Here is a 69959-nt window from a genome sequence, read left to right as displayed (position 1 = left end):
TGTTCCTCCTGGCCTTTGGCTTGGAGCCAATTTGATTCCCCCCCTCTCTTTCTTTTCCTTCTCCTCCTGCGATGAGGCTACATTTTAATATTTTAATGTTTCAATATTTTAATGTTGTATTTTAATTTTGTTTTTAAGTTGTAATCATTCAACTTGTTTTTATTATTGCTTGTAAGCCGCTCTGAGCCCGGCCTTGGCTAGGGAGGGCGGAGTATAAACAAAAAATATTATTATTATTATTATTATTATTATTATTATTATTTGCCTACAACTCAGCTGCTCGCATAGCTGTGGCCTTGAGCAGGCATACTTAATCCTTCTTGCAGCAGAGGCAGACATGAGGCAGCATGATCAGTTCCACTGCACAGGGGCGCCCCAGAGCCCTGTGACAGTGACAGAATTGAGCAGAAGGTAAGAGGCAGGAGCATGCTGAATTTTAACCTTGCACGCGGCGCCACTGAAATTTGAAAGACTGAAGTCTGACAGCATATATGTCTCACCTCTGGAATTTTACTGGGTTAAGATACTCTTTTTTCAGTTCATTAATTCACACCTCTTCTTGGCTCCGTCAATGGGCAATTTATAGTATAAAAACAGAATACTTGTGGACGGTCAGTTGTTATTCCATAGCACAGAAACTCCCAAACCTGCTTTATATATTTTGCCTAAATTGTTCTAAATCCTTGCCTAAGTGATCTGCATCTTATGAGCCCCAATCTCTGAGCAGTATAAGAGTCTGGGAATTTCTAGTGCTTACCCAAGGTTCATATTTCCTTCAAGGATGAAGCTCAGTGAAGACTGTGGTGTCTTTAAGATATATGGTTTGTTTACACATATACAACCTGAGCCTATGATGGAGGGGCCCATAGCATTAACACCCCAAGAGGGACTTGTTTCTCCCATAGCCACAGTCTTGGATTCCAGCAGAAATCAGCTATGGCTGTCTCTCTTCCTTTCATCCAGCTTCTAGGTCACATAACTCAACTCTAAACTCTGTCTTTTGTTCTCACTTTTGCAAGTTGAGGGAGGGGCCCCACCCATTTTCTGCCTAGCATAGACCCCACTTTCCTTTGTTCTCTTAATGACCCATCACCCAGACAAGCACCTCAACACAGGAAGCTAGCCTGTCTTATATTTTAATACTTGCTGGGTCCAGGGGTTTGAAAGATCTCAATTCCCTCCCCCCCTCAAAGCCCAACATCATAACAGTAGAATCATGAAATTGTAGAGTTGGAAAGGATCCTGAGAGTCATCTATTCCAACCCTCTGCAGTGCAGGAATCTCAACTAGATCATACATGACAGATGGCCATCCAACCCCTGCTTAAAAGCCTCCAAGGAACAAGAATCCAAAACTTTCTGAGGCAGTCAGTTCCACTGTGGAACAGCTCTTACTGTCAAAAAGTTCTTCCTGATGTTTGGTCAGAATCTCCTTTCTTGTAACTTTAAGCCATTGGTGGAGTCCTACCCTTCGGAGCAGGAGAAAACAAGCTCACTCCATCTTCCATGGGACAGTCCTTCAGATACTTGACAATGGCTATCATATCTCCTCTCAGTCTCCTCTTTTCCAACCTAAACATACCCAGCTCCCTCAACTGTTCCTCATAAGGCTTCTGTGTTAGGTTGACTGGTACCAGAGTCATGGCCTTCTCAGAGGTTGCCCCTTAGTTCTAGATGCTCTCCCCCATTGCGCAAGCTGAGTTAGAAGAGAACATACATTTAATATGTTATTATTCCAATCTTTTAATTAAGTTACTTTTCTTGATGAAGTTTTACTGCTAATTTTAAAGAGCTATGCTGCCAGTTTTAATCTTAGTATATTGCTTTGTGTGTTGTGTGGTTATTCTCTATGATGCCGCTTTGTGTGAACAATTGCCCTGAGCGGTGATATATAAACATCATTTTAATGCATAAATAAAAACTTAAGTTTCTCAGAAACTGTCCATACCCCCCAGGGAAGCTTTTATACCTATTAGGCAGGCAGAGGTTCTCCTTGAGGAGGAAGATGTGAAGGAGTATCATTAAAGGGCTACAAATGGTCAGACAATTAAGTTTTATGAATGTTTTACTACAAGAGAGGATATTGTTTGGGTTTCTTCTTGCCCTTGGTCCTGAAATAACTTGTGTATGCTTGTTAGAGCTCCTCTTGCTTGCTAGAGGAAGAGAGAGTGGAATGAGTCGCCTGGGTGGTGCAGTGCTCCTTTTCTCTCCTTTTGGGGCAGCCCTCTCCTTTGTCTGGCTCCCTCCTCTGTCTCCTCCACTCGGAGCGTGGGCTGCCTGCAAACTTCAGGTCTGGGCTCTGAGTGAGTGACTCCCCCCACCCTCCGCCCCCCACCTTGGGCCTCTCCAGCCAGCCACAGAACAAGCTCCCCTGGCCTGTGAACTGAGTGGCTGAAGAGTGTGGCGCAAAAGCGGCACCTTCCTTGGCCTCCAGCTGCAGCCCTTCAGCCAGTTCACGCGCTCTTGCCTCTCCCTAGTGCACCTAGCCTGCCTGGCCCTGCCCATAGGTGGCACACACACGGGTTTCATGCCAGCTACTGTGCAGGTGAGAGGAGACAGCCGGTGAGAGCAGAGCGAGGAGGAGGAGAGGAGGAGGAGGAGGAGCATCCGCAGCAAAAGTTCAGCTTGGAAGAATAAAAGCAGCTGTCAGATAAAAGTGCCTCATCGGACTGCCTGCAAAAGAAGGGAGATCTGATCAGCCAGCTCTTTCTCAGCCTGTCCTCCAAGGGGACTGGGGCCTTGGTCAAGGTGAGTGAGGGGGCTGGGAGGAGCACCAGAGGTGCTGCAAACTGGGCAGTAGGCAAACTGCCTTGAAGCAAAATAGGCTCTTTTCTGGGACATAGAAAAGAAGGGTCCCTCCTTTCTCCAGCCCACCCAGCAAAAACGGGATGGTAATAAAGTAGGAATTGGGTTGTTTTGGTGGGGACGGCAGGAAGGGGCTAGAGAAAGGAGCTATCTTGTCTTCTGAAAATACGCATTTTAGTTTCACTTTCCAGCTTTAGATGGGGTAAATATTTGGTGTGGGATTCTGAAGGTGGGTCAAGAAGTTTCTCTCCAAGTTTTCCTTTATTTTAAAAGAGCGAAACCATGATATCCCCTCCCCCCCCCCATCATGGGAATGGTCACCACTGTATGGGGTTTTCCTTAATAATTATATGCAATTATTCCATGTGCATTCCTCCACTTTCTGTGCCACATAGGGATTGTGTGTGAAGTTGGGTTGGAGAGGGTGGGGGAGGGAGAGGATACAATTAAGACAAGTTTATTTCCCAGCTTGCACTCCCCTTCCTCTGACTAATGTAATCTTGGTCATTCATACTTGAAATAATTTTGTACAGCCAAACTTTTATTCAGAAGGAAAATGAGTTTTTTTCTAAACACATGACTCCTCAAAATGTTGCAATGTTCCCCCCCCCCCGGAAATAAGCTGGGGCCATGCCTGCCCGGTTTTGCAAGACTTGCAGAGTCACCCCACCCCTAGCAGCTCCTTCTGCCCCCCTCAGTGGGTGCCATCCTGTCCCCACCTGCAGTGGCAGAACTTGCAGTCTCAAATTTAAGCAGTGCCCAGTGCAACACCAAACCTCAGTGTCCCACTGCCTCTCACGCTCCATTCTAAATAAAAATTGTGGTGTCCCCCAGGCTCCATGCCTAGTGCAACCAAACCAGGGGTAGTCTCCGCACCGCCTCTGCCCACCTGCCTTTACCCTGGCACTCTCAGATAAGGTGGCCTGAGAAGGCTGGTGTTTTTTGAGCAGAGTAGCCAAATGGTCGTGTTTTCTCTTCCTGCACCCCCACCACTGCCCCACATGCCCCTGTGCACCAAGGCCTGAAGTCTCTCTGGTATCCATAGCAACACCTTCCCCATGCCTGAGGGGCCTTGGCAGGGCGGGAGTGCTCCTTCCCTCTCACAACAGCAGCGCCTTTGCATCTCTCAACTGCTCCACACATTACGTGATGCAGAGACTATCCCCGTGTAGAGAGAGAGAGCTGTATCGCCATGTGTGAAGAGGAAGATCGTATGCGTTTTTGTTGTTGCTTTTTCTGACATTGGTTATGGGTGACTGCGGTAAACACACTTGTGCGTATTATGCCAGGCGCTGGATACGTCTTTTCCCAAAGCAATTATCTTGACATGGGGAGAAACTTAAACCAATTAAAGCAGGCTTCTGATTTGTAAGAGCATTTTGGGGGCTCATAGGTATTACTGGCATCATCTTTATGAAATACCGTATACTGCCATTATGGTTTTTATCTGTGATTATTGTTACAGTGCCATTTGTGTACATCATACTTTCCCAAGAGCAAGAATGCAGGTCCCTGCCCCAGTGGCCATACAGTCGGGGGGGGGGACAGAGGATGGGGAGAGGGACATGGAGACAGGGTTTAATGGGAAAAGAAGCAGGTCTGCGTGTCTTCCTTGCCCTGTTTGTGTGGCTGATGTTAGGTAGCTTGAGTGTGCTGGAATCTGGGTTTTAATTCAGCTGAGGACTTAAGAAGAGCCAGTGACCCATCTAGTCCAGCATCCTGCTCTCACAGCAGCTGGAGGAGGAGGAGCTGCAAGTAACAGGCTTCCACCCTTCATGTGCTTCACCTGTTCTGTAAACAGACCCTCCATAGGGGTTCCAAGAGCTCCACTCAGAGCTGCGACCTGAAATGCAGGAATAGCCTTTGCTTGTGCATGAAAGAAATGAATGAATGAAGCTAGTAGGTAGGGTTAAGTGAGTACGCAGGAAGCAGACTCTCCTCTCCAAAATGTGACTTCCGAGTATAAACCCTAACAACATCAGAAGCAGGGGAAGGAGGGGCTGTGTTTGTGGGTTTCCCCGCACCCTCCTGTCCCGTTGCTCTCGTGTGTTGTGTCTGCCTCTTTATCTTTCACTCTCTGGAGGAGAGAGGTACGATTAAGCTCCATACTAACCCGACTCCTTGCAACGTGGGCCTGCCCCAGCTTGCAAATTTGGGGTGGGGTGCCCGGGGTGCAACTCACCAGGCAGGTTGAGTTCTCCCCCCCCTCCCCCCCGCCGCCGCCACCGTGCGCAGGTTTCCATTGGCCTGGTGCCTGATCTAGATTAGCCTCTTCTGGTATTGCACCCGCAACATTTGCGTTGGGTGATGACAGTGGGGGAACGGAGCTTGGGATCTCGTTGAACTTCACACATTTCCACACTCCCTTTTGCAAACCGCAACTGTTCCTGGTGAGTGGAAAAGAGCAGGAGAGGCGGAAGGCGGAAGACCCATTCAAGCAAGCATGGTTTCTTTCCTTCCTTATCCCCCCCCCCTTGCCACACCTATTCCTGCATTATCTGCCTCCTCCCTGCAAACTCCACGTGCCCTACCATGCAGTACCAATAGGCTACATGTGTTCCCCCCAGCAGGGCCTGGTGTCCTCCACTACTTGACGCACCATGGTGAAGGACGCAGGTTGCTGCAGCCGGTGTGCCACCTGCCTGCTGTGCCTCTACAGCTGCCGTTGGACTCGTAACAAGAAGGGTCTGGTAACCAGCAAGGTGAGTGGGCAACTCTTCTCCAGCATCTGTAGGGATGTGTTTAGAGAGTACTGGCTGGCCTGGCTCTGTTGCGTCATGAGGCATGAGGAGAGCACTGGCATGTCCTGGAGAAGAGGGGCAGGGGGTGCCAGGCATGGACCCTTTTTCTGTCAAGGGCTTTTTTAAAGTTCATTCTTCACAGCATTTATTCCCTAGCCCATTGCCAAAAGGGCTCTCGGAGAGACTTGCAAAAATCAAGACAGTACCTGCCCTCAGGCTCATAATCTAAAAAGGCATGACACACAAGGAAAAAGGAATAGGAGGGAGGAAAGAAACAGAAGCTCCAGCAAAAATTCAACAGAAGTCTTTGTCCTTAGGCAGCTGTGTTTTGACCTGTTTTCTCTAGTGTCCAATATGGCAGGATCCTCCAGCTCTCTCTCTCTCTCTCTCTCTCTCTCTCTCTCTCTCTCTCTCTCACCACCCTCTCCTAGCACCCTCAGTTTTGGCCCACTCAGTGCTGTGCTCTCAAAAGTTCCAGGAGACCTGGTGCTGGAATTGGTCGGTCTGTCTGACTCTCACAGAGAAAGATGGCTTGCCTGCCCTGGCGTGTTAGGAATTCCCTCTTCCTGACTAATCATGGCCCCCTTCTCTTTCTTGACAGCAAAAGACAAACTGGTTTCCCAGCGCAGTGGGGGAATGTAGCCATGCCTGCAAAGTACCCTGGTCCTCACTGTATCATTATTATCATTTCATCTTCATCATTATTCAACAATTTTTAATGCTGCTTAAAACCCTTTTTCTAAGCAATGTACAATGCAGTTACAAATATATATATAATACAGAGGGGGAAATCAGTTAAAATCAATAATAAAAAGCTTACTTAAAGTGCCTGCTGAATATTTCTTTTTTTAAAAAAGAAGTCTTCACTGAGGGAGGGAGGGACCGCCTGGTAGGGCTGGCAGTTTCTGGTTTTCATCATTGTGATATATCAGCAGCTAAACATTGTGATATACTGATATATCACAATATCTGAAATAAGGATGTAACTACGTACAGGCAAATAGGGCAATGTCTTGGCAATTGCTACTACTTAGGGGTCTATAAAGGGTACATTTTTACTTACCTTTAGCATATCATTACAACTGTTATTTTATAGTACAGAGAGCAACAGGGGCAGCAGGAAACATAAGAGAAGCGATGACTGGCTTCACGGTTTTTCCCATTTCACAATTTTTTACATAGCACCCTCACAAATTGTGAATCGTGATATGTCGCCATGTCAAATATTATAGAACTGTTCTCACAATGTGGACTTCGAACCAACTTCAGACGATGTATTGATACATCGCCCAGCCCTGCTGTCTGGTCTCAGTCGGGAGAGAATTCCACAATACGGGAACGCTTGGCTCCTGGCAGATGCAGGCAGTGCCATTCAGGACGCCTAACTGCGATTCCCCCAAATACATCAGGGATCAGGCAGGGATCGGGATCCAAGTACTTAAGGGCCTTGTGAATTATGCAGGAACTTTGAACTTGACCCAGTAGCATATGGGCAGCCAGTGCAAGCTTTTGAAAACTGGAGTTATGTGCTGGTGATAATCTATCTCCATCAACAGCCTAACTGCAGTGTTTTGCACTAGATGGAGTTTCCAGACCAGGCCCATGGGCAACCCCACATGATAATTATCATTATGAATTTCTAAACCACCCTCTATTAATTAGAATCCCTGAATGGTTTGCAACAACTACATTAAAACCATAATTAAAAAACAAACCATGGCAACACAGCAGGGATGGGCAGAGGTGGGCAGGCGACGGGAGCTTAGAGGAAGTAGCAGCCATGGGCAGCCACACAGTCTGTGGCTCCAGCTCCACCCCTTTGTATACTGGGTGACACAGGGGTGGAGGAAAGGGGTGTGCTGGGGCGGGCCACCCCGGGTGTAACCACCGAGACAAAATGCCAGGCGACATTCACCACGGGGCTTGCACCATGCCCGAGCCACGCATCTCTCCTGGGAGTGCCGCGGTGGCTTGGGTGCCCTTAGGCTCCACACTGCCCCCAAAGGTCCGCCCACTGCCTCCCCCTCAGTTGTAGGGCAGCTGAGTGGGAGGAGGCAGACAGACTCCTCAGAGGCCCAGCGGAGCATCCTGCCCCGGCTCGCCCTGCCCCGCAGGTGGCTGGCCCCGCCCCTGGGCGCAGGGCATGCACACTGCCCCAGGCACCCGACTGGCTTGCTCCACTACTGGGGTGGCATGTTCAGCAAAAGTGAGAAGAGGCATTATCTGATCACGTGAGGGAAAGTGAGTTCCTGAGAATGTGGGTGGGAGGAAGCCAGGGGGGTTGGCCATGGGGGAAAGTGTTCTTTCTGCTTCCCACCCCTCCTGCAGCGTAGGCCCTCTAAGCAGTGCATGGCTGGAGCAGATGGCATGTTTTTCCCTCCAGAGAGTTGAAGGCCATTTGAAAGAGGGATTGCTGCTCACAATGTATATATTCTGCTCAGGTATGCCTCCATGTATAGGGCTTTATGTCCGCTTTGGCTGGCTTCAGTTTATCTGCATGTTGCCTTTCTGTGGTAAACCAGCTCCTAAAGCATCAGTATACCATGCAATAACAATGTAATATAACAACACCTAGTAAAATATTTAGCATCTACTTTCCAAGGTAATCATTAACAATTCAAAACATATTGCCAAAATATAAACATGGAATCAACATTTCAAAAGGCCCACCGAAACAGACCTAACAATCAGCTCAGTATTATACAACTAGGCCAACAATTAATCCTAAAGCTTGGGAATAAAACTACTAAAGACAAAATCCAAATTAACAGCAAAATAGTCTATCTACCCTTACTAAGAAGAAGCCCAAAGCATGGAAGATAATACAAGATCTTATGTCCAACCTTTCATTTCAAGGCACATCAGCAAAATGATTTCAGAACTAATGAAATATGTATGTTCCCCAAGGGATGTAAAGCTCCTCAAATCACTTTCAAAATTATTATCTAATCTTCAGTCTAAGGCTAAGCTGTCCTCAGAGCTTGATTTAAGGTGGGGTATAAATCAGAATCTGCTGTCAGTGCCGCAGCTCAGCCTTAGAGCAAGCAAGGCAAAAGCATAATTTCATTTGTTATTTTTAACCCACTTTTCTGTGTGGAGACACAAACTGGCTTACAAGATTAAAACATGTTGTGTACAAATTTTCAGGTTTAAATATACTGTAGCTATTTGAATCTTTTCTCTCTCGCTTTGGATCAAAGCTAGTTGGGGAGGGAAGACATACCAAAGTTCAGATTTTATAAGGAACGACAGGATTGATGCCGGATAGTCCTGTTTTAAATGTATTCGGAGCTGTCGTTTTTTATTTTAAAAACTGTTTTAAAATATTTTTTCTGTAAATCACCTTGAGATGGCAGTTTAGAAGGCACTTAATCAGTGATTATGGTGATAATAAGGAGAAGGACTAACATCATATGTACACCACTTCCCAAACCAGTGGTGCGCTGCATCTAGAGCAGATGGGAGTGTGTGCACAGCCACAGCTTAATGGCACCAGATAAAAAACAAATGCAGTATCACAGGCACAGCAGATGGTAAGAAATAAAACCAAAAGCTTGCTGAAACAATTTTCAGCAAGTGTCTAAATCAGCCCTCAACAGCTTGGTTCCCTCCAGTTGTTTTGGTGAGAACCACTCTCATTATCCCTTAGTGGCTGGGGCTGATGCAAATTGTAGTCCAAAACATCTGGAAGTCACCAGGTTGATCCAGATACTAAAGGAGAAGGAGGCTGACAGTAGGAGGAAATTCCACAGCAATGTCACTGAAAAGGAACCTGTCATGGGTACCTTCCTGTCTGATCTCACATATGACCACCTAAAGCATGTGCCTAGGGCATGCCCTCCACTGTGTAGCCACAGCCAGCCTTGCACATCTGGAGCTGCAAGTGGGGCTTCCAGGCCAGAGGGTGTGTCATCCAAGAGTCAAGAGCCACCTATTGAGGTGCATCTGCCGGTGGTTCATTTTCTAACCTGTTCCTCCTCTTCACAGTGCGACTGTGCCTGGTTCTTCTTCATCTTCTGCGTGTGCCTTTTCGCCCTGGCCTGGTTCTACCTTGCCTTTGTCACCCTCAATGATTTCCACAATCTCAATGAGTGAGTAGAAGGCCCGGGGTGCCCTCCCCCACCTAAGATTCTCTCCAGCTACCTTTGTCATAACCCTTCCTCACCTCGGGTTTTTTCCCCTGCCCAACAGATTCATTTTCCGCAAGACAGGATGGTGGCTTGACTGGTCGATGGTGATGCTGTCTGGAACAACAACTCTGGTCACCTTCTCCTCACTGCTCCTGGTATACCCTTTTTATTTGGCTCTTTTCCCAGGACACTTGCACCGTACCTCCAGAATTCCCTGGTCTCGCTTTGGGGTGGTTGGGGGGTGGGGGGAAATCAACTTCTTAAAACCCATTTGGGAACATGCTGTTCTGTCTACTAAGGACCATTTCATATAACCTATTTGTAGAGCATTTATCCTGATTTGTTAGAGGAGAGGTTACATGATGTTGCATCAAAACAAGGGTTATCCCATACTCCAGCACATTTTCCCATCACTTTCCTTATTAGAAAAAGTCAGGTCTTTGGGAAAAGCGGGTTTGTCACACAAGACATACCTATCTATCTGAATTTGCTAGTATGTGATTAAGTCTGGGAACTCCAGTTTTTTGAGAGAGCCAGCAATATCTAAGCCCAACATTTCATAAAACTTAATAGAGCTCCTTGGGAGAAAGTTAAATCAGCACATTGAGAATACCAGTGTACAGTGGTACCTCGGGTTAAGTACTTAATTCGTTCCGGAGGTCCGTACTTAACCTGAAACTGTTCTTAACCTGAAGCACCATTTTAGCTAATGGGGCCTCCTGCTGCTGCCACGCCGCCGGAGCACGATTTCTGTTCTCATCCTGAAGCAAAGTTCTTAACCTGAAGCACTATTTCTGGGTTAGCAGAGTCTGTAACCTGAAGCGTATGTAACCTGAAGCGTATGTAACCCAAGGTACCACTGTACTTTAAAACAGACACACACAAAGTAGAAACATTAGGAGATACCTTCGGACTGAGTGAGACTGCTGGTCCATCTAGCTCAGTATTCTCTGCACTGGTTGGCAGCAGTTCTCCAGGGTTTCAGAGAGGGTGCCTCTCCCAGCCATGCCTGGAGAGATTCGGAATTGAACACAGGGCCTTTTGCATGCAAAGCAGATGCTCTACCACTGAGCCACAGCCCCTTCTCCATCAGCTGGATAAGATTAGCCTAAAACGTATACAGTGGTACCTCGCGTTAAGTACTTAATTCATTCCAGAGGTCCATTCTTAACCTGAAACTGTTCTTAACCTGAAGCACCACTTTAGCTAATAGGGCCTCCTGCTGCTGCTACGCCGCCCGAGCACAATTTCTGTTCTCATCCTGAAGCAAAGTTCTTAACCCGAGGTACTATTTCTGGGTTAGTGGAGTCTGTAACCTGAAGCATATGTAACCTGAGGTACCACTGTATAAGTGAACATCTCAGAAGCCAGAAGGAAGGTTCTGAGAAGGGTGTCTAGTGGTTAGTGGCTGAGACTTTTGTGACAGTGGAATTTGTAATGCAAATAAGAAAGTATCTGCAACTTTCATAATACAGGTCTGAAGGGTTTGGGTATAGAAAGCAGGTTGCCTAACTGCAGAGTTATGGCTTTTCTTCATTTTTGAGTGGTGTCAACACCATCATCTTTGTATGAGAATGTGGTCCTCCTGCTGTCCTTGTCCCAGAATCCAAAGTGGGTTCTTTGGTCCTAAGTCACATCACTCTCCCATTTTAATTATAGGTTCTGGCACTCTGCCTGCAGCTCTGGCACCAGCCCCTGAAGCTCCATTGGATACACAAGGTAAACCCCTGCCCCAAGCACAATTCCAACTTCCTACCGGTTTCCTTTGTGGAAGGCACAATCCTACACAAAGGTTTGTGCTGCTGCTGCTGCTGCTGCATAATGTTGGTGCACACCAGATCACCACCATTAGCTAGGTGGATTCCCAGTATCAAATGAGCATGCATTTATTTATTTTTGCACTTAGTGCTGAGATAAAGTACAACAGATCTCTTCACCTGATGTCATTTGATGTTAGGTGAATGACGGGGGGGGCGGGGTTGGACCAAAACGGCCTGGTGGTCCTCCACTTCCTTCTCCTTCCTCTATTTCTCCTGTTACATTTTAGCCTGTAAGCTCCTTGGGACAGGGTTTCACTTTGCACAGTGCCTTGCACACTGATGGCACTATGTAAGTTTATTTTCCTTATTAAAATGTTTAGAGACTGTCTTCCATTATAAGATAACAAGGTAATTTACAGAATAAAAGCCAAACAATTAAAACGATAAGGCACTGTAAGCAAAAATACCACAGATTTCCAGACTTTTCCAATAAAGCCAGTGCTATAAACTAACAAATATTTTTCCAATAAAGTCAGTAATGAGCTAATGTAACAATACCATGGAAGGGGAGAGGACACTGGGGGCTTGCAATGTTTTGTAAGGATGGAGGAAAAAATTGATTCACCTCACATTTAATAGAAACATGACTACAATGTGAGAACAAAAATACTGCCATGCTTTGAAATTTACATTTCTCTATTTTTTTCTGTGCAGTTCTCCAGCTAAGCAATATGTTCAAAAATGCATACAGTAAAGTGTACATATAAATACGCACTAAAATGCTTAATGGCTTTTCACAAGGACTTGTAACTGATTTGGAAATGTAGGGAATTGAGCTTAAGATTAGAAAAATAGGAAACTAAAATAAACTGAAACTGACATATTCACCATTCCCTACAAACATGCAAGTAGAACACAGGTGGAAGTGAAAAGTATACACACATCAGCTTCCCCAGAGAGAAGCCTCACTGCACCCCAATATATGCATTGCAGGGGATTGGACAACATGACCCTTGGGATCCCTTCCAACTCTACCATTCTATGATTCTATGTTCTGTTGCTCACTTTCTCTCTCAAACACTCACAAGCAAACCGATTACTTTCCCATTCCAAATGCACAACAATCTCTCTAAAGATGTTCAACAACACTAGGCCCAGAACAGAACCCTGCAGCTCCCTACTTTTCACTCCCCCGCCCCCCAAAAATTTAATACATGTGTTGCCAAAGCAAGCACACTTTTTTCCAGAATGGTGAGAAACCAATAGCTTTATTTAGTTGCAACAGTGTACAAAATAACCAAAGTGGTACAGTCCTTGCAGAAAGGTCTTGACAGTCTATACCAGGGGTCGGCAAACTACAGTCCGCTGGCCGGATCAGGCCCGCAAGGGTCGTTAACCCGGCCCAGCCGCTTTCTGAGCTCCCTGGGGGGCGGGGAGACAAAAAAGAGGGAAGCTGCCAGATGTTCTTATGCAAAGTCCTCCTTCAGAAGGAGGAAAACAGGGGGAGGAGGTCTGCTGGCAGGAAAAGAGGCACCACCCGGGGAGGGGGCAAGAGATTTATGGGGGGAGGGAAAGAGAGAGGGTGGGGGCCCCACCCCCAAAGCGCAGAAGAGGGGCCAGCAGCAGGAGGCCCAGCAGTCCGCAATGCAGCACCAAACCCAGGCAAGGACCCCCCCATCCAAACAATGTCTGTCATCAGTGCAGGTAAGAAATTTTTTTAATTTTAATATTTATCATCTACAATGCTGTCTGGCCTGCATGGTGCTCTTGCGTGGAATGTGTCCTTTTAAAATGCACCTGTGGGTTACTTGTGGGGCCTGCCTGGTGTGCACAGGAATTCGTTCATTTTTTCACCCAGAATATAGTCCGCCCCCCCACAAGGTGTAGGGACAATGGACTGGCCCCTTGCTGAAAAGGTTTGCCAACCCCTGGTCTATACATACTGCCTCCTTTTCAAAATAAAGTTCTTAAAGTGGCTTAAATACAATTGTCCCCCCCCCCCGCCCCCAGGCACTTGATGCTGTCTTCTCTTCCTTCCAGGTTCTTCTGATCCTGACGGCACTTGTGGTGGCTTCTGCTTTTGTGGGGGTGGAGGTTCAGTGGGAAGAGCAGTGGGAAAGTGCCCACATCTCCCTGCAGGTAAGAATCCACAGCTGATGGCATGATCTCAGAGAATATGAGCCATGGCACAGCTGCCACATGAACGCTGCCCAAAAATGAATTGAATGGTGAGCTTTTGGGATATAACAAGTGTTTGCCATGTGATTTTGGCACAGGTTGTGTTTTTTTCCTTGCCTTCCCTTCTTGCTGAGCTGCTGCGCATGGCATCGCTTGCAGCAGCAACTGAAACATGGAATGATTCATAGCAGCTTCTACACAGCAGTTAAATTGTGAACCAACCCAGTGGGTACATTCAGCAACAGTTGCTTGTGCACCTCTTGGACCTTGTCAGCCAGACAACTGACAGCACAGGTAGACCCCCAGGAAAAGTCTGATACCCCCTGCCCTCTAGCATCCTACCCAGTACAGGTAGTATGAAGCAAGTCAGGCAATCTGCCGGTGGTGGGGTGGTTCTTATGGCTGATGAAGACCGGACAGGAGGAGGCAAAGTTGATTGGAACACAGAATACCCTTGCACATTTTGACCAAGTTTTATATCACAAAATAAAGGGGTTACAAAAATAAATAATAGATATATAATGTCTTAATATCATGTATATACAAAATGTCAGTTATGGTTTAAGGAGCATTATATAATCAGGCATCCTTGCTCATTATTATATTTTAAACAAAATGTCAAATTATAAGACTGAGAATACTAGATAAGGTTAAACACTGTTTTGGAATGTTCAACCTTATCTAGTACTCCATTTTTCAATAAAATTGGTTTTGTGCACATCCTTCAGCATCTCTTTTATAACATGCAAGTTTTGTCAACAGTGCTATATATCCCATATGTTTTATTACCATTGCAAGATGTCAGCTGGTTTATCTGATTTTCAGTTCCTTGCTGTGGCTACTCTGGCTGCAACGTTGCAAGTTCCAAACCTTCCACATTTACTATGCATTTTAGACACTCCAGTAAAACATATTTGGTGGTTAAGATTATATCGCCACAAAGAAGTTCATTTATAATCCTCAATGCCTCTTGCCAAAAGCTTATAATCTTAGTACAGTTTAAATTCCAGCTCACTTATTTAATTTATGAGTCATTCCTTGTGAAAGCATCTTGCAGCAATTAACACTAACTGTGGCTTTTCCTTCTGGGTGGGGACTCCAGCCCTTGATGCCCTCTGCCATTATCCTGCAGGGAACTCTGGGTTAAAAGCTTAGCTTCAGGGTCAGCCTATTCCCTGGCATTGCCCCTTCATTCTACCTGTTCTATTTGTCCCATGTTGCTGCAGCCTGATATGACTCCCTTGGAAACTCCAAACCAATGGCTAACTCTTGTTTCTGCCCTGCCAGGCAACAGGTCCCTTCCTGCACATCGGAGCTGTGGTGGGCATGACACTGCTTGCCTGGCCAGTGGCTGACTGCTTTTACCGTACATCCTGCTCAGGTACCAGGGAGGCCAAAGCTATTCTTGTTCTCTCCCAGTACAGGTCCCTACAGCAGGCATTTCGGAGTCTTCCTTAGGTGTTGAACAATGTTCAAGGCCACACGGGGTCCCTCCTAGGACTAATCTACCCTCATCATTCAAAACGTTAGAAATGTGTTATTAAAATGTGACACCGGATAGCGCTGTAGAGCAGCGAAATGTTGCCAATGAGAACTTGCATTGGGAAATATATAGTTTTCCAGATCAGTGTCAATCCAGCCCTAGCGTCTTTTTTTACCACTCATTCATGATTATTTGTGCTTGTGATGAGGCTACTCGGACAATTACACACAATCTCACTTCAAATACTGTTTGCACCTGCAAATGTTTGGGGCAGTCATACTGCTTCATTTCCAGTCAGTGCATATCCTGTTGAAATCCTATTTATTTGTACCAAAACTGAGAGAGTGAGGGGAAAGTCGTCCCACTTTTGTCGTTTTATAGCCCCTCCAGACAACAATGACGTAGTAGCGGTGGGGAAGCATCACAGAACAACTAACAAAGCAGACTAAATTCACCACTAATGCACCACTATTGTGCCAAGAGCATGTTGCAGACTACACTCTGAATAAAATGCCAGTATGGAGGGGCCCTACGTCTTGTTTATTGACAGTACTGCATGCTGCAGTGTGTTGCTCAGCTCTTTCTTTAGGGCTCTAGCAGGTGGCACCGTTGCATTATTAGAGTTCCACTCTGAAGAAACAAGTAGCCTCATTGGTGGGAAGAGACTAGGATGATCCCAAAGAGCTGGGGGCCCAATTCTGATATCTTACCTGGAATGTCTTCTCAATGCTAGTAATGAAGGTCTAGCTTGCTATTATCTTCTTCCAAGACTGCCGTTGCATTTTACCTGCATTTTCCATCTGTCTGTGTCTCCACAGTCCTCAGAACTCTTCTGCTGCTGTTGTATCTGGGTGCAGTGTTTGCTCTGTACTTAGCCCCACTGGGTATTGATTCCCCCTGTCTGTTGGAGTACAGCCAGCTGCCCCCCAAGCCAGCTCTGTTCGGGCACCGTGGAGCTCCCATGGTGAGTAGCCAGCACCTCCTTTGCACAGCAAGAAGCAGGATTATAGGTGGCATATCTCTTCCTCAATGAGGTGCCTTATCTCTTCCTCCACCACCACCACCACCTCCTCCTCCTCTTCTTCTTCTTGTTAGATTTAGATTCTACCTTTCCCCCCAAAAGGACTCAAAGTAGCCTACAGATAAAAACAAGAAAAGACACAGAAAAATCCATCATTAATATACAATTTAGCATTGGTAGAATTAAAATTATACAAAAATCTATGCAGATAATTACAATGAAAGCAGCACAGCACCAGCCCTTTCATTAAAAGCAGTCAGTTCCCAAAGGCCTGTTGGAACAAGAAAGTCTTCACCGGCTAGCAGAAAGACAGCAGTTTAGCTTCTCTAGGGAGGGACTTCCAAAGTTTGGAAGCAGCCACCAAGAAGGCCCTCTCCCATGTCCCCACTAAGCATTACTTGCCATCCAGCACCAACCTTACTACCTTTGTCCTTCAAATGCACCTGTCATTTTATGTCCATTTTTAATCTCCATCCAGCTTGCACCTGAGAATACTCTGATGTCCTTCCGGAAGGCAGTTGACTATGGAGTGAGCGTCTTGGAGACAGATGTCCTGGTGAGGTAAGGGGAGAAGAGGTGGCAGATCAGCTGTCTGTGGGAGATGAAGAGACTTCCTGGTCCCCCAAGGCAACTTCCAGAGTTCTTTCCTTCTCCCTCCGGCAGTAGAGATGAATCCATTCCCCAGACCAAGCTCTTTTTCTTTCTCGCCTGGCAGTGCCGATGGGGTCCCTTTCATCATGCATGACGAGAAGCTCATCCGGACCACAAATGTGCAAGAGGTTTTCCCTGCTCAAGCCCAGTCCAATGCCAGCTCCTTCAACTGGACACAGCTGCAGCAACTTGATGCTGGCAGCTGGTTTCTGCAGGTGAGAGCTGTGTGGTGGTGCCAACTCAAGCCCTGTGCAAGCTTGGTGGGGTGAAATGGGTGCTGCTGGGCTGACTTGCATGAGTGGAATAGCATTGGTTGCTCCCTGTGCATTTGCTCTCTGAAGGGATACAATACGGTGGGAAATGATTTCCTGTTGTGTGGGATGGAGAACAGACAAGAAGGTGCTGTATATCTGGCTATAAATCTTACTACCAGAATACACAGACCTGGGTTTGCCAATGTGGGCTTCTCCATTGTGCCCATCTGTACCTTTATGGCACCTGCAAAGATCTCAGTATATATCTGCTCAAAAATCCGCAATACATGGGAGATGTTTAGCTCTTGCTGCTCAGCCCCTGTTTTCACCAGTTCAGCCTCTCCTACATTGGACATACCTTCCAGAACTGGACACCCACCCTCTTTTCCATTCTGAACAGAGGAGAGGTGCAAAGGGCTTCTCTCTGTCAAGATGGCCCCCCCCCCCCCGTGATGCTGGCAGGGGCTTGCCTTCAGCTTTCTCTGCTCTTTTAGGTGTGGCAGCCAATTTGCATTACGCCATGCTTTCCTGCAACTCACACACACCAACATTTTGTGACTGGTGCGCATGGTACTTTCTCAAAATTCCAAATGTTCCTGTGGGCCCAGAAAGGTGATTGACGCCTGGCTTAGTCCCTCAATAGGACCAGATCTAATGAATCCAATAGGGGCATGTGGGCTGTGGTGTTTGCTGATGATGATCTGATCCCTACTGAGCCCGGGTGCTCAATAGGCTGTGCAGATGACTGCTCTGTGGTAGCAGAGCTCCGTGGACTGCATGCTAATTGGGTTAAATCCTTTGATATCCTGATGTGGTCCTGCTCCAAATTCTGTCTTACTGTGAAGGTAAGTATCCTTCACAAAAGACCAGGGCTTTCTTTGAGCAGCCCTGATACTTCAGAACTCTCTCCCAAGGGAGGCTTATTCAAACACTTTCAAAACACTGTTCTTTTTCAAGAGGCCTTTGGTTTGCTTTGGTTTGCTTTGGTTTGCTTTGGTTTGGTTCTTGTTTTGTATCACATAGCCTTGCTTTGCAACTGCTTGTCAAAATGGTTATCATCAATAAACTGTTTCTATTGTTTACATTTTGGTTTGTTGAGCAATGCTGAATACCAGTAAATATTTTGTTGAATGAATATTATTGTGATTACCAGTCCCAGACCATGGAAACAGCATTCTCTCAAGTGCAGTTGCCCTCTTACTGTCTCTTGTTCCATAGGAGTGAATGGTACAGTGTTCATTATGCTCCCTTGTAGTGAGCAAGATCCTTAGGTCTGACTGGGGAAGCCCTTGCATGCAGCAAAAATGGATGGGTGGTGATTGCCTATTCAGTCTCAATGGGGAACTAAGCCTGGGTTGAAGAAGCCTGCAGCTGCAGGGCTCTATGATGTCCTCTCTCACTGACTCCCTTCTTCCCCCTACCAGAAGCCGCCCTTCCCCACAGCACGAAGCCTCTCAAAGGCAGAACGAGCTTTGGCACAGGCGCAGCGTGTTCTGTCTCTGAAGCAGCTGCTAGTTGAGGCCAAGAGGCACAACGTGTCTGTCATGTTTGACTTGCGTCCCGAGGAGGATCCCCACTACGAGGACCTCGTCAATGTCACTGTGGAGACTATCCTCCATTCAGACATCTCCCCGGAGCTGGTGAGTTGTCCTCACTGCTTGACAGAACACAGTGGGCTTCCCCTTGGAGCTGGTGGGGAAAGTGGGTGGACAGGGATGAGGCTGGCATGCTTGCCTTGAGAAATTCTGCCTAAATGCAAACAACAAGGAAGCCAAGAGCAAGCCAGCAGTAAATCACACTGAGCAAATAGAGCAAGTAGCTGTTTATTAACAAAAACGGGATCTACACAGGAGTGTCTGGCCTAATGAGCACAGCAAGTCCTCTCTTGTAGGTCTTGCCCCCCATGAAGCAGGGGGAGTGAGGAGGGATCTCTTGCTTACCATTTCCCTCCTTCCCAGATCCTATGGCTCCCTGATGAGTTTCGAGACTGGGTGAAGCAGCGGGCGCCCAGGTTCCAGCAGGTCTATGGCCGGAAGAAGCTGAGCAATGAAACAGAAGACCTTATGCGTATTAACCTGCCCTACCAAAATCTGAGCAGCACTGAAATCCGGTTAGTTGGGGGGGGCGATGTGCAGGAGGGAGGGCGGTGACAGTGGGGTTGGTGTCTATCCCAGGCATAGGTCAAGAAGAGAGAATTGGCTAGCAAAGATAGTTTGAGCATCCTGAGACAACATCTTTTCTTTTTGAAAAAAAAGTCTCAAGTTTTTGTTACTCCATGGATAAGTTTGGAAATATAGAGTAGGCTCATTGAAATCAATGGACCCAAGTTAATCACGTCCACTAATTTCAATTGGATCACTTTGAGTGGAACTAACTTTGGACACAATCCTACATAAAGGAGAACAATTTAGAACAGCACATGCACAAAATCAATACAGATCCAAGCCAGATATCCGCCAGGATAAAGATTTCCACTTAGAAAGCTTGTTGAAAGAGGAATGTCTTTTTAGCAGGTTCCAAAAAGGCAATAGAGAAAGTGCCCCTCTGATATGCAGTGGGAGGGAGTTCCAGAGGGGAGATACTTCCAAACCAAAGGCCTGATTCCAACATGGTGCAGAATGGATCTCCTGATAGAATGGTATCTGCAGCAGAAGTGGATTTATGGGAGCACAACCAGTTCAGTTACACCGGACGTGGAGCCTCGGTGGCACTGCAACCATCATTTAGAATGCAGGCCAGGGTGTGTGCGTGCCAAATGTTGGTGTCACACAGGGTGCCACTGAAACCTGAGACCCCAAAGCCCACCACTGTCTGCTGGATGCTCTCACACAGGGCATGCAGGGGATCTTGCACCCTTTGGGGCTGAGCAAAGGATACAGTGGTACCTCGGGTTACATACGCTTCAGGTTACAGACTCCGCTAACCCAGAAACAGTACCTTGGGTCAAGAACTTTGCTTCAGGATGAGAACAGAAATCATGCTCTGGCAGCGCGGCGGCAGTGGGAGGCCCCATTAGCTAAAGTGGTGCTTCAGGTTAAGAACAGTTTCAGGTTAAGAACGGACCTCTGGAATGAATTAAGTACTTAACCTGAGGTACCAGTGTATATCTAACCCCAGATGATAAGCCCTGAACATCGTCCCAGAACACGGCAGCAAACACTGTGGGTGGAAACTGTGGGGCTTACGCTCAGAGTCTCCCTCTCTGCCTTTGCCTCTGGGAGCCTGTCTTTTCCCTTCAGCGTATCTTAGGCACTGGGGTTTCTCCTCCCTAGAGGCTTCACGGGAGTTTCCCTGTTCTGCTTTGGTGCCATGAATCCCACCTTCTTCCCTAGGGAGTATCGCCGTGACAACATCTCTGTGAACCTGTACGTGGTGAACGCCCCGTGGCTCTTCTCAATCCTGTGGTGCGCAGGAGCCAACTCTGTCACCACTAACGCTTGCCAGGTGCTGCAGGGAATGGAGCGCCCCCTCTGGCTACTGGTAAGACTGGTTGGGGCAGGGAAGGACTAGACTTGTATCACCACCACCACCACCACCCCTGTGTAGGCAGCTCCCCGGGGAAACTGGCAGCTGCCCGTTTGCCCTTTCTCCCACCCCAATGACCTCCGTTCCCCATGTTCCCTTCTCCACAGCCTCGTGCCACATACCAAATGATCTGGATTGTGACAGACTGTGTCTCCTTTCTGCTGATTGTCTGGGCCTTCTTCTTGCTGAAGTGAGTACAGTGTGAGGAACTCCCTTCTGCATGGGCAGGGCATCCTGCAGCTGCCAACCCCTAACATAGCAGGGCTGGGGAAACCTGTGGCACTCCCGTGATTCACTGACCATTAGCCATTCTGCCTGGGGCTGATGGGAGTTGTGAGGGCTACTCATGATCGTCTTCCCTGCTATATAGCCATCTCTTCGCAGCATGGGCTGGGCTCTGCCTATCAAGGGGGCATTTAGGAAAACCAATGCACAAGTGTATTCACTTGGGTGCCACCCACCTGTCAGTCACCTGATGTCATGGACCAATCTGCCAGTCTTGCTGGTGTGTCCTTGCAGCCCTGACCTCACCTCTGCCCTGCTCTTCCCTGATCCAAACATGGCCTCAACGCTGAGTGACACTGTTGACCTACCTAAAATATTTTTTCAGGTTCCTGAGCTCCATTAGATGGTTGCTCTCCTCTTTTTCTTGGAATTGTTGGTAATAAGTTGCAGGTAAAATAATCCCCCTGTATTTGCAACATGGCTAATGGCTGGTGTGATATATCCTAGCTTCCTCTATTCCACCAAGATCAAAATACTTTCCCTGTCTCTGGCAGAACCACAGACACTACTAGCGATGAAGCTGAGGGTGGGAGGGCACACCTGTCTCTGAGCTAACTTATTCCCTCCCTTCCCCTTACAGAAAATGGTCCCGAAGAAAAGAGCCACAAGGTAAAGGGAGACGTTGGGCCTTCAGATCAGTGTGATATTTCTGCTATATTTAGTGTGTGTTGTGCAGTACAAAGAAAAGCGATCCACTTTCCACCATCGTTTGGGATACCTGCAAACTGACAGGGGTGACTTGAACTCTATTCAACAACTCTATCAGTGGGCAGAGGCTGCAGTTATTTCTATTGCACCTTTCTTTGAAGGAGCTTAAGGGTAGCGTACATGGTTCTCACCCACAATGATCCTACAGGCGGAGCCTGACTGTTTAAAACATACAAACACCTTGGCCCACAATGAATAGACCATAAAGCTAGAAGTCCCCTACCCAGGATCTCCTGTGTTGACATTCTTCTTTTTCCTTTCTGCTCTTCCAGGTTATGACTCAGATGTGCTCCTGACAAAGATCCACAGCCTGTTGTCTGAGTGACATATCAGCACAAACAGAGCAGAGGCCCTGTCCTTCCCATTGGTGAATGGGCAGGGCAGTTTTCACCTTTCAAAATGTCTTTTCTGGGGATGGCTTCTGGCTGTTGCTGAGACCTGGTTGTGGGGGCCTCTGCCCCCTGGAGCCAAGAGGCACAGCCACCACATAGCCTCTGGGGAGCACAGCAGGACTTCTGCAATTATCCTGCAATCATCTCTCTCAGCATGGCCTAGATCCTGAAACTGCCAGGAAAGGACTGTACCAGTTGTGGCAAAGAACTGGAGATTCCATCTGAAGGTTTAAGTGTTGTCCCTGGTCTGGGAGGTGATAGAAATGTTCTTTTTTCTTACGTGCTTCTGAAACTGTTATCAATAAAACACCCTGCATGATTTGAGAAAGCTGAGTCAGGCTGCAATTCTTGTTCCAGGGGTGTGGAGGACAAGGACGGAGAGAAAGTACATGCTTTTTTGCAGCTAGACACTTTGCATCTCAAACATGGCTCTCATTCAGCCTTTGCCAGCCCGGTGCCCTCCAGCAATTTGGGACTGCACTTCCTATCAGCCCCAGCCAGATGGGAGTTGTAATCCAAAACAGCTGGAAGGCACCACTTCGGTGAAGGCTGCTATAGGCTGTGATCTAGCACAGAGCTACACTAAACCATTGCTTAACATTACATATGCAAGAGTTGATCAGCCCAGCGCCAGCCTCTCCACAAGAGTGACGCCATCCCTTCCAAATCCCAACCTGCTTTGTCTGTGTCGAAAGTGCCAGCCTGTTGTATCTCATTGTGCAACAGTGCCTTGTAGGGAAGGGAGGCACCCCCTCCCTCCCCATGAATCTGTTCTACCTGTGTTTCTAGCCAAACAGGCATACTTTTAAAGATACTTTGAGATCTTTCCCCTGCTCAAGAACCCCTTGCAGAATTCTTCACAGAAAACTGTGTCTTTTATTGGGAAGAGCAAACTTCTTAGTCTTTTGACATGTTGAATAAAAGAGGTTCCAGGTATAGCTCTGGTGGTAGCGGCACAGTAGTGTTTTGTTCGCTAACCAGAATTAACAACCACATTTTGAATAAACATCACTTTGTTTAAAAAAAAAAAAGCATTTACAAGTCTCAGGCTCGTACACTTCCCCCATCCTCTCCAATCACCTTGTAGCTGTACCAAGCACCTGCTTCCACTTTAAACTGCAATTTTTCATTTTATACCTGAAGGTGGACAAACTGTGGTATTAACTGTGATGTATTGAGAGAAGCCAGCTTCAAGCTGTGGTTTGTGATCTTCACTCGTTTCAGTAAACCATGGGTACCACATAACCCCAAGGCTCTTCCCTGTGTGTACCCTACGGTACCCTAAAGTAGAACCAAGCCAAAATATGCAGGGTGTGAAAAACTGCAGAATGCTTCCTGGAGGTTCAGTAAACTACCTCATACATTGCCATGCTACACCCTCCTTTGCTGTGTCAGGGACCAACTTCTAAGGGCCCAGCACTCCCAGTCTGGCAAGTGGCAAGGTTCCTTGTGCAGAACTCATTTGTGCCACCAATCCCCACAAAAAGGCAAGGCTAAAGTTGCTGCCCATCAGCTTATCTGGGCCTGGAACCAGTTTACAAGACCAAGGTTTGGCCGCAGAGCATGTGAAAATATTGTTTCTCTGTAGGTACAGAGTGCTATAGATAGTTCCTACTTGTTCCTGAGACCAAGGGCTTGAAAGAGGTTCCTTTCTTGGCTGCAGATTTTCAGACAGCCTTGAGGGATGCTGCATCAAGCACAAGAAAGGATCTTTTATTGAAACTTCACCATGGTTCTTTTAATAAGCTGAAGGAGCTGCTGCAGTTTTGATAAAGATCAGAAGTTGAAAAAAATGTTGCAGCCCTAAGTCTCTGCTAATAGGACTTACACACCTGCATAACTGGGCAGTAGGCTTATTTTTATGAAGCGCTTCCTGTGACAAAGCACCATCTTAAGAAGCAATTTCTCTTCTAGAGGGAAAGCATACTTATTGTTTTCAAAACACTTTTACTGGTGTGCAGATTTAGTTTGCTGATTAATTAACCTGCTTTGGAAGTGAGTTGATTTAAATAAATTGTAATGAGGTTGCAGTCCAAGTTTTATTAAAAACATAGGCTTGCAAATGTTGCTTTGGTATGGGCAAAGATCTTGGGGTGAAGGAGAGGATGGCACAGCTTAAAGGAGGAAACTATATACTAAATGCTTAGCATGGAATCTGAACCCGCTTAACAGGAAACTTTCCACAGTGCTTCTAGGAGGTATTTAGGTTCAGACAGCAGCAGCAGCAGACGTCTCACGGAAAGGGCACACAATTATCTGGCTGCCCTTAAGACCCATTTGAACTTTCAGTGTAGCTGCTAAGGGCAAGGTGTCACGCAACTGACTCCAATGGCACAATGGGAATGAAGCAATAATGCAGCTCCAGAGGCAAACAAGGCTTGAAGTCAAAAGCTGTACGAGCTACAGCTCTGCCAAAATGTGCTACCACTTAACCTCAAGCAGAGATGGGCTACTGCTTAAGCAGCCAAAGCGCTAACTATAACAGACTGTACCAGTGCTCACATAAGTGAAAACATGTCCTTGGCCAGCCAGATGGAGAATGTCCTGCGTATTGTGTTTGGGTTGGAGTTGAAATCTCTCCTGGAATTCTTGACCACCAGGTGGCACCGCATCTCCAATAACTGCTGATTTGTTGGAAGGGCTGCTGCTGCTTGCAACCACCAATCATGGAACTTTTGAGGAGAGAAAAACCTTATTCTCATCCAAGCACAGAGAACATAGCATGCTTCTTTATACCATGTCAGACTATTTATCCATCTAGCTTAGGACCTAACCCTTTAAACTAGAAATGACAGGGTTGCCATCTTGGGGCCTTTTGTACTCATGTGCAAAAGGGGCCTTTCCTCTGTATTTAACCAAGGATAGAATCACAGAACTGTAGGATTGGAAGTGATTCCAAGGGTCACCTGGTCCAGCCCCCTGCAATGCAGGAATCACATCCCTGACAGATGGCCATCCAACCTGCTTAAAAGCCTCCAGTGGAGGAGAACCCACCATCTTCTGAGGTAGTCCGTTCCAATATGGAACAGCTCTTACCACCGGAAAGTTCTTCCTAACATTTAGTCAGAATCTCCTTTCTTGCAGTTTGGTTTGGGTCATATGCTCTGGAGCAGCAAAAAACAAGCTTGCTCAGTCTTCCATGTGACAGCCCTTAATTGATATTTGAAGACAGCTATCATATCACTTCTCGGACTTCTCTTCTCCAGGCTAAACATACCCAACATCCTCAACCATTCCTCACAAATTTTGATTTCCAGACCCTTTATCATCTTGGTCACCTTCCTCTGCTCATGTTCCAGCTTGTCAATGTCCTTAAAATGTAGCGCCCAGTATTCCAGGTGTGGTTTGATCAAGGCAGAAGAGATTGGAACTATTACTTCTCTTGATCGAGACACTAGACTTCTCTTGATGCAACCTAGAATTGCATTGGCTCCCTCCCCTCCCCCCCCCCCCCCGGCTGCACCACTGTTGACTCATGTTAAACTTGACGTCTACCAAGTTTAACCCCTAGATTCTTTTCACATGTGCTGCTGTCAAACCAGATGTCCTCATCCTATATTTGTGCATCTGATTATTCCTGCCTAAGTGCAGAACCCTGACTTTGTCCCCTGCTGAAATTCATGTTGGTTGGTTGTTTTGTCCAGTTCCCCAATCTGTGCAGGTCATCTTGAATCCCGATTCCATCTTCCTCTAACTCCCATCATTTCTGGGCAGCGGACAGGCTGGCTGGGGCAGATGGGAGCTGGGAGTCAAACAGCAACTAAAAAGTCACATTCCCCATCCCTTCCATCAAGCTATTCCCCCCAAACCCATCTGTCTCCTTTCCTGTGTCTAAGGCTCGGATGAAGAACCTGTGCTCCTCCAGAGGTTTCTGAGTTCCTCCCTCCCGCTATCCCTGACCACTGGCAGTGCTTACAGGGGCTGGTGGAAGTTGGAGGTCAGCATCTGGCTCCCCATCCTTGACCTAAACTGCAGAGTATAAGTAAAATAAGAGAAGAATGTATGCAAACTGTTAGTATTTCACTCCTCCCATTTTAAGGATCATCTGATCCTATTGTTTACTTTCTGTTCCGTGAGAAAGGAAGCCTGTCTGTGTGACTTCTGTCTCTGGTACTACAGTATTGTACTTTTTCTTTCTGCTCTGGCTCTGTCTTGCGACAAGACAGGATGTCTGTATGAGGGCTGCTCCTCTCATACATGTTATGATTGTTTGTTATGTTCTTTAATCTGTAATCGGTAGAAATAAAGTAGGTATGCCCAGATACCTCCTCACCTCTGTCTGCGCTGCTTTACTCTGCTACCGGGTGCTCACAAGAGAGCAGCTGTGAGTCCCAGAACACCTTCCCAGGAATGCTGTGTTCCAGTTGCCGGAGGCGGCCATGGGGCCTGCAGGAGTATTCCATTACAAATACCCACTTTTAACTCTTTTCCCCCAGTAACATACGCAGCTCTTGGCCCCTTCCTTGGCTACACTGACACTTAACTGAGCAAAGTTTCTGTATTAGCATGATTTAGGATTATTTTTCTTTATGCAAAATGCTGAGGTTTAAAAGCACCTCAGGATACAGCAAGCAACTTTGCAGATAAGACATTGATTGGCTGACTGGAGTGATCAGACCAGTCTATAGAGCTCATGTTTTCCACAGACCTGCATAGGCTCCATCTGGCTATGTACAGCACCAGACAGTAGGTCACAGCTGGCTCAGCTTCCTGAGGGTGGAACAGGCAAATGCAGCTACCTACCTTGACTACCACAGGGAGCAGGCGGCTGTCTTGACAGAGGCAGCAGGCAGAGGCTGCTCCCAGTCCTGCTGGTGGGAGGAAAAAAATGGAATGTGCTGGCCTACAAAGAGAAGCTCTCTGTGCTGGAATGCAGCCTGCCCCAAGGAGTCATCGGCTGCTGGCTGAACCACAGCTGCTCACTCGTTTACTCCACAAAGCAGGAGGGGAGGCTCCTCTTCCGTGTTCCTGCTTGCACCCTCCCCTTTCCCAGTTTGTCAAGAGAGAAATTACAGGCAGCAGAGCAAACCAACATTGCTGTCACACTAGCCTAAATCATGCCGATGGCACAAGGCAGTTATTTCACTGCTTTTTAAAAAAACGAAAAGGCTTGCTGGGTAGCTTTTGGGCGCTTGCAAAATGGTTTTTCACTATACAGTGGTACCTCGGGTTACATACGCTTCAGGTTACAGACTCCGCTAAACCCAGAAATATTACCTCAGGTTAAGAAGTGCTTCAGGATGAGAACAGAAATCATGCAGCAGCAGCACAGCAGCAGCAGCAGGAGGCCCCATTAGCTAAAGTGGTGCTTCAGGTTAAGAACAGTTTCAGGTTAAGTACGCACCTCCGGAACGAATTAAGTACTTAACCCGAGGTACCACTGTATAATCCAAGGAATGGAATCACTGCTGCCAACACTTTTGGGAGCTTGGCCACTGGCAAAGTCACTCAATATGTTGATAATTCCGCTCTCCACCTTTAATAAGTGGGGTTTTCTCTCTTCCAAAAATACATCAACTGTTCACTTCACTGCCCCCAGAAGTGGCTAATCTGTTGGATTTCCTTGCTGCACTTGGCTTTCGGCTCCTTCTCAAGCCAAGCAACAAGCCCATCTCAGAAGCAGCTCTCTCTCAGCTGCTCCTGGAGCTAGAGCTGGAGCAGGTCCCACCTCCTTTCCCAGGTGGAAGTGGAGAGTGCCAGATGCAACACGCACAAACTATTCCCTTGAGGAATAGGTTTAGTAACAGCTATTAGGCAGACTAGCAAAGAACAGAAACTTCCACCATCAGAACAGACAGAGCTGGTTCTCCCTGTACAATGAGAGTACTTGGGTGGTGGCTACTTTTGGGAGGCAAGTCCTGAACTAAATAGATGTGCCCTTCTGCAGGCCAACTTATGATCCTTACTCACATGGCATAACTGTTTTTTGTTGTTGTTTTTTGCAGCTCCCACCTCCAACTTAACACCTGTGGTGAGGGGAAGACTCACTGCATGGACTGACTGGTGTGGCAAATGCAGTCCACACTGTGCTCAGACACAGTCGCTGTGCCATAACTTGCCCCAGGCTTAAGCTTTGCAACCAGCATGTGTTGAATCATGGACTTTTATCTCCAATACTAGGGCCAGACCAGCAGGCAAGATGATTGCACCCAGCACAGCAACCTTTGCCACGGGGTCAAAGCTTCTCCCATACTCAATTGGCAGACACATTCACCAGAATCCCCGTTTCCTGACTAGTTACAGGGATAGGAAGCAAGAAATGCTATGACACTGGCAGATAATAGAGATTATAGATATTTATTTGTCACGTTTTGACCTCCAGCACATTCCAAACAGTTTTTTTTGGGGGGGGGGGATCGCTGGTAGAGACTGTATTGCTACAATTTATTTTTTATTTATTTCATAAAATTTATATACCGCTTGATTGTAGAAAAAACCTCAAAGCGGGTTACAAAAGGACAAAAGCAAAATAGAGCATTAGCATGAGGGATCACTTCCTCAGGAGAAACAGGGAAAAGCCTGTTTTGAACCAGCTTCTCCCTAAGCCATCAACTGTACCAGAGCAGTCCAAGGAGAACAGGCACACAGCATGGACCTCTTTGCCCATGGAGTCCACAGGTCTGTCCTGGAAAGAGGCCAGCCGAAGGTCACCTGCTGTGTCTAGATATTACTTCTGGGGAGAAGAGGCCTCAGCAGCCCACCCTGAGAGACGCACAAATATCCAACACGTAGCTTCCACCCTGCTGCTCCCAAATTGCCAAAGCTTTCCCCGCCGACTGTTTGACAAGCTAACTTAGCAGGAGCCCAAGATCATCAAAGAGGAATGCATTCTACCACTGCACCACAACTCTGTTGCCTTCATTTTTAATTATTCTGAGGCACCAAAGCCAGCCCCACCTTCCTACTCAGAGTCCTCTGAAGCAGCTGGGGAGGAAAAGGCAACAAGAAGCAAGGGGTTCTGGGAGGCTGCTCACAATTGCTTAATGCAGATCAGTTCATCCTTCGTGTACTTTAGATCACCAACTGACCCCTTTTTTAGTGTGAACGGCCCTAAGGCTTTGATGTAGCCCACCTTAGGCATAGAAGTGAAGCAGAGCAGTGGCAGTTCTTACACAATTAACCAACTCTAAGTTAGAGGATGTAGTCCTTCATGTTACTTACGCTTCTTCCCCGAGCCCAACCTGGTTGAGGCCTGCCATGCAAAGTGAGGCAGGGGACTTCCCTGAGCAACCCTGGCTCAGAAGCAGGTTAGTTCCTGCCACTGCGTAGCACTTGCTGCTCAACTCTGCTGGCTTCCCTCATTTTTAAAGGTAGGCTTACTACTACTGCAATGGCTGTCAGGGAACTGCTCTACATGTGTGCTGGGAGAGGACAGGAGTGCCATTCTAAGCTAGGGGAGGTGACAGGGCCTGGGCTGAACCTGCAAACACCTAGTGTGACTCGCTTGGAGGTCACAGCAGGAAACGGCAAGAGCGTGCTACCAAGGACCAGGGCTGCTGCTGCAAGCAGGGGGAGCGTGGGTGCTTCCTCAAGTCATGCCTCCCTAGCTGACATATTCTGCACATGTGCTTCAGAACACACCCTTTGCCCTGTGCTAACCACAAAGGACCTTTGTTAACCTAAGGAAGGCTCTGAGGAAAGTTTTTTAGAAAGTAAGTGGCTGAAGAGAAGGCTTGTGCTGTTTGCCCTTCCTGAGAGTGCTTCAGGGGGCTGAAGCCTCACCTGCTCCCACCCGCCTACAGTAGCTCAAGTGAGACTCCAAACACAACATGCCCAGGGCAGAAAGAATAGCCTGCAAATATCACCCCTTTCCTGAGCGGGTCCATACCAGACAGGAATCCACCCACAGTCCCCATTTCTGACACCCTTAATTCTCCCATCTATCCAAGGAGCTACCAGATCTCCTCTGGAGTTTCCCTGGTTCCTCACGGTACTTTTCTCATGGCAATAAAGTGGTCCCCCAACCCTCAGAATCCTAGATGTTATTTTATTTGTTCTGCCTCCCAAGCTTAACAGCGAAAGCTCACAGCAGACAAGCCACCCAAGGCCGTCACAGTTGCTCAGCAGAGGTGGGCCTGAGCCAGCCACCGCTCTGCCAGGGCTCTGCACAAAGTGGGCAAGGGCTCAAAAGGCATCCACAGTGGCAGCTGTGACCCAGCTATTCTAAGGCTTAGAGGACCCCAACATGTCCTGCTGGCAATTCATAATTAGCTACTGCAAAGCACAAGGTTGAAAGGAGGACCCCTCCCCATCCTCCCCCCAGCAGGGTAGCTGTCCCATAACCCCATCTTCAGACCCATCCCTGGGCCTTGTGTGCTTTAGTGTTTTGTCTGGTATCAAAAGGTGTAAAGCTGCAAGAAAACAGGCTGCACTTTTAGCCAATAACGTCATAGGATTCTGCATTAAAATATAGACAGTTCTTCCCAACCCCGCGCCAAGGTTTACAAAAGCTTCTATTTAATCTGCTGCTAGCTTTGCAGGTAATTATCTATAACGTGCAACTCCACCACCTGCCCCAATTCCAAAGAACAAAAGCTGCTTCCGTGCCCTTCTCTCCCCATTCCCACTCCCACCCCCCAGCAAATGCACCCAAGGAGTTGCCACATTGTTCTTGATGCAGTTTTGAAAAGCAACAGCTACTGCCAGTAGCGCCATCTCTGAGGGAAGGAAAGGCACTCATAATACAGAGACACAAATAATACAGTTTGAAGGCTGCCACAGAAAGCCCTGCCTTCTGCCCATGTCAGGGGGAGGAGAAGAAAAAGCAACCTCCAAAATAGTTCATCTGTAGAAAAATGCCCTTCTGGACTAGAAAAAGGGAAATGCAGATCAGGGCTCCGGTTAAGGCCAGATATGGGTTTTCCATTTCTCAGCTGCAACACAAAACAGCCCAGAAACGGACCCAAAGAGAAATCATTTTGGTTTCTTAGCAACAGCTTTTAGCACCTGCTTGCCTGCTTTGGGGGAGCCACTGTTTCGGGGAAGAGCTGCCCAAGAACACATAGGTGAGGGCTTCACAAGGTCAGACCGGGCCTTAACTTCCAGAAGGCACCTGTAGGCCAGGTGCACAGTCAATAATGAGTTCTACAGCTTCCCACCACCACCACCACCCCAAACAGGGCAACTTTACTTCCCTCAGCCTCCTCCTCCTCCTCACCACCACCTGCTCCCATCAGAAAAGGAACAAGGGAAGTGCTCAAGAGGGGAGGGACTTCTCAACTCAGACAGCCACATGATTCACAGACTATCTTCTCACCCCATCCACAGGGTGTCAAGTCAAAGGGGAGTTGAGGCTGAGATCAGCTGGAGGGGTGATGCCAGCTCAAAGCCCTCCCCCTTCAGACAGCTCTCTGACCTATCGCGGCCAGGCCAAAACCCCATCAATCCGGAGAATGCTTATGAAGGGCAGGAAGTGTCTTTGGCCATGGGTGGAGCACTTCCTGGGCCTCTTCTCAGGCTCCTGGATGGGGCTTGCAGGGCTTAACAGTAGGCTCCGGAAAAGATGTGGCACTTAACAGGATCTCTCTCTCTTCCAGTTGCCGTTTGCTTCGCCCTTGCTTCCAGCTGGTTTGCAGAACAGTAAGACGGACACCAGGTGCTCCTTGCATTCCAGACTCCTCTGGGAGTGCGATAACTCCAGGACCAGAAGGGCACTGTGGGGGGAGGGGGGAGAGAGAAGATGCTTAGTGCACTACTGCGCATGGATGTACAACAGAAAATACACACAACAGAGTAAGAAACATCCAGCCTTGAGGGAACTCCGGTTTCCAGATATTTAGTATCACTGTTCCTTGAGCACCTCCATTTCTGAAGGTCTGATTCCCAGTTTAGAGCCAAAGCCTGAATCCACAGAGGTTTGCGAGCTTCAAGACTCCCACACCAGGCAAATGTAGGTTAATCTGCCCCCAACAGAGGCTCCATATTAATCCACAACTGTCAGATTGCTTCTAGCCCCAAAGCCCCAGGGATTGTGCATTGTGTTACTACAACCTCTTGGACACCCAGACTCTTTTCACCTCTTGGTTCAAGGCCTCAAATGCATCCTGTTACGTAGGCTCATTCTGCCGTCAGTATCATTTCTGCTCCAACTTCCTTGAAGTCTCCTTCTTCCATATATGCACCCTCCTGCCCATCAGCACCTTCCATCCAAAGCAACCCTTTTATCTGCACATGGCAATAGAAATCAGAGTTCAGCAGAACTCAAGGAAGGGATGAGGGATGGTGTGAGACAGAGCGACAGCTCACAGCTGCCCATCACATCTGTCATATGGCCACAAGTATCGTACACTTCTGGTTACCCTAGTTTTGGGCCAGGAGGGAGGGGGAGAGGATTAGCTCATCTTCTCTGCCATGTCCTGGTCATCCTCAAAAATAAGTATGAAACAGAATCAAACATGTGAAATGGTCTGCTAGCAATACTGTCTTGAAGACCGAAGCAGGCACTAAATCTATGAAAGCAATGCTACAGAGAAGTTACTGTTCTGAGTCTACAAACAGCCTGTCAGTCACCTTACTGCCTGTGGTAGTAACTGCATCCAGGTGATCAGGCAGAGAAGTATGGAAAGCGCCCTTGCAAAATGACAGCGCACTGAATGCATGGAATGCATTAGGCCCTGGCTCATTCCCCAGCACCTCCAGGTAAAGAATTCTCAGGCAGCACAGCTGGGAAAGAGTTCTGTCTGATCCTGGAAAACTGCAGCCATTCTGAGTAGACAATAGTGGATTTTCTCCAATGAATCTGAAAAGACAGCTTCACAAGTTCTTTACAAAGGTTGACTTTTTTTTTCTTTTAGGCCACACATGGCACACTTTTGAAGGCAAAGTAATTTCTATGTGCTTGTCCACAATACGCTGACCCTTAAATAAAAGCATTTCTTAATTGGTCAGTTTCCATCTTTGCCACAGTTGGCGATGTTCAGCCTACATGAATAATTAGGACTGCCAGACCATTGAATTTGGCCCACAAGGCCCTTTTGGTCAAATGATGCCCAGCTGGCAGTCACTTTACATGCATAGTGGAGATTTATTATCTGATCTGATCTACATCCTAAGTGCCAAGAGTGGAGACGCGGGTGGCGCTGTGGGTTAAACCACTGAGGCTAGGGCTTGCTGATCAGAAGGTCGGCGGTTCGAATACCCTCAACGGGGTGAGCTCCCGTTGCTCGGTCCCTGCTCCTGCCAACCTAGTAGTTCGAAAGCACGTCAAAGTGCAAGTAGATAAGCAGGTACCGCTCCAGCGGGAACGTAAACGGCATTTCCGTGCACTGCTCTGGTTTGCCAGAAGCAGCTTAGTCATGCTGGCCACATGACCTGGAAGCTGTACACTGGCTCCTTCAGCCAGCAAAGCGAGATGAGCACCGCAATCCCAGAGTCATCCATGACTGGACTTAATGGTCAGGGGTCCCTTTACCTTTTACCTACATCCTAAGTGCCAAGCGTGGAAATAAGGGAGCTCTTGAGTCTTAGAGCTTAGCATCACAGTGCTGTGATCCAATAAGGTTATCTCCAGTGTTAGGGATGTGGTGCTAAGATTGGATATAAGCCTTAACGGCAGCTTTTTGTCACTGAAAAGCTAGCAGAAACGCTTCTCCCAATCATAGCACTGTGGGACTACAGTACTAAGATTGGCAATAAGCCAGTGCCTGCTCCTCTGGCTGTAACTTTGAATTGTCTGATGCCATATGGCAGGTGGGTGGCCTTGGAACTCCCTGCCTACAGACATCAGGGAGCTTTTTTCAGCACCTCCTTAAAGCATTTTTGTTAGGTAATGCAAGCCTATCCAGACATGCATAATGCTTTATTCTGTTTTCTTTTTATTGTTTATGTCAATCGTGTTTGAATGTTTTAAATAGTTGTTGCTAACAGCTTTTACTGAGAACTTTATTGGTTTGCTATTTTTCTAAATAAAACACCAAAAAAAGTGCTGTGGGGTGCCCACACAAAGTGGCTGCCATGGGCCGATCCCTGCCGCCCACTAGTGGGCGTTTCAGGATTCTAGGTGGGTAGTAGGGGGTTCTATGGCACAAGCTGAATCCTCCTTCCATCGAGCACTGGTGGGTGGTAAGGAAATTTTACCATCAAGAAAGATGCCTTAGTGGGCGGTAGGTATAAAAAGGCTGACTATCCCTGCGCTAAAAGGTAAAGGACCCCTGACCATTAGGTCCAGTCACAGCCAACTCTGGGGTTGCGGCGCTCATCTCGCTTTACAGGCCGAAGGAGCCGGCGTTTGTCCGTAGACAGTTTTTCTGGCTCATGTGGCCAGCATGATTAAGCTGCTTCTGGTGAAACCAGAGCAGCACATGGAAACACCATTTGCCTTCCCGCCGGAGCGGTACCTATTTATCTACTTGCCCCTTTTGGCGCGCTTTCGAACTGCTAGGTTGGCAGGAGCAGGGACCGAGCAACAGGAGCTCACCCTGTCATGGGGATTCAAACTGCCAACCTTCTGATCAGCAAGCCCAAGAGGCTCAGTGGTTTAGACCAGAGCGCCACCCGTGTCCCCACCCCTGCTCTAGTCTAGACCAAATTCTTCTCATGGGTCCCTCAACGGCTATTTAGGTTTTATGTATTTAAAGGATGCACACATTCAATGTAATAAATTAATTTAATGTCATAGCTAGTGCTGCCCATATTAACAGCAGCACCAGGATCAAAAAGATGCTGAGATGGATGGAATGGAGAATTATTATATCATACTCCTTGTGTTCCTCACACTTTCTAAGGTATTAAGCACTCACGGTTTGTTAGCTTGACCAGGCAATCACTTTATGGCAGAACAGCTGGTGGGATTAAACCAAAGCTGGAGATTCTGATTCAGCACCTCAATACCTGAATTATTTTTCAGCCCTGTGTAGGTGTCAGGAACTGATTGGATGCAGAGGAATGGTGGGCAGAACCAGCTGGAGAACTTCCAATGGTAAAAGCCTCAGAGCCAGGAATTGGTGTGGGATGGCGATGAGAGGGAGAAGATGGGGAAAAGGAGGTGCTGGAAGCTGAAGAGGTAACAGGGCTTAGAGAACTGGGAGAGTCTGTGGCAGAGAGCAGTCCAGACTCAGAGGCAGAAGCTGAAGCTGAAGCAGGAGAGTGGGTTGAGGGAAGCCAAGACGCAGAGATGAGTCAGGCTGGTGAAGAGTCACAGATGTCTGTTTCCCCTTCTTGCTGTGGCAACCTCCCCCCGCCCCAGTCTCCCAGAACCAGGAGAGGCATGAAGAGGGTGGAGGAGAATTTTTTTTTTAAACAATAATAATAATTTTATTATTTATAACCCCCACCCATCTGGCTGGGTTTCCACAGTCACTCTGGGAGGCTTACAACATATATAAAGGTAAAGGTAACAGCTGCGGACGACTCGGGTTGCGCGCTCATCTCGCTCTACAGGCCGAGGGAGCCGGCGTTTGTCCGCAAACAGCTTCCAGGTCATGTGGCCAGCATGACAAAGCCGCTTCTGGTAAACCAGAACAGTGCATGAAAACACCATTTAACTTCCCGCCAGACCTATTTATCTACTTGCACTCTGACGTGCTTTTGAACTGCTAGGTGGGCAGGAGCAGGGACCGAGCAACAGGAGTTCGAACAGGATTCGAACTGCCAACCTTTCAATCAGCAAGCCCTAGGCTCTGTGGTTTAGACCACAGCACCACCCGTGTCCCTAAAACATAGTAAAATATCAAACGAAAAACTTCCCTATACAGGGCTGCCTTCAGAGGTCTTCTAAAGGTTATGTAGTTCTTTATCTCCTTGACATCTGCCTGGTTCCCTGTAACTTCACTTCTCACAGTGAGGGAACCAACAGAAGACTGTTGGAGGAGGCAGCTCAGTGTCCAGGCTGAACAATGGGGGTGGAGATGCTCCTTCAGGTATAATGGGTCGAGGCAGTAAATTAGTGCCATGCAGGTGCAGGCTCAGATTGCTTGGGGAGACCTGGGCGAGGAGAGGAATTAGGCAGCTGCTAGGAAGGAGGGACCTTCAGAGTCTGCAACCAAAGAAAACTTGCTAATGCTCATTAGGCCTGACACTCCTGTGCAGATCCTGTTGTTGTTTTTCTAATAAAGAGTTAAATTCACTTATTTCATGTGATTTACTACTGGCTCACTCCTGATAGTAGGGGTAACCCTCACCGCTGTGACTTTTCAGAACCTGTGACAATCTGAAATAGGAAAGTGCAGGGATTGGAGTTGTAGTGCAAAACATCTGGAGGGCACCAGGCTGGAGAAGTGTGGGTTGCATACATCCACCTACCTTTGTCAATCCTGAAGTTAACTGGGTACCCAGGTATGGTTGGAGGCCTGTGACGTGTTGGGATAGCTGGGAGCAGATGGAATGGGTTCAAAATTGAAGTCCAGTCCTTCTCCATCCATGAGGTCAGTGTTGATTATGTAATCCACATCACATTCAAGGTTTTCCATGTACATATCGTCCAAATCATTGGGCAATCTGTCCTGATTGCCTCCACAGGGGGCAAATGTAGCTGCAGACAGAAATGGCTGGGTGCCCAGCTGGACCGCCTGGGCAGGCTGTGTGGAGCCCGGTGCCTTCAAAGCTGACAGGCTGACTGTATTCTGAGGAGATGCCATTGAAAATGCAGTCGGCAAGGAAGCAGTGCCAACCGACTCCAGCTGCTGCTCCGGAGGCTTTCTTAATGGGTTAACTGGCCTCATCATGTTTTTGGAGGACTGCTCCCCCAGAAGCAGAAATGTCTGGCTGTTCAACCTGCCTCCGCTCTGCGGGAGGATCGGATCTACCTGTGTCATCATCACATCACTGGGTGGTGGTGAGTTGGATGTCAGGAGGGCTTCCAGGGTCTGTGGGCCAGAGAAGTGGCTGGCAGAGCTGTGTAGAGAGATATCAACAGGGTTGAAGAGGGAGCTGCCAAATGACGACGCCTGAGCAGCTGAGCTCTGGCTTTGCAAGGAGAAACTGGGATTCCTCTGTGCCAGACCACCTGGAGAAGGCTGCTGAGTTGACAGCAAGGATGAGCTTGATGACATCAGATTCAGGCCGTCAATGAGTTCCAGCTCCTCTGTCACTGTGGGTGGGACACTGCTAGATGCGCTGGAGTAGACAAGGGATGGAAGAAGCGCCTCATCTCCAAGGTCATCTGGCTCAGTTAGGATGGGGGAAAGCCTTGCACTGATGGTGCTGGCATTGGAGCTGGTCCGAGGCCGGATGCTGGTCCACACATCAGAGTCCTCGTTGCTTCTGGAAGAAGGGCTGCCAGGCCACTTGGAGTACTGGGAGCCTGGGCTGTCGGCAGTAGATTCCGGGGCCACTGGCATGGCTGCCTTCTTCCTGGGAGCTTTTCCTCTGGGCTTGACCAGCTTGCTGCTGTTGTCCATGGAGGCCGCTCTCCTCCGTGGGGCCTTTCCACTCTTGCCGCCTTCTGGATTCAGCATCCACCAAGAGCTCTTCCCTGTAGCCTCGTTGTGCACTTTAATGAACTTGCTATGCAGGGAGAGGTTGTGTCGGATGGAGTTCTGGAAGGAAGTGGGAAAGGGCAGTGTGTTAGCATCATTCCCATACAGCCCATTAGACCAGGGCTTCCCAAACGTGGGTCTCCAGCTGCTTTAGGACTCCAACTCCCATCATCCCTGACCACTGGTCCTGCTAGCTAGGGATAATGGGAGCTATAGTCAAAAAACAACTGGAGATCCAAGTTTGGGAAACCCTGCATTAGACCATTCTCCTCTCTCAAGCAGATATGGACAATCTTTTACTCTCACCCCCATATTTAATTTATGTACTTAAACTATGTTTAGCCCACTCTTTATTTTTAAAAAAAATGTGCATCCCAGAGAGTTACATTAAGCACTGTAACACACGAATGAATGAATGAATGAATGAATGAATAATGAAAAGAGTTAACATTCAGAGCAAATCAGCAACAATAATTAATCCAAAGGCCTGGGTAAACTCACAAAATGCATAATAGTGTGTACCAGCCTTGTTTGGGGGGGGGGCAGATTCCATAATAGAGGAGCCTGGACTGAGAATGCCCTCTCTCATGAAGCCCCACACTGAATTTCAGGCCTGTAACTCCCATCACCCTTGGCCACTGGTCATGTTGGTTTATGAGTGATGGACATTCAAGAGCAACAAGATCTGGGGGAGGGGGAAGTTGTCACAGGTTCTGTGTCCTTGCTCAACATAGACTTTAGCAAAAAACAAAAAGGAAGAGGCATTGCTTGGCATAAAAGTCCATGAACATGCCTTTTTTTTCTATACCAATCTAGAAAAAAAACTGCACCCAGCCTTTTAAGACTGACATCAGAGACTAAGGTGACAGAAAAGGCAATTTGCCTTTCCCACAGTAAGCAAAGATGTTTGGGAACTTCTGCTTGGGAAGTTCAAACCAACATAAATATGAAGGAATATCCAGGAAGCAGGGTACAGCAGTGAGCCAACAGTCATGCAGTGAGTTGTCCTTTCACAGCTGCCCTCATGGAAAAACTATCTAAACAAATGAGACAGAGATGTAATCCAACCAACAAAAAAGGCACTTTCCAGGAAAGTTGCTTTTCCTTTCTTTCTTATGTGCTGCAAATGTAACATGATTGAAGGCTACCACTGACCTGAGCATCATTACTGAGGGATACTTTAGGATAATTTCTAATGTCTTTACAAATTCATTGAAATGAAACTGTAATCATTTACTTGAGTGCAAAGAACATTTGAGAACATGAATATGCATTTTATGTTTGTATGCTCCTTATTCTTTTTTTCCCCTTCCCTTTTTATTTCCCTCTTTTATATTTTATCCTATTTTCTTCAAACAATTTGAATGTTTTCCTTTATTATAAAAATTGCAATAAGACATTTACATAAAAAGTTGTTCTTTCAATCCTCTGCATGTAAGTCCCCCTCTACATACTTTGCCTTCCTACCAGTGTTCAAAACTAGCCAGGCACCAGGTGCATTTTGCATCTGGCTTCCGACCACTTGTGACCAAGTGAAGATGCCTGGGCACCAGGATGGCACCTCCACCATCTGGGGATCATTGGATCTGGAATGCTTTCACACCCTAATACCCCATCCTGTTGAATTATGTCAGTTATATTTTATCTGCACTATCAGAATAAATTTCTGGAACCAAAATGCTTTTTCTGTGCAGCCTGAGCAGGAGCAGTTACCATTAAAAAAAGAGAGGTCGGAATATATATGTGGACTGTGCCCGAATCAAGTGACTTTTCTTCTTTAAGTTCTCAAAGCTCAAACATCTGAACCAGCCAGATGTTTAACTGAGCATCAATCACAGTCAGTCCATCATTTGAAAAAATTTACTTTAGAGCCATCTGGCCCCAATATGGTAACTAGACATTCCATTTTGGCGATTGCAACCTTGGTTTAAGAAGCCATTTGGCACCTAGTTTATTTATCTGAGTTTCTAACACTGTTTCCTACTCCCAACTGATTTGCAATCACCAGCTTTTGACTGCCAAGGGAATCAGCTGCCAACCCAATCACTGTGTTGTGCCACATTCCCATCTCTTCTGGGTGGCCATCTCGGCTGATATCAGATCAAATTCCAAGAAGGCATTAACAATGGAAGATTCCAACTCCAGTTGTGTGGAATATTCAGAGAACTATTCCCATAGCTTACTTTTCCCATCAAGCCCAAGTGAAATAGAAGATAGCCCAGCTGGGGCCATTAAAATACAAGTCCTCAATTTCAACTGACCTAAGCCTCTTTTGGCGCAAGGGTGAACCCTGAAAATGCTGATTTCTCTTCCAAACTGGGAAGCATGCTGGATCAGTGACTTAGTGACAGAATAAGCAATTCCATGAACTGGTCATTAACCTCAACTGTGCCTACACCACCAGAAGTTTGTGTATTCCAATACACAATGCTGTTTTCAAAGCCTTTGCAAACAGCTACACCAGCTTGGAGCACAGCTGTCAACGTTTCCCTTTTTTAAAGGGAAATTCCCTTATTCCGAACAGGATTCCTCGCAAGAAAAGGGAAAAGTTGACAACTATGGCCTGGAGGTCTCTGGCTTCCAAATATCTCTTCTGCAGCTTTTGCAAATAAGAAAAAACCCACCACCACCCCATAGTCGTGCCATAGCTGCCCTTGATTTAGAATGGAATAATTATTTTCCCTCCCAGTGGTTTACAAGCTGCAAGTTGCCGCACAGCCCCGCCCCACAGGGAGTGAGTCAACCAGCTGACCAACAGGAGCCACCCTCCCTCCCCAAAAGGAACGACTGCAGTTTAATTGCATAACCACAAGACTTTGGCTCCACATGCTTCAGAGTGACTTGAAACCAAGAGGTTTAGAACAGCATGTAACTTCCTAGGAAGAGTAGTAAGGTTTTGTTTCTGGGTAACGGGCCTCCTCAGACAGAACCACAGTGTGCTAAGCCTTGCGTCAAGAGATGTCCTCGGCCCAACAGCAGAACTGTTCTGGAACTACAGGATGAAACTATCAAGCCTTAGCTCAGGGGCCAGCAAACTTTTTCAGCAGAGGGCCAGTCCACTGTCCCTCAGAACTTGTGGGGGGCCGGACTATATTTTTTGGGGGGAAATGAACGAATTCCTATGCCCCACAAATAACCCAGAGATGCATTTTAAATATAAGCGCACATTCTACTCATGTAAAAACATGCTGATTCCTGGACTGTCCACGGGCCAGATTTAGAAGGCGATTGGGCCAGATCTGGCCCCTGGGGCTTAGTTTGCCTACCCATACCTTAGCTCTGGTTTATCTGTGGGGCCTGCCTGGTGTTTTTATATGAGTAGAATGTGTCCTTTTATTTAAAATGCACCTCTGGGTTATTTGTGGGGCATAGGAATTCATATTTTTTTTCCAAAATATAGTTAGGCTCCCCACAAGGTCTGAGGGACAGTGGACCAGCCCCCTGCTGAAAAAGTTTGCTGACCCCTGCCTTAGCTTCTCTGATGAAGATAATACTGTACAGTATTTTTTAGTATGCTGGTTTTAATAAGTTCAGAAACCAAGGCATGACAGCACAGACAGCTAGAACATGGAAAACTACCCTGGGGTTCATCTAGCTCATTACTGTCTATACTGATTGGCAACAACTTTCTGGGGTTTCAGACAACAGTCATTTCCTGTTCTATCTGGAGACTGGTCCTGGGGGTTTCTGCATGCAAAGAAATGTTCTACCACCAAGCAATGTCCCTTCAGCACTAGACTGTGGCTCAGGCAACCCAGTGCCTTAGCCACAGTCACCCCAGTAAGAATATCCAGGAGGTAGTTAAGGTAGAACCCCAACACAACGTTCTCTAAAAATCCAGAGTTCAAGGGTTGCCCAGTTTAGAATTACCATACTAGTTCTGAAACTACAGATGAAATAAAGGATTATTATTACAGTCACACCTCGGGTTAAATATGCTTCAGCTTGAGCATTTTCAGGTTATGCTCTGTGGTGACCCGGAAGTAACAGAATGCGTTACTTTCGGGTTTCGCCACTCGCGCATGCGCAGACGCTCAAAATGACATCGCGCACATGCGCGGAAGCGGCATATCGCGACTCGCGCAGAAGCAGGTTGCGTTCGCTTTAGGATGCGAACGGGACTCCGGAACAGATCCCGTTTGCATCCAGAGGTACCACTGTATTATTATTATTATTATTATTATTATTATTATTATTTTCTTATTATTATGGAGCAAGCAATCTTTGGAGCATCCAAAGCAAACTTGGCGAAAAGATAAAAAGCTTGGAACTACCACATGACTAGACTCAACTATGTTTCTAGCTAAATGGTATTTAACGCAAATTGAGGGTTTGCAGGCTCCCAGTTAGTGAACATGTTTCCAACACTCACTTTCCCCCTACTCTATTGCTCTGTGACAAAGTGATTCCAACAGCACTTTCAACCACACACAAAGGCTGTCTGAACATTCACAAAAACAAGCCACCACAGGGCGTTCCTAGGTAGGCTTGGTTTTTCTACATTTTGCTGAGAATACTAGTGAGAAGTGCTTTCTATTACACGTATCTAGATTTACAGTCCAAGCACTCCACTACACCTCCAAGGCTCTGTGTGGCGGAGCAGATAATCCACTTGTTTTTGAAAGAGATAAAATACATCAGAGTGACACAATCAATTTAAATACCTTCCTACTGGTTTAATCCCAGGCTACCCATATATCCTCTTTGCAAAACAAAAAAGCCCATGTTTCAGAGAGAGTTCAGAGGGAAGAACAGCCACCTTGAATGCCTCTTGCTATACCCTCGCCATTTGGACATAGTACATGTGTGTTTCATGAAGCTACTAATAGGGCAATCCAATTTCATTCTAATTGCTGGTTGTCATGGAATATATGGAAGGAGACTGTCTGTAAAATTATAGTGAGCTGGAGCTACTTATGGTTTTATAGGGTTTAAAAAAAAACAGTTTCAGCACAGTGCTCTTCTGGTACAACAGACTTATCATACTTGGCTTCTACAATAATAGCTAAATCTAGTCATTAAGAGACATCAGGACCCAAAGTAGAAGAAAACAAAAGCCAGCAAGTAAAACACAAGAGGAGTCCTGAGGGGGTCAAACAAAAAAATCTGGGCAGAGTTGCGCAAAATCTATATACCCCATATATGTGATTGTGTGTGTGTTCAAAAACAAATATAGCAATATAACTGATCGATTAGGAAATCAGATACCATACCAACCACAAAGCCTTCCTGATCATTTATAGTAAGTCAGGGGTCAGCAAACTATGGTCCGGGGGCCGGATGCAGCCCACCAGGCTCGTAAATCCAGCCCGTGGACCCTGCTGCCCGCTCGGTCAGTCCCCACACTGAGCTAAACTGGCACGGCACAGCATTTCCTTGAAAAGAAGCCGCGGATGCCTCGCCGCGCAGGGACTGACTTCTGCGACGCTGGCATGGCTTTGGATTGGCTGCAGAAAGCTCCTGCAGCCAAGCCGAAGCCGTGGATGCCTCTGGGCAGGCAGCGGCACTGGCGCAGCTTCGGATTGGCTGCAGGAAGTTCGCTGAGGCAAACCCGGCGCAGCCATGGATGGAGAGGCCGGAGGGCAGGTGGCAGGTCTGGGCCACGCCATGGGCATTGTGACAGGCACGTCGCAGGGCTTCAGCCAGAGCTTGGTGCGCCTGCTGGCCCCATGCCTGGCGTCCGGCTCGGCGCTGCTGCAGGTGGCACACTCAGCAGCCGCACTGGAGCAGCTGGAGGGCACGCTGCGCGCTGCCTGCCCTGCCTGCCGCCCCCCTGGCCTTGGATGACGGGCTGCAGCACGTGGTGCACGCCACCTGGGAGCTCCAAGGCCAATGGAGCAGCTGCTGCTCGTCAACAACAGCGGTGGGCGGGCGGCGCGAGACACACTTCTGAGCGCATGCAGAGTGCGTTCCTCCTCCAGGTCCAGAGCCAGCTGTGGGACCAGCTTGCAGGGTATTTATATTTTTCAAAATATAGTCCGGCCCCCCACAAAGTCTGAGTGACAGTGGGCCAGCCCCCTCATGAATAAGTTTGCTGACCCCTGTGGTAAGTGGTTGTTTGAGTGTGGGAAGCGGGGAGGCTACAGTATCTCAGTTACTTGATCAAGCACTTGATCAAGCACCAAATTTGAAAATACTTTCCCCACTCTTTGTTCTAATTTGAAAATGCTGTATTGTTTTTAAATGCTGTATTGTTTTTAACACTCGATTGGAAGCCGCCCAGAGTGGCTGGGGAAACTCAGCCAGATGGGTGGGGGAATGAATGAATGAATGAATGAATGAATAAATAAATAAATAAATAAATAAATACTATTTGTATCGAAGTGTAGTTAATAGATAGTACAGTTTTAATGGGGTAACAGTCTTGAACAGGCTCTTATTATTAATGCTCAGTCTCTGCTGACCCTCAACTCTCCCCTCACCCAACTCTAATTCAAACTTTCTGAATTATAAATATATTTTATGACATCAACTTGGATAGCTCAGCTGGTTAGAGCATGGTGCTGATAATGCCAACGTTGCAGGTTCAATCCCCATATGGGACAGCTGCATATTCCTGCATTGCAGAGGTTGGACTAGATGAGCCTTAGGGTCTCTTCCAGCTCTACAATTCTGTGATTCTAAGTTCTGTGATGATGAGGGGCAGAGGAAAAAGCAATAAAGGCCTCACACATCAGCCATCTTAAAGCAAATACTATTTTGACAGCACATATTGACTGTTTTTCAGGAACCTCTGGTGTGGTTCTTAAATGCCAGGGTGCTAGTACCTGTTTGGAACTCCTCAAATGTGTGAGGAATTTGGCAGCAAGCTGGGGGCAAATTGTCCTCACCAGGACAGACAGAAAATGATGTTTTCAAATAAAGTTTGATGTGCCAAATACTCATTGACTTTCCTGGGAGGAATGAAAGGCACCTCCCATATCAAATGGCAAGCCCTACCTCCAAGCCAAAGCAGCAGCTTGCACTCTCTCCAATGCAGCTGGAAGAATTTCAGCATTAGAAAGCATCCCTTCCCTCATAGCTACCTACCTTTTAACAGAGTGCTAATGTAGGCACTGGCAGAGGAAGAGGAGTGCGGGGGGAGCGCACCACCCCGGCAGCATGATCCCGGTGGGGTGCCATCACAGCTGCCCCCTGCCCTGCGCTGGGCACCACGCCCCCACAGGCAGTGTGCCACGCCCCCGGGGTGCACGCCAGTCCTGCCCCACCTGCTCTCCACCCCACCCCGGTGGAGCATGAAGCTCCACCACTGAATGTAGGTGATGTTTGATAGCAAATGAGATCCTGACAATCTAAAGTCTAACAGAAAGGGGAACAGTGGAAGAAGGCAAGGGCAGCTGATGACAACGGGTAAGTGCAATTAGCTAGCTTTGCAGTTGTTAGAAAAGACTTGGGGAAGAAAGGCTTCACAGAAAAAAGTGAAGCTTGAGGAAGAACTTGACAAAAAAGTTGTTACCACAGTAACAGTAGGTTATTTCCCTCAAAGCTGCCATGGCCAGGATGCCTCTGAATGCCACTTGCTAGGGAATATACGAGGAGAGTGGCTGTTGCACTCAGGTGTTGCTTGTGGGTTCCCCAAAGGAATCTGGTTGGTCACTACAAGAACAGGATGCTGGACTACATTGGCCTTAGGCCTGATCTAGCAGACACGTTCTTCCTATATCTGTAAGTATAGTACACAAGCCTGCAACTGAAATTTCTCCAACCCACAACATCGCAGAGCACAAGCCTCCCTCCCTCAAGTGATTATTCTACCTTACGGTGGGATTCTGACCTCCATACTACTGAGGTCTGCAAAGAAGGAGGTCATCAAAAGTTATGCTAACTAAGTTCCTAGTATTTCCATACTAGAACAAGCTTAACCTGCTGACATTCTGCCTGCCACAACTGTTAAAAGCACAAGAACACTGCTCTTCCTCCCTTCCTCCAACACTAACCCTAATAATGCAAAGCACTAAAGGTTCCCAAGTTGCAAATAAGTTAGTTTACCTAAACCTAGGACACACCACACACAGCTCATAGGCAAATCTACTATCTTTTCATACAAAGATCCTAGTGCCAGTTAAGTTCTCCTTTCACAGCCAGGAAGGGAGTAAAAAGTTGGGGCTGTGCACAACATGTTCTGTAGAATGTTTAACCCAAAATCAAGTCTTATGGACAAGAGGCACAAAAGCCAAAAGATAGTGGGTGGAGAGTCACTTCATATGGACAACTGGTGGCACAGTATAAGCACCTGGAAGCAGTTATACTGGGGCTCAGTACAGCTGCAGGCCAACCTCTACACATGCTCTCTTCAGGGAAAACAGCTTCTTTCAAAAACTGGCAGAAACAGCACCAAGGTTTTCCAAGACAATTCAGCTTGAGTTATGAAGAGCAAGCAATGTGAGGAGGGAGTGGGAAAGTGCCCTCTGGGACTCTGCACCCAAATGGCTCTGGGGTGGGGCATGTTTGTCCTGTTCCGTCCTTGTTCAGTTAAGCACACCCTGCTTTTAATCTAGAGTTCACTCAGGAATAGGCATGGCTGACAACACCTCAGAGCAGATACTCTCTGTGGGTTCCCTAGCAAAGATGCCCAAAAATATTACTGGGATAGGATTGTGCTACTGTGCTTGCCACCTCATCTTTTTCTAATACAGTATATTTCCATTCATCACCCATCTCATCTGCCAGCTGGCATGCACTGTAAGTGAGATGCTTGTAGGCTGGGCCCACCAATATGCATGTAACTTGCATATCAAAAACATAACTTTTGCAAAGCTTCAACAGAACTGTTTGAGTCAGACAAGCCCAGGTGTTGTGAGGGAACCCTTTCCAATGTACAGTGGTGCCTCGCAAGACGAAATTAATTCGTTCCGCAAGTCTCTTCGTCTTGCGAGTTTTTCGTCTTGCGATGCACGGTTTCCCATAGGAATGCATTGAAAATCAATTAATGTGTTCCTAGGGAAACCGCCTTCAGACCAGGTCCGGGGACAGTCTGTCCCCGGACCTCTTCTGAAGGCTGGGGGGGGGGGCAAGGGCTTTTCTTCCCACCCCCAGCATTTTAAAAAACCCCGGGACAGCGGAGGACTTCTCCGCTGTCCGGGCGATCTTAAAATGCTGGCGGGCGGCATTTTAAAATCGCCCCGGGACAGCGGAGGACTTCTCCGCTGTCCGGGGCAATTTAAAAGCCCCTGGGAAGGCAGGCAGGGGGGACAAAGACTTTCGCCCCCCGCCAGCCTTCAGAAGAGGTCCTGGACCTCTTCTGAAGGCGGGCGGGGGGCGAAAGTCTTTGCTCCCCCCTGCCTTCAAAAGCCGTCCGGGACAGGCAGGCAGGGGGGAGCAAAGACTTTCGCCCCCCGCCCGCCTTCAGAAGGTGTTCCCTCCCCCCACCGCCCAGCTTCGGAGCACCGTTCCGAAGCCGGGCGGCGGCGGCAGGTCTTCCCTCCCCCCCGCCCGGCTTCGGAGCACCGTTCCGAAGCCGGGCGGCGGCGGCAGGTCTTCCCTCCCCCCCGCCCGGCTTCGGAGCACCGTTCCGAAGCCGGGCGGCGGCGGCAGGTCTTCCCTCCCCCCCGCCCGGCTTCGGAGCACCGTTCCGAAGCCGGGCGGCGGCGGCAGGTCTTCCCTCCCCCCCCGCCCGGCTTCGGAGGAGCCTTCCGAAGCCCGGCGGCGGCGGGAGGAGGTGTCCCTGCCCAGCCGCCAGGCTTTGGAGGAGGTCCGAGGACAGTGGGGAAGACGCGCTGCGCTTCCCCGCTGTCCCTGAGATTTCCCTATGGGCTGTCGTCTTGCGAACCAAGCCCATAGGGAAATTCGTTTTGCGAAGCGCCTCCAAAACGGAAAACCCTTTCGTCTAGCGGGTTTTCCGTCTTGCGAGGCGTTCGTCTTGCGGGGTACCACTGTACCACACCTACTCCTGAACATCAACATTTAATATGAAGCAGTGCTCAAAGTATAGTTTACCTCTTTGGTGCTTACCTACCCAAGAGAATTATGTCCAAATCTTCTACTTAAATCATCTTGTTTTGGGAATGATACAAGTCATAAAATTCCATACACAGAAAGAAGCCAAGCAAACAGCTATCCACACCGGCATAAAGCAGCACACAAGAACAGCCTCTGATCAATGAAAAATTGGAAGTGCCTTTCTTGGCATTCCCCAATAAGTGCCTTGCAAATGAAGAAACACACTGGGTTTACAAGGAGGATGTCCAAGCTAAGTAGAGGAAATCAACTTCGATGATTTCTGGTGTATGGTGATTCTCACATACCATTTTTTCAGAGTACAGTGGTACCTCTGGATACGAACGGGATCCGTTCCAGAGCCCCGTTTGCATCCAGAGCAGAACGCAACCCGCGTCTGTGCTTGTTGTGATTCGCCGCTTCTGCGCATGACATCATTTTGACCATCTGCGCATGCACGAGCAGCGAAACCCAGAAGTAACGCATTCCGTTACTTCCGGGTTGCCGTGGAGCACAACCTGAAAACACTCAACCTGAAGCAACTTCAACCCGAGGTATGACTGTACTGTTCTCTTTGCTACATCTGTGGGTTTCCATTCTAAAAGAAAGCCACTTTTCCCTGTAAGCTTATAAGCTTGCACTCTGATAGAGGCAGGTGACTCTACAAGAGTGAAGACAGCCACAGTGAGTGGGGATAACCAATAAATCATTACCCTGAAATTTATGCAGCCTAACTACTTAGTAATTTCCCTCTTGTCCCTATTAATTTGGACTTGCCAATCCCATCTTGCCTGAGCTCAGTCAGTCAAGTGTAGGGATCCTTAAGGCAGTTTCCTGAGACAGTAGCTGGTGCAATAAGCCAACGTATGAAAGTTTCTATAAGATTGGGGCAGAATCTGATATCTTGTGCCAATCTTTTAACAGTCCTACTATGAAACCAATAGAAATGTTTTGCTTCCATTTAACAGATACAAAGTATAGCTTTACCCAAGCAGCATTCAAAGCCGAAAATATTTAAAATGCTTCATGATTCATCAAGAAAATTGCACAAGAGTCTATAGACATACACGAATGCTATAACATCCTTCCCTTTAAAAAAAAATTTATTGAAGATTTTAGTTTAAAAAATATGTGCATTGTCTCTTTTCTCAAGTTGCATTTTCTACAGATCAGTTACATTTGTTGTGAGACATGAGTGTTGCATGCAGTATAAGGTCAGTAAGAAAAGAAGGGGAAAGAGGGAGGGGATGGTGAGAGGGGTGGGGTCAGGTGGTAATGCTTATTTTCTTTACTTAGTGTGTATGTGGGGTTTTGTGTCAGCGTCACTTGTATGGGTTCTCTTTCCGTTCACTTATGTTTCCTTGGTGGTGAGAGAGGTTGGGGGTAGCCTAGAGTTTGGTTGGTTGTCTTTGGTTGGTTGTAGTGAGAGTTGTTTATGTGTGTGAGAGGGTGGATTTTTTGGTCGTTAGCCAGAATGATTTGTACACTGTTGGTAGATTCTTGTTGGGCTGTGTATGTGATGAAGGGGAACCATACTGGAGTGAGAACATCTTCTTCCATTTATCCCCATGTCAGTTTCAGTTTATTGGTTAGCTTTTCTAGTGAGGCCGTTTCCCATACTGTTTGATATCATTTGCCCATGTTTACTCCTGACAAGTCTCTCCAGTGTCTGGCTATGAGGCTTCTGGCTGCTGAGATTAGGTGGGTTATGAGCTCTGCATAATGTGAGTGGGCATTATTAACTTGGACAATGTTGCGTAAGGCCAGTTCTGGGGTGACTTCTAATACCTACTTATTTATTTTGCATATTTCTTGTATGACTGGTGTTCTTGTATGACTGGTTGGATTTTTGGACATTACCACCACATGTGAAGGTATGTGCCTATGGAGGTGCAGCCTCTCCAGCATTTTGGTGAGGATCCTGGGCGTCTCAGCCCTAGTTTACCTTGTGTTAGGTACCATTGGTAAGTGAGTTTCAGGGTGAGTTACCATAGATTCTGGCGCATAAGATGACTTTTTAACCCCGGAAAAGAGGTTAAAAAGTCGGGGGTCGTCTTATATGCCGCGTATGGCTGCAGTGGGCAGCGGGATCTGCTCCGCACCGGGAGGAAGCTGACCGACAAAGCTGCCCAGTGATGCTAAGCCAGCTTCGCTGGGCAGCTTCCTCCCAACATGGAGCCCACCACCCACTGCTGCAGCGGTGACAGCTTCGCTGGGCAGCAGCAGTGGGCGGTGGGCTCCACGCCGGGAGGAAGCTGCCCAGTCGCCTAATACACCGGAATCTACGGTATTTTCTTTTAGTTGAGATGGATTTGGGGGGGGGGGGGGAGTTAGACCACATTCTAGTCGATTGGATGGGATTAATTTTATAGTCTATGTTGTTCAGGCCTAACTACAGTGCTCAGATTCACTGGCATGATACAGAATGCTTCTCTAAAGATAGAAAATAAATAAATATTAAGGCACAATATTGTTGGCAAATCCTTGTGTTTCCCGTGCTAAAAGCACAAGCACTGGGAAAGGGACTTTAACCATATTCCTGGCACCTGTATGGGAGATGCCTGGCATAAGTGACAGCTCAAAACAGTTCTCACTGCCAAAACATGTGTTTCAATTGCTTTAGAACAAAACCTTTCATTAACTGTCTATCCATACAAGGGAATCCTGCAGAATAAAGGACGGGAAGAAACTGTACAGAGTCTGCTTGTAGGATTGTTGTTAATTCATCTTTCACTAACAGAACATCTTCATTTACTTGGTGGACGGGGTTTGAGGGGGGTGGAGGACAATGAGAATTGACTAAAGAAACTAAAGGCAGCCAGTGTGATAGATATGAACACAGGTAACCAAGTTCAAGTTCTGCTGAGCCTTGAAGCCTATGGGACATCCTCAGGCAAGCTTCTGCACCACAGAATAAACTACAGGGTAGTTGTCTGTATTTGCAAAAGAGGGGAAATTAACTCCGAAATCAAAGCAAGTCCATGTGCTTCTAAAGCAAAAGAGTATTTTTTTGTTACTACAGTGGTACCTCGGGTTAAGTACTTAATTTGTTCCGGAGGTCCGTACTTAACCTGAAACTGTTCTTAACCTGAAGCACCACTTTAGCTAATGGGGCCTCCTGCTGCTGCCGCTGCGCCGCCGGAGCACGATTTCTGTTCTTATCATGAAGCAAAGTTCTTAACCTGAAGCACTATTTCTGGGTTAGCGGAGTCTGTAACCTGAAGCGTATGTAACCCGAGGTACCACCGTACTTTAAATGCGAGCTTGCAAGGAGTAGATCGTTTTGGCATGTGATGCTATTCTGGGATTCTGAATAGGCCTGTGAGAGCGGGACAGCTACCTCATATGAAGCCGCTAAAGGAGCCAACTCCCTTTAATACAGGCATTTCCCATTTTTAGGACAAATAAGGCTCATATCTGAAAGAAAGAGTGATCGTTCTAAGTGCCTTTTCAGCCTTACTGAACTTCCTCAGCACAGAGCATGCATGTTCCCTCTCTGCCCGGAGTTCTTGTTCTGAAGGAAGGGTTGTGTGAGCCAGGAATGCATGCTATGAAGGAGTTATTTATACTGAGTATCAACGCAGCTGGGTGACAAAGAACTGAAGCCCAGTATTGAAAACTATTCAAGTGACACTTGGTCTTCCACAGCAGCTTGGCCTAGAGTTCCAGATCAAGCTCGTGCCTTTCCAAGAAATCTCTGAGAACATTTACAAAGGGGGCAGGGAGTGGCCTTTCTTGGAAGTGCTGAAACAAAGTGAACTTAAGGGTCACACTGGAGGGAAGAAGGAAAAGACACACATGGGGTGGGGAAGTAGTCAGCTGTGAAACCCCCCAAGTGCATCTCCTAATACTTGCTCACTACCCTTTATTAGATACTATCAGAGGCACTGCTGGCCCAGATAAATATTTAGGCTGATCCAAGGCAAGGTTTGCCTAGGTAAAAAGAGTCATTCTAGACCACCTTTGCCCAACCTGCTGCCCTCTGGGTACAACTTTCATCTGCCCCAGGAAGCATGGTCAGGCTGATGGGAAACATAACCCAAAACATCTGGAGGGCACCAGGATGAAGAAGGCATGTCTGGACTAACAGATTATTTAAAGAAATTCATATAAGAGAAAATTGTATGGAACAGAACAAAGCTGGAATTCCTTCTCCCCATCTCCCCAAATTCCTGTCTAAAACTATGTTTTTAGAAGACATCAGCTACCATATTTACTCAAGTCTAACGCAGCATTGACTCTAATGCGCACCTCAATTTTCAGAACCTTGAAACAAAAAAAGGATTTGCTGGAGAATGTAAATGTGCCATCGAATCTAATGCGCACTGTATTTTTTGCAATGTAATTTGGCCAAAAAAGGTGAGCATTAGATTTGAGTAAATACGGTATGTGCAGGAAGGAGGTGGGGGGAGGATGAGAGAACATTTCCAGAATATTTTCAGTCCCTAACGACAGCGTTTTTACTATCATCCTCCCAATTTCTGGCAACAAGATTTCCCTAATCCAGCACAGATGACAGCTTCAGAAAAGGCTATCCTCTGTTAACTGTTTTCCCTTGGAATTTAGCTAAACTATGGGTATCTGGGACATCACACAGTAATCAGGCCAGTGTTGTGACACAGGAAAAAGGAGACTGAACCAATCCACCCCTTTGTTCAGAGAGCCACCCTGCAGAAGTCAACATTACTAGCACATGTAGAAATACACCAAGTCAAATCCAGCAGCCTCTCCATGTGGATCAAAAACTGTAGAAGAGTTAAAATCTAGGAGCTCCAAAGTCCCTACCACAATCGGTCGCAAGAGGAAGCAGACTCCTTTGTACGGACAAGGTTTATTTACTATCCTCTCTCTCCAACACTCCGCATTCATGTTCTGTGCAAGAGATGAATGCTTTTCCCATGCCTCCCTAGCTGGCACTGGAAATTGGCTTGCAGGCTGACTAATAATCCCAGTGCCAGCGCAATACTATGCACCTGTGGTTCTCAACCAGTGTACCGTGGCCCCCTGGGGTGCCTTGAATGATAGCTAGGGTGCCACAGGCAACATTGGCCTCTGTCCCTCTTTTCTTCTCTCCCTCCTCTGATGCCCTCTTGCGTCTCAACCTTCCAAAGGCTTGTGTGGCTGTTTGTTGCAGCAGCCCTGGCTACAAGCTCCAGAGGCGAATGGGGCTTCTGGGGCAGGCCAGGGAGCAGGCACCTTTGTTTGGGGGGGGAGCTCAGAGACCAGGGGTGGAGGCGGCGGCTGCCCCGAGAACTCCTAGGGAGAGGGGAGAGGAGAGGAGGCTGAGGGAACACTCTACGAGGGAGGGTGTGACATAACTGGGCTTCTGAGACCCAGAACGTGTTTCCCCAGAGGGGAGCCGTAGAAAGAATGTAGCTGGTCAAGGGAGCCATGGACTCAAAAAGGTTGAAAATCTCTGCTATACACGGTTCCATGTAAAAATCTGACAGTGCCCAATCCCCTGATGTCTCCACCTTTTAATTCTTTCAAGTGCCTTTAACACTGGCACAGCAGCTCTGTCAAGAAAAAGTGTCACCTGTTGAGGTCTTTGGTCTCAAAAAAATTCTAAAAGCAAAGGGGCAGTATCCTAAAACTTTTATTATGAAAAGCCACAAAGTCAAGATGTTGCTGGTAAAGCAAGGTGGAAGCATAATCTGCCAAGCATTAAAATGTTGGTTCAGGATGATACAGAAACCCTGCCAAGAAAAGGTATTCTTTTCTCCTCCTGTATTTGCATTCTGTATTTGTCTTTCAGACCACATGCCACTATATGCCTTTGGGTGCCCTGGCAGAAAAATGGCTTGGAAATGTAGTATATAAGAATAAACACAGGGATGTTGGGGGATGTGGAAAGAGAGATAAGGAAGAAAAGGTAGAAGTGTCATAGCTCCATGTAGCTTAGCAACAAATAATCAGGAAGCAGTCAGCTTCAATCTCCCTTTCACCATACTCAGCGGTCAACAACACTCACTCAGGCTTCCATCTCTGCAAGACAGGAAAGATAATACTGGCCTACCTTACAGGAATGTTGCAATGGCTCCTGAAACAAGAGCACAGGAGGCAGCACACTTAAGCACACCACAGGAACACTATCATCCATGGGCATAAAATGTAGCCACAATGGACCATAAGAAAAGTATCCAAAATCCAAATCTGAACCATTTGCTATTATTTGGAATGGCAAAAACATCACATAGGCACTGGAGCTCCTCAGAATTGTTCAGCAGGCTAGATCATGGGTAGGCAAACTAAGGCAAATTGCCTTCACAATCCGGCTGGCAGCCGGAGTACAATGTGTTCTTTTATTTAAAATGCATCTCTGGGTTATTTGTGGGGCCTGCCTGGTGTTTTTATGTGAGTAGAATGTGTGCTTTTATTTAAAATGCATCTCTGGGTTATTTGCGGGGCATAGGAATTTGTTCATTTCTCCCAAAATATAGTCCGGGCCCCCACAAGGTGTGAAGGACAGTGGACCGGCTCCCTGCTGGAAAAGTTTGCTTACCCCTGGGCTAGATGGTGAACAAAGCAAACTGGAGAAGGAAGGTGGCAGGGTCGAGAGAGCCCAGATGCTTTGTTCACCACTTTGCTGGATGGGTTCGGGAGAAAACTTAAGATCCTGCACACTCTCTTGTGGCCTTACTAAGCAGAAGAACTGCCCAAATTACAGGATCACATCCAATATGCCAGCTCCACTCCAGTTCAGACCCACCGAAATAACTGGGCATGACTCAATTTCGGCCCGCTGATTCTGATGGGTTTATATCAAGTGCAGTAACTTAGTGGGGCACATTATGCTGTTGTTGTTTTCTCTTTGCTAGCCACTTTGCAATTCATGCGAATGGAAAGCGGCGTGGATATAGGCTTGCATCTAATATGCCACCCCCACTCCCGATCAGCCCCACCGAAATAACTGGGTACGGCTCAATTTGGGTTAGCTGATTCCGATGCGTCTACTCCGAGTGCAGTAACTTAGGCGGGCACATTGTGCTGTTGCTGTCTTCTGTTTGTAAGCTGCTTTACGAATGTAAAGCGGCGTAGGTGGATAACAAACCGAATCAACCCCGCGGCGTGTTCTCTTGCTTTGTTGTTGTCGGCTGGTTTTCTGCTGTCTCCCTTTCCCCACGAAGCCACTTCTTGCCCCCTCGCCACCCCCGGGGACTCACCTTCCATCCGGCGGAGCTGTTGCTGTCACCCTTGTCGCGGAAGTAAGGCACGGAGCGGACCATCCACTCGTAGATCTGCGCCAGCGTCAGGCGCTTGTCAGGGGCGCTCTCGATGGCTTGGCTGATGAGGTCCGCGTAAGACTGGCTGCCCCAGGCGTTGCGACGCGCCCCGCCGCCGGACCCGCCGCCGCCGCCGCCGCCGCCGCCGCTCTTCCGCGCTCCGCCGGACCCGCCGCCGCCTCCCGGCGCCGCGGCCGCCGCTGCCCCGGCCGCCGCCACCCCGGCCGGCTCCTCAGGGCTCCCCAGCCCGCTGCCGGGCGCTGCCCCGGGCTCCGTGTCGGTCGCCGCCAGCTCCGGCCGGGGCAGCGGCCAAGTGCAAGAGCGCGGCCGGCTCTGAGGGGGGAACTCCGGATCCAAAGCCGCCGCCACCGAGGGAGACTCCGCCGCTGAGGGGCTCCCCGCCGGCTCCGCCATGATGGCGACGCTCCGGGGCTCCGGCCGCCCTCAGCGCCGCCACATCACCGGCCGACGATCGGACCCGCGCGGCGATCTCCCCCGGTCCTCGCCCGAAAGGTGGCGCGGCCCGAGCGGCGGCTTTGCCCGCGCCTCGATCTCTCTCTCGGTGGTACCGCCCGCCCTGAGGGCCCTCCCGCTCGCCGCCGATTCTCGCTCAGAACTGAGCGCTCCGCCACGAGAGCAGGCGCCTCGGCGGCACTGTTTATCACAGACGGGGAGAGGGGCGGGGGGAGTTGGAAATGAGCCCGCGCGTGCGCACCCGGTGCACCTTGGGAGCCGTAGTCCCCCAAGCGAGGCGACGGCGGGCGGGGGGAAGCGCCTCGAAGCTGGACGCGGTTTCCCGTCAGGCCAAGCGCGAGACTTTCTTTCGAGGAAGGAGGGAGACCATGCGGACTACAAATCCCAGAGTTCCAACTTCTCGCTTACCCTCTGTCTCCCTCCTCCTCCTCCCCCCCCGCCCCACCGTGCCGGCGTTACATAAGCAACCAACCAATCCGCTTCATCCAAAACAAGTGCGCCGTGCTAGGCGGCGCTGCGCTCCCACTCCTTTGGCTGGTGTGTCCAGCGGCTGCTACTCCCCCCCTTTGCCCGCCACGGCGAAGCTCTGCCGGGGCTGTTCTGTCTAATCGCCCCCCTCCCGCACGTGGATGATGCAGCCAGATTAAAGGCGTCTTCAATGATTGATTAGACGACAGCTAGCCAACTGATTTATTAATCGATTAAACCTACACAAATTCTCTCGCTTGTATGTGTGTACTTATTACTATTCTACACAAAGTCTCTGCGTGTGGTTTTTCTCTCTCCATATGAGATAGACATTTGGAAATTGAAAAATACATTTGCAGTTTTCCACATGTGAATAAAACTGCTTCTGTGGGGGGGCGAGGGCGGGGAGGCAAGCTTCGCTCAAGTTGAGAAGATGCTGCAAGATTCAGCTTGTCTCTGAAGAGGATGAGATTCCTCGGTTGGATGAACTCAGGACAGATGCTGCCTGCGGTGCAAGGTGAGCAAAGGTCAGATCTTCAGCCATGAAACTTGCTGAAGAGGGGAAGGGGCACCTGAAGTGTACATTTTAAACCAGCATCATACCAGTTTAATAATAATGTTATTATTTATATCCCACCCATCTGACTAGGTTCCCTGAGCCACTGTGGGTGGCTTCCAGCAAAATACAAAAACACAATAAAACATCAAAAACTTCTGTATGCAGGGCTGCTTTCATATGTCTTCAAGAAGACATATGGTTATCTCCTTGACAACTAATGGGAGGGCATTCTGCAGGGCAGGCACCACTACCAAGAATGCCCTCTGCTGGTTCCCTGTAACTTCACTTCTCCCAGTGAGGGACCTGCCAGAAGGCTCTCGGAGCTGGACCTCAGTGCCTGGACTTTAAACAGTCATGCCTTCCCCCAAAAGATCCTGGGAAGGGTAGTTTCCTTAAGAGTGATTAAAGTTGTTAGGAGGCCCCTTTCCCCCTCACTGTGATACAATTCCTAGAGTGTTCTAGGATTCAGAATGTCCTAAAGACTGCTGAGTCACCTGCTGAAAATACCTTTCTTGTGTTAGCACACACCACCTTTCCCTCGGGGGGTACAAGGAAAAAGGCCTCTGATGATGAAAGTAGGGTCCAGGTGGGTTCATGTGGGGAGCTGCCCCAGAAATTACTCAAAGGGGACTTGAGCACAAGAGCATTCTCCCTGTTTGTGATTCCCAGCAACTGGTAATCAGAAGTATACTGCACAACACCCCTTCGATAGCTAAGCTGTGTCCATTTTGTGTTTGCACAGATCTTTGTGGCTCAGGACCCCAATATCTCCTGGAATGTCTCTCCCAAAATGAAAGTCTCTAGCCACTTAGATCTTCATCTAAGCCCTTCTCCAGGTCCCTCCTTCAAGGGAGGCTCAGAAGATGGTGACAAAGGAGAAGGCCTTTCCACTGGCAACTTCTCATCTGTGGAGCCACATCTTCTGGCTGCAAATTTCGTACTTTTAACATTAAAGCTCTTTCACCTCCACTCCCCAGTTGTTATGTGTCACTTGCAAATTATATAGAACACCACAGAAAGCCAAAACTATAGAAAGTTTGAAATCTAGTGTGCACACTAGCCAGTGTAATTATTTCATTCTAATTGTGAGCATCCATCTGCCTCGGGAGAAAATGGAGGAGTGTGCTTTTGGGGCTGAAGTCAAATTGTTGGAAGGTTGCAGCGCCTGCTGTGGTTGTAGAGACTGGCATGGGAGAGACATGTTTTGTTGCAGCTGGGGCAGATGAAGGGATCCAATTGTGTTACTGCAGATGCATCATGGTGTTTCTCCTCTCTGTGCTTCTCCCAGAAGTCATTCATTCTTTGGTCACTGCTATGGTTACATAGCCTGTCTCCAAGCACTGTGGTCATCTGCAAGCGATTCCCACATAGCAGAGTTGATGTTGCCAGCCTTCATGTCTTGTTTGCAGACATCTTTGTAACACAGAATTGGTCTACCAATGGGCCTGGTGCCTGAAGCCAGGTCACCGCAGAGCACCCCTTTGGGGATCCTGCAATCTTACAATTTTTGGATGGTGTGTGGGATCATGACCTTCTAATACAAATGATATTCTCATACAAATACAGGAAAAGCCCATTATGCATCCCTTATGAAAATAGCCCAACCTTGTTTACTGGGTACTGTCTACACATCTCTCCAGGGTATCTGGCTGGGGACATTCCCAACCCTAACTGGAGATTTTGGGCATTGACTCTGGGGCCTTCCGCATGTGAAACAAGCACTTCACCACTCAGCTAATAACATAAGAAACTGCCGCATACAGAGTCAGCCCACAGGCCCATCTGGCTCAACATTGTCTATATACTGACTAGTGCAAACTTTCCAGTGTTACAGTCAGGGGACATAAGCTACCTTCCCTGAAGATGTGGAGGACTGAACCTGGGACCTTCTGCACAAAGCACATGCTATACCAAGCTACAGCTACTGAATGCTTCTTGCACTGTGATATGCTGTTTTTATTGAAAAAATATTTGGATAACGATGTATCACAAATAATTTTTTCTTGTTGTTTAGTCGTTTAGTTGTATCTGACCCCATGAACCAGAGCACGCCAGGCCTCCCGCAGTTTGGTCAGATTCATGCTGGTAGCTTCGAGAACACTGTCCAACCATTTCGTCCTCTGTCGTCCCCTTCTCCTTGTGCTCTCCATCTTTCCCAACATCAGGGTCTTTTCCAGGGAGTCTTCTCTTCTCATGAGGTGGCCAAAGTATTGGAGCCTCAGCTTCACGATCTGTCCTTCCAGTGAGCACTCAGGGCTGATTTCCTTAAGAATGGATACGTTTGATCTTCTTGCAGTCCATGGGACTCTCAAGAGTCTCCTCCAGCACCATAATTCAAAAGCATCCATTCTTCGGCGATCAGCCTCCTTTATGGTCCAGCTCTCACTTCCATACATCACTACTGGGAAAAGCATAGCTTTAACTATACGGACCTTTGTTGGCAAGGTGATGTCTCTGCTTTTTAAGATGTTGTCCTGATTTGTCATCGCTTTTCTCCCAAGAAGCAGGCGTCTTTTAATTTTGTGACTTCTGTCACCATCTGCAATAAATACTGTAAATCAAATGAAGAGCGGTGATAAAAACATAAGAAAGACCTGCTGCCACTGAAACCTGTTTTGTTTTATTCATATATGTGCTGCTGATACATTTGCAGTCGCGCAGCGTTTTCTAACGTTTGTTTCTGTTATGGATTTCGGACTGCGAGGCACTTTGAGTTCATCCTTAGCGGGTTTGGGGGCGTTAAAGCAAGTTAAAATGCATAATAATAATAACAGTGATCGAACCGGGGGCTAACAACAAAACGCTCCCCACCGGTTCCACCAGCAGCGCCAGCGCCGCATGCGCAGGGATGCAGCGCCCAGGAGCCTCCCCGCGCCATGGATGATTCTGCCAGTTATGCAAGGCACTTCACGGCGCAGAGCTCGGAGTAGGACACCTAGCGGCGGCCCCGCACCATAAACTGACCACTGCTGCGCCATACAGGTTCCAGGGCTCGGTGGCGCGCAGCCACGCGCCGAAGATAACTCATAAACTCCGCCGCTTAACCAATGTGCCCGTTATTGCTTATGCGCGTTGCGGGGCTGGCGCGGCTTGTCAGAGGGAGGAGGCGGGCCCCGGAACATGAATCCCCACCGGAGTTATGCAGGGCGGGCACGGCGCGGCGCCTCCCCACGCAGGTTCCGGGGCGGCGCCATGGTATTGCGGCGCCGCGGCTGAGGAGAAGCTGGCGGCAGCGGCGGCAGGGTGCGTTCCGCTGAGGCGGCTCTGACCACCAGAATCTCCCCTCCTTCCCTCTCCGCTATGTCCGAGGCGGCCGTGGCCGACACGCGGCGCCTCAACTCGAAGCCGCAGGACCTGACGGACGCCTACGGGCCGCCCAGCAACTTCCTGGAGATCGACATCTTCAACCCGCAGACCGTGGGCGTCGGGCGGGCCAGATACACCAGCTACGAGCTCCGCATGAGGGTGCGTAAGGGAGGGGGCGAGGGCGGGGTGAGGGAGGAGGGGGCGGGGCCGCGGGGGGGTCTTCTAGTGGGCGGGGTGTCAATGGGGGGAACGGAATAGGGCGCCCTCGTGCCACGCCCAACACCTGCCTTATTTGAGGGGGGGGGGATTCCGACCCTCATTTTAATTCATTTTAAAAAATCATTTGTATTTACCCTGTTCCTGTAAGCAGGATAGGCAGGAATGTTATCGTTACATGGAGGCCATGGGGTAGGTGCAGTATAAAGGGGTGGTGTGGCATAGTGGTTAGATCGTTCTGTGGATAAAGAGGGGGCCCTGGGTTGGGAGAGGCTGCCCACTCTGCTACAAAGCACACATGGGCTTGAGGATAGATCTGCTTGCTCAAGCTGATCCCGCCTCACAGAATATTGCAAGTAGTGAATGGGCTTGTAAGTCAGCGTGAATCTGCTAAGCCAGGGGTCGGCAACCTAAGGCCCATGGGCCGGTAGCAGCCCACAAGTCTTGTCTAACTGGCACATGGCGACCCCTGGCACCCCCCGCTCTTACCGGCGCACCGTGGGGATCGACTTCCGGGTTGATGGCACCTGTGCTCATGTGCACAGGCGCTCCTCCGACCCAGATGTGTGCCGAAAATAGTGTGTGCACATGCGTGCAAGATGAAGTGCCTGTGCACGTGCACACACACTATTTCCAGCACACTTCTGGATCAGAGGAGCGTTGGAAAAATAGTGTGTGCGCACGGACGCTCCTATGACCCGGAAGAGTGCGCATGCACACATGCTCTGGCCCATCCTCTGACTGGCCCATCCTTTGATAAGGTTGCTGATCTCTCAGCTAAGCCTTTAGCACAGGGTTGGTTTCTTTTTTGATTTGGGGTAGTATCTGGTGCATCCTTGGTGCACACCTGCCTGATGTCACCATGGATCCCGATTGTGGCTGTGTGGGGCAGCCTTGGAGAAGAATCAACTTAAGCAGAGACTGAGCAGTGTGGGGGGTTAATGTTTTCCCCTCCTTTCGCCTCCCTATGCCTTTATTTTATGTGCATTCCTAGATATGTGCTGAGAAGCCACACTGAGTTCAGGGAAACTTGCTCCCTGGTAATCATGTAAAGCAGGGGCTCAAAAGGCAAGCCATTGACCTCCTGCCTTTGTAAATTTTGATACCTCTATGGTAGTTTTTAATATGTGAATGGTGCTACGTAACCCCTGGGTGGATCACACAGACCACCAGTTGGGAGCCACTGATGTAATGGATTGCAACTATAACATTACATATGCAGAGAAAAGAAACACAAGGGTGCATCTGTAAGAGTGAAACCACATGCCCTCATCTGCCCCAGCTGCAACAAAACATGTCTCTCCCTTATCATTCTCTGCAGCCACAGCAGGCGCTGTAACTCTCCCTGTGATTTACTCCCGATGATGCATTCTTCTATTGTCTCTCGAGACAGACAGAGGCCAACAACAATACAGTAGCCTACATCATGGTGTGGAACCTATGGACCCCCATATGTTGCTGCACTCCAACTTCTATCAATCCCAGCCAGCATGGCCATGGTCAGGGATAATGGGGTCCAATAAACACCTGGGAGGGCCACAGGTTCTTCATCCCTTTACAGTGAGATTAGCAAAGCATTTGTTGCTGCCCTTAGGATCTTACAATCTAAAATACTAGTTGGATTGGAATAGGGGGGACCAGTCAACTCAGCATAACAAAAGTAATTTTAGTTACTGGTATGGAACAGATGACAATTCTGCAGAATGGGTATTTGTGACCTACATGTCCTTCTCAAGCAATTAATTGCATTTTAAGTTCCTTCCCTAGAAAGGAGCTCTTGAAACACCCTCTTGACTAGTGGAAAGGATTTTTGAGTCTGCAAGGGGCAGGATTTTGCTGTATTGTAGAATAGCTAGAAGGGGTGAGTATCTAGAAGTGGTTGTCCTGGGCCTTGCCATTAAAGCAATTGTGCCACTGCACTATAATTGTGCCTGCTACCTAGCTGAAGCAGTTGCTTCTGAAGAGTAAAGGTAAAGGGACCCCTGACCATTAGGTCTAGTCACGGACGACTCTGGGGTTGCGGCGCTCATCTCGCTTTATTGGCCGAGGGAGCCGGTGTACAGCTTCCAGGTTATGTGGCCAGCATGACTAAGCCGCTTCTGGCAAACCAGAGCAACGCACAGAAATGCCGTTTACCTTCCCGTCGGAACGGTACCTATTTATCTACTTGCACTTTGTGCTTTTGAACTGCTACTGAGTATATTACTGCAATGTGCTCTACGTGGCGCTGCCCTTTAGGCTGAACTGAAAGCTGTAGCTTGTGCAGAATGCAGTGGCTTGACGCTCAGTGGGCCGAAATATTGCCATTTTATTGTGCTGTTGCTGAAATAATTGCAGTTAGACTGCCAGTTGGGCTAGGTTCGTGATGCTAGTTATGGTATAGAAAGTTCTACAGTTTGGGATCAAGATTACTAAAAGATTGTATCATCCCAACATACATACCCAACCAATCACTGTCCCATGTGAGAGAGCATCCTGCAGATACAGTTCTATCAGGAGGTCTATTCCACACAATGTTGGAATTGGGTCTAAGCTGTGGTAGTACCTACCCTTTTAAAACTCCCTCTAGTTGCATGTTGGACTGGTGTTTTCTGTTGCTTTTCACCTGCTGGAAGTATTCCTCTTGCAGCAAGCCTTCTAAGTAGCTTGGGGTTAGAGCTCAACGTTGAGCCTACCAAGTGGCGATGGCGACGGCGAAGATGACCTTCTTCACCGCCTCTATTGCATCTGCAGAAAACAGCAACAGGAGACTATTTCAGGTGCTTAGCAATCTATCGGAACCACCTTCGTCACCGGGGCCTGGTAGGGACCCCAAGATCTCCTGCAATACTTTTGCAAAGTTTTTGCAGATAAAGTCACTCAGATTCGGAAGGAGGTAGACTTCACCGTGGGAGCAGGGCCAGGGTGGAAGAGTGCTGGAGTCCTGTCTAGTCATGTTATATGGGATCAATTCCAATCTGTTACCTCCGAGGATGTGGACAGGCTGCTTGGACGAGTGAAACCAACCACCTGTCTCCTTGATCTTTGCCCATTCTGGCTAATAAAAGCGAGCTGGGAAGGGCTGGGCGATGGGCTCTGCAGGGTGGTGAATGCTTCCCTCTGCAAGGGAGCCTTCCCTGGCCCCCTGAAAGAGGCGGTCATTAAACTGCTTCTTTAAAAAACACCTTTAGACCCAGCCAACATGGTCAACTATCGCCCAGTCTCAAATCTTCCATTCTCGGGCAAGGTGGTTGAGCGGGTGGTTGCTGAACAACTCCAAGCATGCCTGGAGGATGAAGACCATGTGGATCCCTTCCAATCGGGATTCAAGCCTCACCATGGGACTGAAACTGTCTTGGTCGTGCTGATCAATGATCTCTGGCGGGCTAGGAACAAAGGTGAGAGCTGTTTCCTAGTTCTGCTGGATCTCTCAGCGGTCTTTGATACCATCGACCATGACATCCTTCTGGACCATCAGGAGGGGCTGGGAGCTGGGGGCACTGTTATACAGTGGTTCTGTTCCTTTCTCCTGGGCCATATCCAGAAAGTGGTGTTGGGGGATGAGTGTTCAGACCCCTGGGCTCTCACTTGTGCCTCAGGGTTCCGTCCTCTCCTCCATGATTTTTAATATCTATTTGAAGCCGCTGGGAAGGATTATCAGGGGGTTTGGGCTGGGTGTTCATCAGTATGCAGATGATACCCAGCTCTACCTCTCTTTTAAATCAGAACCAGTGAAGGCGGTGAAGGTCCTGTGTGAGTGCCTGGAGGCAGTTGGAGGATGAATGGCAGCTAACAGATTGAGGTTGAATCCTGTCAAGACAGAAGTACTGTTTTGGGGGGATAGGGGGCAGGCAGGTGTGGGGGACTCCCTGTTCCTGAATGGGGTAACTGTGCCCCTGAAGGACCAGGTGCGCAGCCTGGGAGTCATTCTGGACTCACAGCTGCCCATGGAGGCACAGGTCAATTCTGTGTCCAGGTCTACCAGCTCCATCTGGTACACAGACTGAGACCCTACCTGCCCACAGACTGTCTCGCCAGAGTGGTGCATGCTCTAGTTCTCTCCCGCTTGGACTGCTGCAATGCGCTCTATGTGGGGCTACCTTTGAAGGTGACTCGGAAACTGCAATTAATCCAGAATGCGGGAGCTAGACTGATGACTGGGAGTGGCCGCCGGGACCATATAACACCAGTACTGAGAGACCTGCATTGGTTCCCGGTACGTTTCCGAGCATAATTCAAAGTGTTGGTGCTAAACGGCCTCGGTCCTGTATACCTGAAGGAGCGTCTCCACCCTGATCATTCAGCCCAGACACTGAGATCCAGCGCTAAGGGCCTTCTGGTGGTTCCCTCACTAGAGAAATAAGGTTACAGGGAACCAGGCAGAGGGCCTTCTCAGTAGTGACGCCTGCCCTGTGGAACGCCCTCCCATCAAGGAAATAAGCAACTATCCTACTTTTAAAAGATACCTGTTAATGCTGTATTGTGTTTTTAATATTCGATTGGGAGCCGCCCAGACTGGCTGGGGAAACCCAGCCAGATGGGCTGGGTATAAATAAATTATTATAAATTAGTATTATAATGTCTATCTCAGTTGATACCTGTACAGTGGTACCTCTGGTTACATACGCTTCAGGTTACACACTCCGCTAACCCAGAAATAGTGCTTCAGGTTAAGAACTTTGCTTCAGGATAAGAACAGAAATTGTGTTCCGGCGCAGCAGCAGCAGGAGGCCCCATTAGCTTAAGTGGTGCTTCAGGTTAAGAACAGTTTCAGGTTAAGTACAGACCTCCAGAACGAATTAAGTACTTAACCCGAGGTACCATTGTATTTGATTTGAATTGATTTTATGTATCTGCAGTTGTTACATTAAACTGTTAGTTAAAACAATTGCACATTGTTTTGTGTTTTGCATAAGTTTTTGTTATATTGCAAATTGCTTTGGTATGCCTAACGGGGAATGATTCATAAATCAATAATAATAAATCAGTTGTCAATTAGAACTTTCTCTTGCCTCCTTTCAGACAAATCTGCCGATCTTCAAACTGAAAGAGTCCTGTGTGAGGCGACGGTATAGTGACTTTGAATGGCTGAAAAATGAGCTAGAGCGTGACAGTAAGGTGGGTACAGGAAATGAACATCCACTCTGTATGCATAATAAATAGATCAATAGATAACTTTCTTCTTCATTCCTGTGGCAGAGAGCTCTCCTACTCTTCCCTGTTGGATCTAGTGGTGACCCTAACAGATCAAGCAGCAGAAGGAGAGTGGTTCTGCTCCCCTCTTAAGTCATGCTCTCAATGTTTCTAGATTGTAGTGCCTCCACTGCCTGGCAAAGCCTTGAAGCGCCAGCTTCCTTTCCGAGGAGATGAGGGCATCTTTGAGGAGTCCTTCATAGAAGAAAGAAGACAGGGCTTAGAACAGTTCATAAACAAGTAAGAGTGACACCTGGGTCTTCAATACTTGGGGAAGTGAAAGACTCTGGGAGAGGAGGGTGTGTCATTGCACAGTGTAGTAACTAGATTGCATATCGTGGTTGCCACTAACTCTAGGCATCATCTTAAGCATACCATTGGTCTTCTCTTCATGTGGAATCCTAAGAACTGTAGTTCTCTAAAGAGTGCTTTTATGATACTCTGCAGCAACCTAATGCTCTTCAGATGTTTTATACTACAATTACCATCTGTCCCAGCCAGCAGGGCTGTAGGATGCTGGGCCTGCTGGGAGTGTGGCTGTGATGGCCAGGGCTGATGCAAGTTTTTGTCCAGAACATCTGGAGGGCACTGGGTTGGCAAAAGCTGCCTTAAGTGGTGAAGAGCCTGCTGTTATGCTGCCTCAAGTCTGCTAGAAATGCTAAAATGAGAAAGCTGGTTTATTGTTAAATTATTATTTTTTTAATTTATAGTCATGACAGAAACAGTTACTAGCCAGAGACTATCAACTTATATCTTCCCATTATCTGACTTTATCCCAACCCCTTGTAATAAGGCTCCACCACTCTCCAGCTGCTTCTTTCAGGGAGGAAGTAGGGAGCCATGCCCACTTCCTAAACCACATACAGTCATGATTCAGCAGCTGGGCCATTTCTGCCTGGTAAACTACTAGGATGAGCCCTATCACACAAACTTATCAGACTACAGTTCTGAAAATCTGCTTGTGGGGAAAGAGAGACATGATAGCTATTCTGATACAAAACCGAAATGTTTGTAGCACAGACAAAACTGAAGGGTCTACAATCCAGTTGTCAAGGAAACTACACTTCATACACAGAATCTGGCAGTTGTCCCTGGATGCTGAACTTTAGAAGCACAACCTTCTACATCCCTGCACAAATTCATAGATGAAAAGCCCTCCTGGGCCTGTTTCCTGGAGAGGATGCATGCTGGGGGTGCTGAGTGCCTCCAAAGACTGGAGAGATGGGATTGGTGGCAAATGAAAATAACAGAGGCCAGCCAAAATAGATGGACAATGCTGCAAGTGTCCTGGGTGCTTGTGTGTGCTGCTGTTGCACAACATGATCTTGCCTTGCCTTGTACAGAATTGGGTAGCTGATTGCTAATCTAACACTTCTTCTTGTTCTTGGCAGAATTGCTGGACACCCGCTGGCACAGAACGAGCGCTGCTTACACATGTTCCTGCAGGAGGAGACTATCGATAGAAATTACATCCCAGGGAAAGTCCGTCAGTAGAGGAGTCTGGCATTCTCCATTTTCTCTCCCCGTGCAAAAATGACATTTATTTTTACACTGCCCCTCTTCCGAACCAGCTTTTTTCTCTTTAAACCTCCTCACTTGTCTAGTGTGCCCACCACGCCATCCCACCCCATCCCACCCCTTGTTAGGCAGCAGCGTTGGGTTCTGTTGGTCTTTGGTCTCTGCATAAAAAGGTGAGAACCTGGGAAGAGCTTGTGCCTATTGGTGGATAGGTAAAGCTTGCTGAAAATGAACTGGAGACTAGTGTAAGGTATTGCAGAGTACATCAGAGCTGCTTTTCTTCCTTTGTGTAAGAATATGGAGGATTATCCAGCATGTGTAAGTGTGCTCCTTGCCACAGGTTTCCTAGGGAAGTCATGGTACTGAGGCTCCTTTTCTTGGCTACTGCAGAGATGTTTCAGGGTTTTTTTGTTAGCATCTGTGCCCATCACCCCAGAATGATTAAAAGTGGGAAGCAAAAAATGTTTTTCCCTTAACTTGCTAGGAGGGTACTGTAGACCAAAAGCAGTTTGGAAGCTCCCTTTATTGAGCAGTAAGGCCTTCTGAGGGACTTCAAGTGACCCCTTCAGTATGCCTTGAGGTTTTAGCTACTAATCCTACCCCAATAACCTTTGGGCTTTGTAGAGTTAGAGGCAGACTTGCAACCCAAAGAACAAGGCACCCTTTGGGAGCCACAACTTCTGGTAGCAGAATGGCTTCTTGTAAATGCATGGGCAAAGCAAACAGTGGCGTCTCAGAAGCAGGGTTCATGTTGAGGACTGAGCAGGAAAGGTTTGGTGGCTGGCTTTTGATGGTGAAACCTGTAGAGCAGTGTTTTCTCTGAGGATTGCACCTTGGCAAGTTAAAAGATGGAGCAAGTGGAACCTAAACTAAGGGATGTTTCGCATGCCGCTTCTGTGTTCAGTGGATAGCTTCATCTGGCCTCTTGTCTGTCCATTTGGGGTTATGGTGCAAAGTTCCCTACTGTTTGTTTAATATTTAATCTGTTGGGAGGTCTTGCAGATGACCATGGTATCTGTACAGCCTCTTTGTTTGACCTGAACAAGAAACTTTGTGATCCCTCCAAAACTCTGACCTGCAAGAGGTGGGGGCAGGAAGAGAGTCGTATCAACCTAAGTAATAAAGTGACTGTAATCACAAAGTTCCCTGTTCTGAAGTTTGCACTATTTGGAGTGAGCAGTACAAGTGTGTCTTGGAGGGGAGAAAGAACTGGTATATACAATTCTGCATGTTTCAGGCAAGAGGTTGTGGATATACACCACCCACCTATGGGGTAACTGGATAGCAGAAAACTCTCTTCTCTGGGCTCCCTAAGCAATAGCTATGCAGAAACTGTCTCTACACGGACCACTCTCATCTGCTGCTGGAGAGGTGCTAACATTCCTGTTGGAAGCGGCCTGCTGCTGCCTCGTGGATCTGCATTAGCTATGAGTTCTTCAAATTCCTTCCTTCATTTGGTGCACAAGTCTGGAGATCAGAGGAGACTCTTGCTGCTGTATGTGTGTGTTTTTGTGTGTGTGTCTATATTTATAGACACACACACATACATATCCATACTGATGTGGGGCTTGTAATTCAGCAAACTATGTCTTCAGTTTACTGTTTTATGTAATGTCCAAGACTTGTTCATATTAAACCACTGTGAAGCCAATATGTCTGTGTCCTCTATCAGTCACCAGCTTTTCTAAGTATTTTTGGGTAAAGCTTTGGAAAGGAGTCATTACTCTCTTACATGTCAAACGTGTCATTTGTGTGATGATTGAGTCTGAGGATTTATTGTTTATTTGCACTTGGGTCTTCTCAGGCAGCACAGTCAGCACAAGGCAGAGAGACCAGCAGGAGCAACAGGCAAAGGCAACTGATACTAGTTTGTCCCCCATCCTCCATGCTGAGTTCTACAAGGGCAACATTAAGCCGTGGTCTTCTGGGTTGTTGCTTCTGCACCACACTGGCTTTAAATGACATTCTTTTAGAATCATAGAATTGTAGAGTTGGAAGGGATCTTGAGGGTCATCTAGTCCAACCCCTTGCAGTGCAGAAATCTCAACATAGTATTCTGGGCACTGCATTTGGCTAGGTGTTGCTAGGAATTTTAACACTAAACTACAGTGCCTATAATTCTTTGGGGGAAAGAATTTGCTTTAAAGATATAGTGTGTATGTAACCTGAGAGTAAGATGAAGGGAGCTGACAGCAGCACCCCATGGGCTAGTGACAAGTAAAAAGGCAGGGTGGGTGATGGACAGGGCACTGTCTGAAGTTGGTGGGGCAATTACCCATTTGCCCAGCTGGGCTAGTCTCTGCTGCAGCCAAGCCTAGATCCATGGACACTGCAGCCATTTCCCCCACATTTCTTCCAAGCTTTGCATAGCTTCCTAGCACTTTTCTCTCAGCTCCTTCAGCAGGCATTGCAACACACTTTGGCTTGCATGCACACTGTACCTTTAAAATACATTCAGAGTACACTTCCACCCTCAAAGAATTCTGGGCACTGCAGCTTGTTAAGGGTTGCTGGGAATTAATAATTCCAGCAGCGGGGAATTACAGTACCCAGAATTATTTGAGGGAGAGAATGTGTTTAAAATGTGCCTTAAAGGTATACTGTGTGCATGGCCTCTACTTTTTTGCATTCTGCCATTTGTCCAAGGATCTTAAGGAGATGAACATGGTTCCCCCTGGTTGTATCCTCACAACTACCCTGTGAAGCAGGCTAAGCTGTTGGTAAGGTACTGGAGAGCAGCATCCCAGGAGCTGGCAGAGGCTGTGGAGGAGCAGTCAGCTAAGTTTGCAAAAAGGCAGCTGGGACCTGTGCCAGCCTTGCCCTTGCCTTCTAATCACCCCACCTGGAGAGCTGAGGTTTTGGAGGGCACACAGCCACTGTTTCACTTCAGCAGGGCTCAAGGAAGTTGTAGAATGTCTACCCAACCATGGCTTCCTTGTGAACATGGAAGACTCGCACGTGATGCCTTCTTAGAGGCTGCTGTATCGGGGGGCCATGCTAGACATGAGATTAGGCCTAGTCTCCCTGTCACAGGAGCGATTGCAAAAAATAAACAGAGGATCAAGCAGTCCTGAGGTCACCTTGTCCAGGCATTCAACATCTGACCCAACTGAAGGGGAGCATAGTCTCATGCATGGACATTGTACCATGGTCTCGTCATCACTCCTGCAGTGGCAGGTTCTTCTGTTCCAGGAAGAGATTACATATTGGTTGCATTGAAGAACAAGGCATTCTCCCATTACCAGGTAATCCCTCCAATGGTGGCTCTCTTCAGCACTCCTACAGGGATGGCAGATGTGGGATCCATCCAGGGTCCTGATAACTGGGTGCCAGCCTACAGGGCATGGGAACCCACAAGGGGAGCTTCATGCCTTGGGGCTCTGGGCATAGGATGAAAGGATACAGAGTGTGAATCTGCTGGAACTGAGGGCAATCTGACTAGTTCTCTTGGCCTTCCACCATCACCTGGAAGGGATGGGTGTCCTGATACACGCAGGCAATGTTTGTGCAAAAGCTCATATTTTTCATCAGGGCAGATCCCTGACACCACTGCAGGAGGCAACATGTCTGCTCAACTGGTTGGAGAACCACCTCACATCTATCACTACAGAACATGTATTGGGTGTATCCAGTATCAAGGTGCATTGGCTGAGTTGCCAGGACGTGTTCCAAGCAGAATGGAGTATTCTGCCCTTGGTGTTTGAACAGATAGTGGCACGCTTTGGTCAGCCCTATGGGGACC

General features: G+C 47.9%; 3 protein-coding genes and 1 long non-coding RNA gene across 7 annotated transcripts in view; 3 read left to right on the top strand and 1 right to left on the bottom strand.

Moving 5' to 3' along the window:
- LOC308468316 overlaps positions 1-347 on the top strand; it is a 3422-nt gene extending 3075 nt beyond the window's left edge. The window contains exon 3 of the long non-coding RNA XR_013981559.1: positions 327-347. This is a non-coding gene — a long non-coding RNA (uncharacterized lncRNA). The remainder of the gene's footprint in view (positions 1-326) is intronic.
- Positions 348-2223: 1876 nt separating this feature from the next.
- GDPD2 (glycerophosphodiester phosphodiesterase domain containing 2) lies at positions 2224-22260 on the top strand. Of its 4 annotated transcripts, none has more exons than XM_080990372.1 (16): positions 2224-2747; positions 5372-5506; positions 9533-9636; positions 9737-9830; positions 11335-11394; positions 13476-13574; positions 14901-14994; positions 15915-16060; positions 16596-16678; positions 16833-16983; positions 18447-18662; positions 18981-19132; positions 20355-20502; positions 20655-20737; positions 21413-21441; positions 21813-22260. In XM_080990372.1, exons 2-16 carry the CDS (start codon positions 5405-5407, stop codon positions 21863-21865), a joined length of 1614 nt encoding a protein of 537 aa, XP_080846498.1. In that variant the 5' UTR covers positions 2224-2747; positions 5372-5404; the 3' UTR covers positions 21866-22260. The 4 variants fall into 4 exon arrangements, with proteins under 4 accessions (XP_080846498.1, XP_080846499.1, XP_080846500.1 ...); XM_080990373.1 differs by having other exon boundaries at positions 2586-2747; positions 5375-5506; XM_080990374.1 differs by lacking the exon at positions 2224-2747 and adding an exon at positions 5066-5194.
- A 5950-nt stretch (positions 22261-28210) lies between these two features.
- Positions 28211-55165, bottom strand: FOXO4 (forkhead box O4). The gene is made up of 3 exons (XM_080990370.1): positions 54445-55165; positions 36171-37405; positions 28211-31585 (listed from the first exon to the last, which is right to left on the bottom strand). Exons 1-2 carry the CDS (start codon positions 54916-54918, stop codon positions 36188-36190), a joined length of 1692 nt encoding a protein of 563 aa, XP_080846496.1. The 5' UTR covers positions 54919-55165; the 3' UTR covers positions 28211-31585; positions 36171-36187.
- Positions 55166-59182: 4017 nt separating this feature from the next.
- On the top strand, positions 59183-67868 carry SNX12 (sorting nexin 12). Its single transcript, XM_080990450.1, has 4 exons — positions 59183-59470; positions 64529-64624; positions 64815-64939; positions 66091-67868. Exons 1-4 carry the CDS (start codon positions 59306-59308, stop codon positions 66191-66193), a joined length of 489 nt encoding a protein of 162 aa, XP_080846576.1. The 5' UTR covers positions 59183-59305; the 3' UTR covers positions 66194-67868.
- Positions 67869-69959: the final 2091 nt, after the last annotated feature.

The sequence above is a fragment of the Podarcis pityusensis genome (genome assembly GCF_964106645.2).
Source record: "Podarcis pityusensis genome assembly, chromosome: Z".
Taxonomy (NCBI): Eukaryota; Metazoa; Chordata; class Lepidosauria; order Squamata; family Lacertidae; genus Podarcis; species Podarcis pityusensis.
This window is presented reverse-complemented; position numbering and strand designations above follow the sequence as displayed.

What these genes read in the sequence shown, in the direction of transcription:
- GDPD2 (XM_080990372.1), top strand. Translation starts at nt 5,405, where the DNA reads ATGGTGAAGGACGCAGGTTGCTGCAGCCGGTGTGCCACCTGCCTGCTG. An exon ending in GATTTCCACAATCTCAATGA is followed by an intron (nt 9,637 to 9,736) that starts GTGAGTAGAAGG and finishes CCTGCCCAACAG; the next exon opens with ATTCATTTTCCGCAAGACAG. An exon ending in CAGACATCTCCCCGGAGCTG is followed by an intron (nt 18,663 to 18,980) that starts GTGAGTTGTCCT and finishes CCTCCTTCCCAG; the next exon opens with ATCCTATGGCTCCCTGATGA.
- FOXO4 (XM_080990370.1), bottom strand. Translation starts at nt 54,918, where the DNA reads ATGGCGGAGCCGGCGGGGAGCCCCTCAGCGGCGGAGTCTCCCTCGGTG. An exon ending in ACAGCTCCGCCGGATGGAAG is followed by an intron (nt 37,406 to 54,444) that starts GTGAGTCCCCGG and finishes ACTTCCTTCCAG; the next exon opens with AACTCCATCCGACACAACCT.
- SNX12 (XM_080990450.1), top strand. Translation starts at nt 59,306, where the DNA reads ATGTCCGAGGCGGCCGTGGCCGACACGCGGCGCCTCAACTCGAAGCCG. An exon ending in GCTACGAGCTCCGCATGAGG is followed by an intron (nt 59,471 to 64,528) that starts GTGCGTAAGGGA and finishes GCCTCCTTTCAG; the next exon opens with ACAAATCTGCCGATCTTCAA. An exon ending in AGCTAGAGCGTGACAGTAAG is followed by an intron (nt 64,625 to 64,814) that starts GTGGGTACAGGA and finishes CAATGTTTCTAG; the next exon opens with ATTGTAGTGCCTCCACTGCC.